General features: G+C 40.7%; 1 protein-coding gene across 1 annotated transcript; it reads right to left on the bottom strand.

Annotated features, from left to right (window-relative positions):
• Window positions 1-50262: 50262 nt before the first annotated feature.
• Window positions 50263-59500, bottom strand: AREG (amphiregulin). The gene is made up of 6 exons (XM_012744773.2): window positions 59313-59500; window positions 58090-58338; window positions 55200-55401; window positions 54336-54491; window positions 52244-52355; window positions 50263-50489 (listed from the first exon to the last, which is right to left on the bottom strand). The coding sequence occupies exons 1-5, from the start codon at window positions 59371-59373 to the stop codon at window positions 52262-52264; spliced, it is 762 nt and encodes a 253-aa protein (XP_012600227.1). The 5' UTR covers window positions 59374-59500; the 3' UTR covers window positions 50263-50489; window positions 52244-52261.
• Window positions 59501-72089: the final 12589 nt, after the last annotated feature.

A 72089-nucleotide genomic window follows, 5' to 3' on the forward strand; every position in this document is an offset into this window, starting at 1 on the left:
CGGGCGCGGTGGCTGCGGCCGCGCCGCTCCGGAGCTGAGGACAGCGGCCGACTCCTCCGGAGCACAGACAGATGGATGTCTGCTATTAATGTGATACCAAAAAAAGTGGCGCTTTCAAGAGTTTGCAAGCTCACTTCTTCTATCAGAGCTCCTATTTGTTTTTTTTTGTTTTTTTTTTTTGTTGTTGTTTTTTTTGAGACAGAGTCTCACTTTGTTGCCCAGGCTAGAGTGAGTGCCGTGGCGTCAGCCTGGCTCACAGCAACCTCAATCTCCGGGGCTCAGCGATCCTACTGCCTCAGCCTCCCGAGTAGCTGGGACTACAGGCATGTGCCACCATGCCCGGCTAATTTTTTTTTTTTGTATATATATTTTTAGTTGGTCAATTAATTTATTTCTATTTTTGGTAGAGACGGGGTCTCGCTCAGGCTGGTTTCGAACTCCTGACCTTGAGCAATCCGCCCGCCTCGGCCTCCCAAAGTGCTAGGATTACAGGCGTGAGCCACCGCGCCCGGCCCAGAGCTCCTATTTGATGTGACATATTACTACACACCTCACAATGTAACGCAGAGTATTAGAGGGAACAGTTAATTATGAAAAAAAAAGGACAACACTACCTCTCACTTCTGTCTGCCCTCAGGGAACATGATAAACATCTGAACATTTTTTAAGAATCTCTAGAATTTCTTGAGATCAATTTTATGACAGATGAGCGCGGCAGCCATGCGCAAAGCAGCCCTTCTCGCTGCAGGGTCCGCAAGCGGCCTCGAGGGGCTGTTTCTTCCCCGTGCTACCCTACAGCTAGGAGCAGCTGTGTGATTGTGGGGTCAGTGTAAACTGCAAGCTGAGGCCCCTGTTCCAACATTGTGAAGAATGTCAAGGCGATGGCAGCAGAGCATTAAGCCAAGCAGGGGACCCTTCCGACGTGGGTCTTTGCCACTGCCCAGGGCGCGGGCTGGGAAGCGGGTCCACGGCAGGGCTGGTTTGCCCGTCTCTCTGCCTCTGCAGCGTTGAGTACGGGAAGCAGAGGGCAGAGCATGGTGGGAGAAAGCCTGGCTCTTCTGTGAGTCTTTGCCTCGTGCGTGGCAGTGCTCAGAGGGCTCAATGAGCAGAGGGGCTAACACAGCGCCTTGCACAGGAGCCCCTCAGTAAATCGTTTGGGGGACTTTGAGTCTGAATTCTGTAAGAACCTAGTCTTTTGTCCAGATGACTCTGGCCCTACCGGAGGGAGGGTTAGGTCGTAGCTTTGCTGGCTCTACTCTGTCCCATATAAGGTACAGTCACATGCCGCATAATGCGAAATGCGTTTCTGAGATTGCGTTGTTAGGCGGTTTTGTCGTCATGTGGCCATCATAGAGTGTGGTCACACAAACCCGTAGCCTGTACACAAATAGGCTAGAGGGCGCAGCCTACTGCTCCGGGCTACAAACATATACAGCACGTTACTGTATTGAATACTGTGGGCAACTGTAACCCAGTGGTAAGTGTTTGTGTATGTAAACATATCTAAACATAGAAAAGGTACAGTAAAACTGGGGATAGAAGATAAGAAAATGGGACATCTGTATAGGACACTGATGGTGAATGGAGCTTGCAGAAATGGAAGTTGCTCTGAGTGAGGCAGTGAGTGAGTGGTGAGTGAATGTGAAGGCCTCGGACATCACTGCACGCTACTATAGACAGTATTCACACTGTGCACTTTTGTTTTTAAAAAGTAATTGAAATACAACGTTATGATGGCTATGATGTCACTAGGCAATAGGAACTTTTTCAACTTTGTTATAATCTTATGGGACCACCATCCTACATGCAGTCCATTGTCAACTGAAAAGTCGTTATGTGGTGCATGGCTGTATATGAACATGGTCACAAAGAAAGCTGCCTGAGTGGTCTTGGAGGGGCTGAATACACCCTCATAACATAAAACCTAATGCAGAAGGTTCAGAGTATAATATTTGTATACAGTAGGTGGCATATTGTTGCTATCACTAATAATGGAAGATTTTTTTCCTTCCTCTTGTTATTTTAATTTGGCATACTTCAAAAAGGCAATGCCATTTTTTTTTTTTTTTGCTTTGAGTTAACAAGTATAATATGTCTCTAATCCAAAAGTCAGTATCTGAATTCCAAATGATGTAGGAAGAAGGTGCTTCTTTGGAAATCCCCAGCTAAACTGAAATAAAATAGCTTTCATTTGAACTTCATATCTGGTGTTAGAAAAGTGGTTACCTCACTTATCTACTTCTTGCGCCCACACGTATAAGAATAGACATGACGGAAATTAAACAGGTGCCCAAGAGGGAAATAGGATCATGCTTGGTGTTAATTTTTCTATAACCAAATTAAATGTCAAAGAAAGCTTTAGATCCACTGTTGATCTGCCCAGATTTCTTGTTTTTAAAAAGTAACTGAAGTACATTGCCATGATGGCTATCGCGTCACTAAGCATTGATGTCACTAGGTAATTAAGATTTCTGCCCATCCTTGAAAAAAGTTGCAGTTGGAAAGAAGACAGCTTCACTTTGGACTTGGATTTGATCTTTGAATATTTCTCAAATGCTGACTGACACCTGGCACATACATGCTTTTTGGAATACTGTCTTCTCACAAGTGAGGACACTGAAGCCTGGAGACATGAAGTAAACGTGCTGCTTAGGGTTAGGCAGTTAACGAGAATGATGATGTTCCGTACTCTCTGTAACTGGGAAGATTATCTCACTGAACAAATGTTTGTTCCTCTCTTAGTGCATAAGGATCTGGCCACGTATTTCTTGATTGCATTTATTTATGTCCCTCTGTGGCTGTCTCTGTGTACATCAGCGTGAGATTAGATTTTTAACTCCCAAATGGTAGGGCTTGTGCCTAGCGGCACCTAATAATTCCTTCAAATCTCTACATATATCTGTAGGCTGAGATAGGCCTGGCTTGCTGTCATTATTAGGAATATACTTTAAGATTCAAGCTTCATGTGACACACATGAAACATGAAGACAGCCAGAAGCCGTAATGTGCAATGGTGACGAAGGCACCAGCTCTCACAGTTAGCAGATGTGTGGCCGTGGGTGGATGAAGGGGTGGATTACCTAGTTTAGAACGGAGGATGTCCTCACGCGGGCTTTTCATAAGAAGAGTTAGCTGCAGGCACTGCCCTCTGGCTGGAGGAGAATGGATGGCTACACTGCTAAGCCTGTGATCTTCAGAAATAATGATACATATAAAACCTGCAAGGAACCATTGATGCAATCGAAGAAATTTAGGGGGCTGGCTTGTCATTCACAGCCCCAATTTCTACCAAATCTCTGTCATGGAACCTTCATAGAACTACAACTCTACTAAGGTTAGAATGCATAAGTCATTGAGGAAATAGGGTGAATGAGGCTTGAAATTGTGCAGGATCTTTGTGCGTCTGCTTTTGCCTTGAGAATGGGAGACTTTGTTTGTAGCCACCCTGTCATTCATTGCGTGGGAGTGAAGAGGTGGTTTCCGGTGAGTGACTATGGGAGTGGAGACGAACCAGAAATGAGGGGGAGAGGCAGCGTGTGGATGGAATTCACACTGTAACATAGAAGGTAGCACTGATATCACACGACAGCTGGGGGTTGGAATCAGCCAAACCCAGGCATAATCCAGGCTCTCGTTCATGCGCATTTAAGCAAGTTGTTAACTAGATCTGAACCTTGACTTCATCGTCTCTTAAACAGGACTGAACAATCACACTTAAGACAATGGATTGAAGTGGTACAATGCAGTGGTTAAAAAGCACCAGATCTGGGCTCATAAGGGCTCTGCCGCTTGCCAGCAACATGGCCATGGGCAAGTCACGAAGCTCTGTGGCCTCCAGTCTCCTCCCTTGTACGATCCAGCTAACGGCACCTGTCCGCAGAGTTGCTGAGAGAATTAAAGCTCTTGGCTCATAATAGTTAATAAATGTTAGTTATTCCTATTTGGCACATTTTGAGTGCCTGCTATTTGTGGGGTGCTGCCCAAACCACTAATGAAACCAACTAATGCATACCAAGTGTCTTGGGCAAAGAAGACACCCAATAAATATTTGATGAATAAGAGGGAAGGAAAGCCTCTTGGTGTGTCCCTAAGATTTGGTTGGGTTTCAAATATCCAACCCAGTATTCTTTAGGTGTCACTGGTCAACTGACGGGTTATTTTTTGGCTGGCGTTGCTAATTCACAGTGAGTGGTGTCCGAAGTATCCCCTTGCCTAACAGTCAGACTGGTAGGAAGAGAGAAATGATTCATTGTACTTTTCTTTCTCTAAGGTCTATTCTACTGTTCTGAGGTGTGACAGGATCACCAAAGGAGACCAAAGGTCAGCCGAAGGAGAAGACAAATGAAGTTATCACAGATATCTTTCCATAAAGGTACCTACCTGGAATGAAAAATAAACTACATGTTTTTTTCAACATTAAAAGCAGGTGTCTTTAAACTGGGTTAACTATGGGATCAGTGGGTATAAGAACCTTCCATAATTTTAAGCAATATTTGATGTGTTTATGCACTTTTGGGGACAGAAATGGCTTTTGCAAAGTTATAGAGTAAACTGCTATTCAGAAAAGATTAAGACCTACTGGAGAATGAGTGTTACAGACTCAAAATAAGAAAATGAAAATTATTTTAATCTAAAGAAATTAAAATTATTTTGAGGTCAGAGCTTGTATTTATGGAATGTAAATGGAAATATGAAGAAAGGTCTGATTGAGAAATAGGTGATCAAGCTAGTTAGTGTCCAAAAGGGATGAAAAATCCACCTTAGGGAAAGCACTCACTGCATAATGTCAAGATGCACTAAAAGCCTGCCGATCCACACACCCCAATTAATTAGAGCCTCGGAGTTTTTTGAGAGATTACAAATATGCATTATGAACATATTCTCAACTATGGTTTCAACCTGTTGATATTTTTAATATTTTAATTTGTTTGAAATGTGAAACTCTAAAAATGTAGACTTCAAAAGCAACAATAAAAAGTAAAAAATGGTATATTATCTGAAACGAGTATTCAGTGCTACTTAAATGAATATGCTCTAAAACAAAGCGGCCAGCCTCCACAGAGCATAACAAGGTGGACTGTGACACAGGTGTGTTAGCATTTGGTGAGAACAAATGCAGTCAACACTCCTGAAATTTCAGAGGCATTTTGCAAGAACAGGCATTAGGGAGGATCTCCTAGGGTTAGGATGGATTGACATCTTAGAACATTCTCCCTATTGTTAATGAATGAATGAATCAGCCACTTAATTTCTATTCTGTCTGAAACACGGGGAATTCCCAAGAAAAGATTTCTTAATACTTTGTCCTAAACAGCAGAGAACATCCCATGCTTCACTCAACTTCCCAAGTTATTATTATTATTTTTTAGTAGGAGTGGGTATAAGATAATGGTCAGAGATGGGGAAGAGAATGGGCATTAAACATGACTTGCAGGTGAAATGTTTTCAGACCCTAGCTTAGTGTACAGTTTTTAAAGAACAAATGGAACGTAAGACAAATATCTGAAAACATAATAATTTATTTTAACGATAATCCTTTGTGCTTATATTTAAGGACCTAGATCTGTATAAACCTTGACTTCTCTCCCAGTTCTCAATATCGATTTATCCCATCTTGGTTTCTGACTCCTGGCATGCATTTCTCCTTCCAGGAGCACCTCTCAGATCTTTCTCACAGAATTATCCCCACATAGCTCATCACCTGTCACGTCAAAGTGGCACTAACTCCCATCCCCAGTCACCAATTCCAGGACCTGATGACCTCGCTCTGGCAATAAGAGTATTTTGTTACCTTGGCTGCAGTGATTGACTCAGGACAGGCTTGTCCCGAGTCAGGCCAACGGGACTCAATCCCAGGGCACCAGTGCTGGATTCTGCAGGACTGCTGGGCTGGCAGGGTGCGAATTTGGAGTTTGCAGGCGCAGCCGGAGAGGAGAACCCTTGGAGAATGAAGCGAACACAGACGAGCACAGTGTGTTTGGGTTTTTGCCTCCAACCACATCTGGAACTGGAGATAGCCCTAAACTTTTCAAAACCTGGGCCGATACGTTTCTAATTCTTCCTTTTTGGGGTTATGGGGTGGAGAAGGGAGGAAATTGTTTCTAAATTCATTTTGAACTGGGTTTCTCTAAAGAACCCCTGTAGGAACACACACTCTGTTCCTCTGCCTGGAACCCCTTCTGGTCTTCTCTTTACCTCCCAACTTGAGTTCCCTTTTCAAAGCCCAGCTCAAGCCTCGCCCCTTCCAGGAAGTCTTCCGTGAGCAGCCAGCCCATGAGCTCACCCTACTGTGACCTCTTTCAGCACTCAGAGTTCCTATTCCTCCTCTGCCTGCATTGTTGATCTTGTAGATTGTCTCTCTCTCTCTTTTTTTTTTTTCAGTTGTTAACCTTATTTCCTAAGGGGAAAAGTCAGTCCTTACATGTTTTTATTTCTCAGCCTTTCTATAGAAGGCAATGCGTAGCAAGTGAATTAATGTGATGAAGATACATTTCTTATTCACTTACTGGTTCAGAATACAACCTCGCATGAAATAGATGATTGCATAGTCATGAGGAAGACAAACACCGGATTGCAGCTTTCAGGATGATGCTATCTGGTATCGAAGGAAGGGCAAATGGAGAGTGTCTGGGTTTTGAACTCGTAGAGTCTATGGTGAACATTTTTATTGCTAGTAAAGAAGGAGACCAGTGTTAGTCTCTTCACTGCTTATCGTGTTCCACTCATAGTATTCTCAATATCATAGAAGTCTTGGTCACAAACGATAAGATATATTATAATTGAGAATTGAGCTAAAACATACAGATGAAGTAGATTTCAGTTACTTAAACATCTAAATTCTTAGAACTCAAAACCATCATGTTTAAGGTAATTTCAGTGAAACCAAAGCGTCAGGTACAGACCTATGCCCCTACTTACCAGAAAAAACAGTTGCCTCACAGCCTTACTGGACTACCCTGGCTACTGAAATCTTTTCCTTGTTCAGAGATTTTCCAAGCAATGTCGATGCATTTAACATAAACGTATTGCACACATACTGAGTACGAGGCCCGTAGGAAGTCCAGTAGGCTATAGACAAAGGTTCTAACCAACAAAGAAGTTAAGACCTAATAGGAGAGAGAAACCTGAGCCTCAGTCTCCATAGTGTAAGAATAGCAGACTGAGGGTCCATGTAATGCAAGAGTGGGACTCATCCCCATCTCTCTCTGTCCACCTCCCAATCCTCTTATCACTCCCAGCCCTACCCGATTCCTTTCACCCTTGTGGGACTGAGTCCATCATGGAGCTGAAGATGTCTAAAGAAAAGCAACCTGGGAGTAGTTAAATATAATAACAATTTCTCAGTCAGCCAGTAACTTAGAATCCAACATTTCAAAAGCAAAGCTCTGAATTTCTGGTCTTAGATTCAACCACTATCCAGTCTTGTCACTAATCATATTTTCATTAGATATAGGGAAATGGTTTCCTGACAAGTCCTTTTTTATGGAATTTGCTTTGATTAAAAAAAAAATCTTATTTTCTCAAATTCACACTTCATCAGTTTTGACTCATGGATAGGTTCATATAGCATAAATCCTCTATTTGACCATCTTCCCACCCCAATCACTACAAGATCCCTTTGTGAATGTTTATTTTCATATTCTCGTTGGTAACTGGTGGAACTTCAAGGTGAAGATGGCGTTTTCTTAGTCATCACATATTTGACTAATGCCAGAAATTACTTCCAGTTCTAATCTCATGTTGCTTATTCTGTTGCCTGAGAGATTTAAGTTTGCTGCATGAAAATAGCAATTTGAAGAGATGAAAGTTTAACAAATGCTATAAATAGCAGCCAACGCTCTTGTCATTATAGCTAACTACAGCACCACACCTACTTCCCCTTCGGTTGTCTGCTGTTAACTATTATATCTGAAGTGGGACCTGTTTCCAGTACAATCAGTAGAAGGAAACACGAAACCGTAACCCGATCAAAGGATTAGTCAAAGAATTTGATTGCTTTCGCACACAAAGATGAAGCTGACTTTCAGGGATTCACACCGACCAAGGCCCCTTTGGAGGGCCCAAGTCTGATGCCTATACCCTCTTCCACTTCCTTTCAAGGAATATCCTACTTGCTCAGTTTATGAAATCCTGTAAACAGAAGAATATCATGGAGGGCCATTACTTCCTTAGGTGTCTAAATGCATTTATTCTATTCTTGCTCTATAAACCACAAAACTGACTTTAGTTGAATACCCATACCACACATGGTATCCATTTCTGAAGCAGCTCATTTTTACTAATCTTGGAAATGTATTTAGATAAGTACTAGATCTGCAGGTGCCATTACCAGAAGGTGGAATGGTTTTAGAGTTGAAAATTTCTAAGTCAAAAAGTATTTGTTTCCTCCCCAAAGCGAAAAGCATTATCAGGAGGTCACGGCAACGGTAGATGGAGATGTTGCTTTATCATATGTTCTGAAATGTGTGGCTCTTTATTTATTTTAATATAAATTTTTTAGAAAAAAATGACTACAGAAGAATATGGAGAACAATATAACAAACACCCGTGTACTCCTGACTGAAAATTAACAATGTTAACAAATGTCAACATTCTGCCATATTTAATTTCAAATCTTTTCCTCCTTTTTAAAATAAATTAGACATAAAAAACAGATATGGTACCCCTTCTGGCACCTGATTTTGCCCCATCTGCTAATATTTCCACGTGTCAGTTTCATCACTCATCTTTAAGGTTAGCTATTTGCAGACGAGCGCTCGCTTGCTTGTGCCGGTGACCAGCATGGTTTCTGGAACACAGTGGAAGCCCGATACAAAGGAATGAATGAATAAAACTTGTTTTTCTTTGTTATCCTCCTTTATGCCTCCACGTACCTTTTCCCCCTCAGGGTTTAACTGGCTGATAACGGGGCTGTTTTTTTGGTCGCTTCTTCTTCTCTTCCTCTTTCCAAGAATGGGGCTGATGTCCTGATCGCTGCCGGCCTCGTGGGCGCCCCTGGGCGCCGGCTCTGTCCCTCCTGCCTTGGGTGCTCACGTGCTACTCTCTCCTGCCTTGGGCGCTCACGTGTCTACTCCCTCCTGCCTTGGGTGCTCTCGTGTCTACTCCCTCCTGCCTTGGGTGCTCACGTGTCTACTCCCTCCTGCCTTGGGCGCTCACGTGTCTACTCCCTCCTGCCTTGGGCGCTCACGTGTCTACTCCCTCCTGCCTTGGGCGCTCACGTGTCTACTCCCTCCTGCCTTGGGCGCTCACGTGTCTACTCCCTCCTGCCTTGGGTGCTCACGTGCTACTCTCTCCTGCCTTGGGTGCTCACGTGTCTACTCCCTCCTGCCTTGGGTGCTCACGTGTCTACTCCCTCCTGCCTTGGGTGCTCACGTGTCTACTCCCTCCTGCCTTGGGTGCTCACGTGCTACTCTCTCCTGCCTTGGGTGCTCACGTGTCTACTCCCTCCTGCCTTGGGTGCTCACGTGTCTACTCCCTCCTGCCTTGGGTGCTCACGTGTCTACTCCCTCCTGCCTTGGGTGCTCTCGTGCCTACTCCCTCCTGCCTTGGGTGCTCACGTGTCTACTCCCTCCTGCCTTGGGTGCTCACGTGTCTACTCCCTCCTGCCTTGGGTGCTCACGTGTCTACTCCCTCCTGCCTTTGGTGTGCAGGCGTGTCCAGCGCGGGGCTGCCTTCTCCCGCTGGGGTGACATGGGCAGCTTGGGGGACAAGCAGACGCTACTTGGGGTGCCCTCTGGCTGAACATGCCACAGTGCCCTTCCTCTCCACTGCCACCCACGCGCCCAACAGGGCACCTGTGACGCCGTCCCTCCTCCCAGTCCCAGTGTGAAGTGGGTGTAAGTCCTGCTTTCTCCAAACCCCTCCTCGTGTCTGGAGCTTCCGTCATCCACTCTCGTGGCAATGTGGGAACGCAGCCCTGAGAGGCAGGCAGCGCCTTCGTCCCCGTCTTGTGCTCGGTTCCACAGAAAGTGGGCACGCGGGTGAGAGATCGGGCTCTGCAGTCCATCTCTCTGTCCTTAAACCTCCACTCACCTGCTACCAGCTGCGTGGGCTTGGGCAAAGCTGCGCGTTCTTCTCGGTCCTTAGTTTGCTCACCGTAACCCCGTGGTGGTGTCAGTCTCGGGCGCGTGGACTGCACGCGTGGGTCTCGGGCAGGCGCGGAGGGCGGGTGGACTGCACGCGTGGGTCTCGGGCAGGCGGTGGACTGCACGCGTGGGTCTCGGGCAGGCGCGGAGGGCGGTGGACTGCACGCGTGGGTCTCGGGCAGGCGCGGAGGGCGGGTGGACTGCACGCGTGGGTCTCGGGCAGGCGGTGGACTGCACGCGTGGGTCTCGGGCAGGCGGTGGACTGCACGCGTGGGTCTCGGGCAGGCGCGGAGGGCGGTGGACTGCACGCGTGGGTCTCGGGCAGGCGCGGAGGGCGGGTGGACTGCACGCGTGGGTCTCGGGCAGGCGCGGAGGGCGGGTGGACTGCACGCGTGGGTCTCGGGCAGGCGCGGAGGGCGGTGGACTGCACGCGTGGGTCTCGGGCAGGCGGTGGACTGCACGCGTGGGTCTCGGGCAGGCGCGGAGGGCGCATGGACTGCACGCGCAGCGCCCGCGCCAGCGCTGGGGCGGCAGAGAGAGCGAGCCGCGCCGCTGCAAACCTCTGGATCGTACTGATCTGGAAGAAAGTAGTTTCTCCACGCTGCTTCACAAACACGGGCATTCTCAGGACAGCAAGCAAAGCCTTGCACTGTGGTAGCCTCCTCCATCCACCAAAGCGAAGACCCCTACAAGCTGGGAGAACTGACCTCAGTGATATTAGATCAAAAGGGGCACAGCTGAAAATGGCTAGAAAAAAGTATTGAAGAGCTGTGCTGAGTAGTTAATTAAAAGGAATATTATTTTTCATTCTAAATAATGGTTATGTTCATATATTTGATTTCACATTTGTAATTTTGTTTTTTTATTCTCAAAGAGGACCGCTCAAAGCTTCATCCTACCCCCTGTAAAATCTGAATGTGTCTCTGAATGGTTCTTTTTTTTTTTTAATTGAACTCTTGAGAATTTTATGCATTTCATGGACTCTCCACAAAATTCATGCAATTTTTGTAAAAGTTTAGAGGGTTTTCTTATCCCCCTTAAAGACCATTTATGGACCTCTGGTTAAGGACCACTGAGCTGAAGGAAGAACCCACCGAGTTTAGCACTAGGCATAAAGCATCAGTTGAGCACAAATAAAATCTCCTCACCGTTGCCTCAGCCTTGCACCCCTTCTTTGCACCTGACCCCCTCCGCCTCCCTCGCAGCCACGGCTTTCTGCAGCCCGGACACTAGTGCCCACTTTGGAGGGCAGATGCCCTGGCAGGAGTGAGGAGAGGCTGACTCGCTCTTACCTGTGGGTTTTCTCGAAAACAAACATTCCTCAGGAGGAAAGTCACACTTTTGAGGGATAAGAAAGTGAAGGATTTTATTTTTCTTGTTGCCGACACTCCCAATACGCCAGTGGCATCCTGCATGTTGCCATGGCAATTTGTGTTTATACCTAACTGGCCACATGGTGCTAATGTGGTCTGATTGTTTACCCTTTCTCAAATTATGTGGTTTTGGCAAACAATGAATGTATTATTCGTCATTGTGATTCAACTTCTGGAACATAATAAGGCATCAATAAATGATTATTGAATGAATGAATGAAGAGAGCTAGGAGTTCTTTTAGCTACTTTTTATACCTGTTGGATAGAACTCATAGAACCAAAATATCTTCCCCCAAGCTGACAATAACCACAAAGAATCTTGCATTTTATGTTACTAATAACCTTTATTCCCTTTTTAGCCTAATACTCCTAGAGCTACCCAGTGTTCACTGGTAATAGAATCTGAAATGGTCTCCATGATCAGGCAAAACCTTTGAGGTTGAAATGAAATGATTTATGCTATTTATGCATTTACTTTTACATTCGTTCCAATATTGCTGGTTTATGTCCTCTGGGAGCATTGAGAATTTTAATAATTAAAACATGCCTGGAACCCCCAGGAGATATTGCACTGGAATATACTAAAATGCACCTGGCTCTTCTATTTTAAAAATGGCAGATTTTAATTAAAAGATGGCTTCCAAAAGCAAGCGCAGCTTGGATTTCCTCTCTGTTGGAGTGAAGATCTCCATGTGACTGGATGTACATGGTTATCCTTGCCTTGCCTCCTTAAGAGCCGGTAGTATTAGAGTCACCTTAAGGCTTAGGATTTCCTGTAATGACTTTAGGCAATGAGTCCATGGGGTTCGCAGAAGGGGCCCTCCATAGGGAGCTGAGCAGAGTCCAGGTCTTTATTACCTGATGCATTCTCACACTTTGTCCTCTGAGGCACTTTAGGAGCCAGTTTCTGCCAGTTTAGAGTGACTTAAACGCTCTGGCTCTTGGGTTCATTGGTTCTCTTTTATAAGTTTGCTTTGACTTCACATAAGGAGAGAGAGAGAGAATGAGAGAGAGAGAGAGAGTATGTTGCCTAATGATTAAGAGTCTGGACTCTGGAGCTAGACTTGGGCAAGTTATTTAATCTCTTTGGGCTTCATTGTCCTCAAGTGTAAAATGGAAATAATAATAGAACGTAACTACTTCACAGATTTGCTGTGAGGATCAAATGAGTTAATGTTTACAAAGCACCTTGAACAGTCCCTGGCACATAAGTGCCATGGATGTGTTAACTATTGTTAATGATATTGCATCATATGGCATTCCATTCCTCTTACGTTACGTGTAATATCGGGCTATTTCAAATGGAACAATGAAGGGAAAGCATCTAAGTGGGAAGGTGCACTGTGTGAGTTATTCCTTCAAATATTTTTTTTTTTTTTTTTGAGACAGAGTCTCGCTTTGTTGCCCAGGCTAGAGTGAGTGCCATGGCGTCAGCCTAGCTCACAGCAACCTCAAACTCCTGGGCTCAAGCAATCCTTCTGCCTCAGCCTCCCAAGTAGCTGGGACTACAGGCATGCGCCACCATGCCCGGCTAATTTTTTCTATATATATTAGTTGGCCAATTAATTTCTTTCTATTTATAGTAGAGACGGGGTCTCGCTCTTGCTCAGGCTGGTTTTGAACTCCTGACCTCGAGCAATCCGCCCACCTCGGCCTCCCAGAGAGCTAGGATTACAGGTGTGAGTCACCACGCCCGGCCTAAATATTTTAAGTTTTGTAATAAAGTAGAAGAAATTCTTCAAGCAGAAGCTCCTCTGTGGGGACTCAGGAACTGGAAAGCGCATGTGCCAATAGCTCAGCTCTTCGCTGACGCTCTGCCCGATCATCTGGCTGCAATTGGAAAGTGAATGAACAGACCAGGGAAAGTGTATGCAACTCTGGTATAACCAACAAAAGGTAAATTTTTCTAAGTATTCAGCAGTCCTCGATATTCACCAGCAGGAATAGCACCCATCCCTTTAGCTGGGAGCTGAAAGCCCAGAGTCAGGGCTCTGACCCGTGGAGGAGTGGTCTCATGTGTTCTCCTGTGACCTTGCTGACACCAAGCTCACCAAGTCCACTTTGCCTTTCACCGCATTCATCTTACTGGACTTCCCTGAAGCATTTGACTTAAAATACTTTCCTCTCTTGACTTCCATAACACCATGCTCTGCTAGCTTTCCTTTTACTTCTCTGGTCCACTTATTCTTGTGCCTTTGCTGATTGATCACTGAGGCATGTCCAGATGTAATTCCACAGGGTTTTGTGCTAGCTTCTCTTCTCCTCTGTCCCTTTTCTTTTCCTGGTGATTTAATCTATTCCTATGGCTTTCAACACTATCTATAAAATCATAAATTTTACATTTCCATGTTGAGCCCAGACCTCTGACCATAGCAAGCATTAATATTCTAATTCCTAGTTGACCTCTCTATCTGGGTGTTTTCAATATAACATGCACAGAAGTGAATTTTTGGTCTTCTCTCAATTTATTCCTTCTCTTGTCATTCTTATCTGAATAAAAGGCAACAGAAGTCCAGAAATTCACCTTGATTATTTCTTCTCTCTTAGGTTCTATTTTAAAAACCTGTCTAGAATATACACTGCCACCATCAGAACTCAAGTCACCTCTATCTCTTGTCTGGAAGACTGATAGCTTCCTAAATTGCCTTCCTACTTTTGGTCTTTCCTCTATCTCTATACTTTCCACATGGGAACTTCACAAATATTTCTAAACGTGCGCCAGAACACAGTGAAGAAAGCAAATGTAGGGAGGCTAAGTGAATAACCCAAAGTGGGGAAGTCACAGAGCTTTTCACACACAGCTCTCTCTCCTTTCTGATCCCAGCAGACCTGCGGCATCATGAACGCACACTTCAGTGCAAAATGGTGGCCCTGCTCATAAGCACGACTTCCTTCCTACCAGAGTATTTCCACCTTTCTCAACGATGCCGGCACCTGCTTTAGTATTCCACTCCACTCCAATCGCAGGCAACACCCCTGGAAATTTGCTCTCCACATAAGGTACCTTTCTGACCCTCAGGTCTCCTGGTTCCTGAACATTTTCTACTCTGAGATCTCTCCATCCACTTCACGTCCATCACCCACTCGCATCATCACAATGTTGACTTCAGATCTCTCAGCGCTGCTCCACCCACGAGGTTGCAACATGAAATTCCTCTCCCTGCCTGTCATCCTCTCTTCCAGGTCTGAGTACCTGCGCTGCCTGCTCTTGAGCCCAGTCAAAGCCTCTGCGTCTTCAGCCTTCTCCCTTCTGCAGTTTCGTTCCCCATTTTTCTGGAAGCAGTTGGCTCTGTGCAGCCAAGATTTTATTTCAAGGAGGAAGCCACTCTTTCTTGTCCCACTGACATAACCAAACTTAAGTGAAAAAAATGACAAAGTGGCATGATGGGGCCCAAAGCAAAAGCATGCTGTCAGTCTCAGTTGTCCCTGGGAAGCTGAGCATTTCTTTGGTTCATCTGTTTTTAATGTTCTATTGAATTAATTATAATGTTTGTTTAAAAACTTTTTCATTACTTTAAATTCCCAACCTCACCCCATCACATTTATTCTGAACAGAGTGCCTTTCAGCCCTTTGGCTTTAGAAGTAACACTAGAAAAATTAACTTTCTTCTTACACACGAATTGTCTCCTCTCTCTCTCTCTCTGTCTTTACACACACACACACAAAATGATGGAATAAAAAGCAAATGAGGCCGGGCGCGGTGGCTCACGCCTGTAATCCTAGCTCTCTGGGAGGCCGAGGCGGGCGGATTGCTCGAGGTCAGGAGTTCGAAACCAGCCTGAGCAAGAGCGAGACCCTGTCTCTACTATAAATAGAAAGAAACTAATTGGCCAACTAAAAATATATAGAAAAAATTAGCTGGGCATGGTGGCTCATGCCTGTAGTCCCAGCTACTCGGGAGGCTGAGGCAGAAGGATTGCTTGAGCCCAGGAGATTGAGGTTGCTGTGAGCTTAGGCTGATGCCACGGCACTCACTCTAGCCTAGGCAACAAAGTGAGACTCTGTCTCAAAAAAAAAAAAAAAAAAAAAGCAAATGAACCACATAGAGGTAGTACTCTTTGGAAGAGACAATTTTACACCACCCAAACTTTTATTTTCCTTTAGATGTCAACTGGCAAAACATGCTTTTTCATTTCTCACCACATTTGACATTATTAGACCTTTCTCTTTGCCTTAATACAGAATTGGCATACTTAATTAACATTCCCAGGAAGAAGTGACTCCGCCACATTTTGCAAAGGGTAATTCAAGGCACTGAAAGGTAGAATAACATATTGCTAACATCAGACAGCAAGAGCACTGTAAAAACAAAAACTGCTTTTCCACTCAGGTTGCTGCCTGGTGTACACAAAATCCAGTGCCACCTCCACCCTGCAAAGTTATAATCACTTGGAGGAATCAATTTTCATTCAACTTTTTGCAGTTTTAAATAATTTTATTTATTGCAATTATAATATTGAGACATTTTTTCAAAAAAAATTTAAATTTTATATAGTGTCTCCATTATCAAGACAATAATATAATTAAACATTGACACAATAAATTCTACAGAAAGGCTATAGGTCATATTTATCTCATATTTACCATATGCTAGAAACTAAGTAATTTACATATTATCAGTTCATTTAATCCTTATCACAAATCAATTAGATGTGTAGTTTTATTATCTCCAATCTACATACAGGTAAGAAACTGAGGGTTAGGTCACTTGACCAAGTTTACACAGCTTGAGCCCACACTTTTAACCATGAAATTTTATATTTAATCTTGTTCAACATCATACTATTGAATATATTATAGGATGCTACATATAAATCAGTATAAAAAGCCTAATATTGTAAAATAAACATATAGTAATGGCATCCAATTAATACACATTGGTCAAACTCAACTGTTTTTTTAAAAAATGAATTGAATAGAATTTAAATATCTATATTCTCAAAGCCAATTTAAATAACTAAACATATAAATAGGTCAACAATTAAGTCACTCTGGACTACAGTTATTGACATTTGTGTCTGCTTAGTTTATCAGGTAATCTGAAGTTTTTTAACTTTTTAACTTTGTAATTTTTATGGATACATAATAATTGCACATATTTATGGGATATATGTGATGTTTTGATATAAGCAATGTGTAATGATCAAATCTGGGTAATTAGGATATCCATGACCTCAAACATTTATCATTTCTTTATATTGGGAACATTCTAAATCTTCTCTTTTAGCCATTTTGAAGTATACAATAAATTGTTTTAACCATAGACATCCTATTGTGCTATCGAACATTAGAATGTATTACTTCTATCTGACTGTATTTTTTTTTTACCCATTAATTAGTCCCTCTTTATCTTCCTCCTCCTCCCCACTACCCTTCCTAACCTATGGTAACCATTCTACTCACTACTTCTACGAGATGAAGTTTTTATTTTTAACTGGGGCTACATACTTCTTCCTGGCCATTAAAAATGTACATTCTGACATATGTATTCACATCTAGTACTTTATCCATGGAATTAGCAATTTTAGCTTATAAATTTGAATTAATTTAGTGTCAATCTGAATTTTGTTCACCAAAGTTCTAGTAAGGTTTGCTATTTGCAATTCATCTCTTCTTACTGCTCAGCAATTTAAGGTGCTGGGTTTGAAGTCTGAAGACTTAAGTTCAAGGCCTGACTTTACGACTTACTCCTTGTTTGACCTAAGGCAAGCCACTGACGTGCATGGGTTTCACTTTCCTCATCTGCAAAGTGTAGGTAATGATAGCCTCCCTGCCAACCGCACAGGGCAGGGGGAAGGGCTGAGCAGATGCCTTGGATAAAAGTGTTTCTGAAGCCACAAAGCAAGGTGCGGTGTGAGGTCTTAGTCACCTACTCTCTGATCGCTCACATGAAGGAAGTAAAGTCCTCCTCAAGAACAAGGGTATAAAATGTATAACTGGGTTAACACTCATTCCTTAAATAATATAAAAATAAATCATAAAAATCCTCTACCTATTAACAATGATAACTTGGAAATGTTTCTACTTCTGATTTTAACTGTGCCAATCTGAAGGCATGAACTTGCTTTTACCAGTCATTGTGGCAGAATAAAATTAGTTCAGTCCTAAAAGAAGGGTCATGATTGAAGATTTCTTTGAAAGAGTCTTTTATCTGCTGTATGGTCATAAAAGAGGCAGAAAAGTATTTCTTTGTCCATAAAAACATAAATTCTTTTGTTGTTGCTAAGGCTACATAAATGTAAGCCAGTATTTAGATGTCTCCTTGACAAGTTTTATTTTGAAAGGAAGTCCTTCACTGGAATCCACGTACTCTTGTTAAGCCGTGAGTCCTTTCACCTGCTAAGACTCCAATGACAGGGAGTGGAGGCTCCATGTTCTCACTCTTTTGAAACTCACAGAGGGAAGAGAAGTCAGTTACAGTAAATGAAAAACAAATGTAAAGTAGCATTGACGTACACATAAAAATGCATCTTCTGTGTCTCTTGCCCTCTACCAGACAACTTAGTATTCTCCTGTCACGACCACTTTCCTAGCGATGGAACTGGGTGGGCGTTATGGTCAAAAACCAGAACAATATTATTCCACAGTTTTATGTACAAAAAAGTAAACTTAGACTTAAAGCAACACAACACCTTATTTAGCTATGTAGTCGTGGTAATGGGAGAGGAAAGGGTTCTATTGTTAGTGAAGGTTGCTACAGGATTTTGATTAAGAGTTAAAGGAGAAAGAGACCCAGGTAGGAGCTCTAAGGCTTTCTAGCAACAAAGAACAAGATGATCTCTCTGAGATACAGTGTCCTCTTCTCTAACCAGAAGGTAAGCATGTCTGCTATACTTATGAGGATCAAATGAAATGCAATTCATTCATTCATCAAATATTAGGCATCAAAAAAGTGGGCTAGACACCATCACACATTCAGTGGTGCCTAAAAATAGTCTTGGTTTTTATGAACTTAAAATCTAAGAGGTAAATCAATGATAACAGCACCAAGAACAATAAAAACAAGTTGAAAGTTGAAGAATCATAAAGATTAAAATAACATGATGTAGGAATTCACGTCATGAAAAAAACGTGCATCGAAATTGTAAAATGCTATATAGTTGCAAACTATCAGAATAGTTCAGGACATGAAGAAACTGAAGAAAGTGTTTGATGATGTATTCCTGTAAATGTTCCCCCTCTCCTGTCTTTACCTTACTTAATAAAATAGGATAACAATCAATGACTTAACACAGTGCCTTTTAAACTCCAAATGCTCGATAAATATTTGTTGAGTAAATTAATGCTTAACAATTTACTTTTCAATGTTATAAGGAATAGTAGGTAGGAATTATTCTAGTTGGAAATACAAAAGCACTACTTAAATTATACCTAATGAGGAAAAAGAAGCTATTTTAGAAGGAACTCCTTTACTGGAAACCACGTATTCTTGTTAAGCCAAGTGAGTAGATTTGAGCAAGTTTATTTTAATCTAGTGTATTTGATAACATTTATTTCAGATGAAAGAGCCCATCCCATAGACTACTGGTGTGAAATATGGATGTAATATAAACTAGTAGAAAATACATTGATTTGGGAGCCAGGACCTCTGCGTGAAAATCCTTGTCCTTATAACCACTAGCTTTAGGAATAGCTACCATGTTTGTGCCTTGGTTTCCAGATTTATAAACCAATAGACTAGAATAGATGATTGCTAAGATCTCTTTCAGCTTTAATGTTTTCACGTCTCAATATATGTGATACTACTTCATGGAGGTCATTTAAATTTTATACAGTAGACTTAAATTGTAATGGGTTATCACTGTTTTAAAATGATATTACCACCTTTTTGGATCGATCAATCTTGCTTAAATCTACAAGATAAGAATGGCAAAAGCTCACAAACATATCAAGATAGTCTAACAGGTCAGAGTACTAGCTGTGCACCATCCCTCTGGCCCTGACCACGCAAACCCTTTGGGCTATTTGGGGAGTAATCTCTGATCAGTTCTACATGGTTAATGTTAACTGAGTGGCGTAATTACTAAGCATATTGGAGTAGTTCTGGATATTTAAAACAGAAACTTTCAGTTACTTAAGGATATACCCATCTTTCCATTCTGTTCCAACTTTGTTCCATAAGTAACAAAATTAGCCTGACCAACCATTTGCTGAAGCAGCCCAGTCAAACAATTTTACTAATAACAAGTTTTACAGAATTACTGAGGCACAATATGTGGTCACACCCTAATCACATGACTGTAATCAAAATGGTCTTTTAAGGCCTTGACTGCCACACAAGAAAAAATTTTTTTCCTTGGGACCACAGTGTTTTATTATGAAAATAGACTAAAAACTTGGAAAATAAAATGAGCCTTTCTAATTTAATGGAAAATTTGTTATTTTTTATTGTTTTCTGTGAGTGAGTTATATGCAACTTGAAAAATAGTGCTCACGGCTTCCAAGGGGAGGTGTGAGTTACATACGCTTCACAAGGCCTCAGGCCCCAAAGTAGTGTGCGTTAAATACAACTCACATGACAGTTAATGTGCTAAACAATATGTTTTTAATAGTGATTGAATGACCCTTTCTAAAGGTAGCAGGTCTCCAATATCTCAAAGCAATTAAGGTGAAAAGATGATGCATTATTTATTGAGTTACCTTTATCGTGCATGACTCTGTGCTGGGCTGTCAAATACAATTTACTCATTTTAAACCTGATCGGAAATTTGCAACCCTGTATTCAGTTGTTCCCATTTTAGAGATAAATAGTCTCAGAAAGATAAGTTGCTTAAAATTGCAGAGCTAGTTGGATTTGAATTTAAATCTCTGAAACGTCAAAACCCTATGCTTTACCCACTACTATACCACCTTGCACAACTCTGCTTATGTATACAATGTTATATTTTAGGAGATAAAAATGTAAACTTTAAACATTAAGATGAAGCATCTTATACAAATCAAGAACTCACTTGATAATTCAGAGATCACATGTCTCATGCAGTGTCTACACAGATTGTCTCTTTTTTCTGGACAGCATCCCCTGCTGACCCCCTTCCACTTTTGTCTTGCTAGCTTTGAGTCCTCCTTCTGGTCCTCACTTAAATGGCACTTGCTGAGGGAGTGAACTTTCATATCAGGCTTAGGTTCCCCTCTTACTCTTATATCATCTTGTGCCTTTCCAGATCAGCCTTTATCCCACCTAGCCAACGCTGACAGCAAACTGCAACATCTGTGGGGACAGAAATTGTATTTATCTTGTTCCCCACTGTGACCCCACCACCCAGAACATAGTCAGCACGTGCACGATACCCACAAATATTTGCTGCATGAATAACACATATATCCAAAATTGTAGAAAGCACCACCGTAAGACCCTCAAAATATATGGTCCTTAGGTAAATTATAGTGTACATTTTTATATTATAGCATCATATACACAATGAGAACACAAAATATCTTGTTCGTAGTAGTGTTAATACATTGACAAATTAAAGAATGGAGACCTCAGTGTGGACTGAAATAATTGAAAGGCGGATTATTTGTTAGCAAATTCATGAAGCACTGCTCCATTTTGTTTTATTTTGTTTTCTCTTATCAGTTCCAAAGAACTTCAACAATGGAGCATATGGTTGCATCAGCATTGCTTCCATTTAGTAGACTGGTGCAACAGACAAGAACAAGGCCTCCTTTCTTCTTTTTTTTGTTATACTTCGCGTGGTCAAAAGATGGCAGTGTGTTAGAGTGACACCCTTTCTAAATCTGAACGGAACAGTGGGCTGCGTGATCAGCTGTGGTCCTGATGATGACTTGACTTTGCTAAAAATCTCAGGTTTCAGAAGGATTTCCAAGGCAGAAAAACCATGGCTTCCCAGGAAAAAAATCTACATGCTTTTTGGGTTTTTTTACTTCCCTTTGTTCAGGAGAGGAGAGCTCCAGAAAGGGAATATTCTGTTACACGCAGATAAGCAAACGAATTTGAGCCACAAATGAAAAAAAAATATTTAGTACCAGAAATAAAAATATTGCTGGCTCCAGATTCCAAATGTCAAATGCTATAATCAATCCACCTGTTGATCTTATTTGGCTAGCTAATGCCTTCACTCACTGATAAGGTGAGGCGTATCTCTTAAAAAGTCCTTATTTTATTTTATTGGAAGTTAGGATGGGAATACTTGTCTTCTCTACGGACTATTTTTTAAAATTTTATTTACAGCAAAGACCTCCAAGAGTAAGGCGGGGCTTTGGCATGGATGTAAACTACGTGAGGTTGTCCTTAGTATTTTCCCCACCCTTCTAGAGCTTTCCTTCTCCTCTTGGAGCTGCTGTTCTCAGGGACCCAGTCAGTCATCCAGGACCAGGGCCTGACCATCAGCAGTGAGTGGCTTTCTTCTGGATGAAGCTTCAGGCTCTAACTCAGTCCTTCCATCTGCCCTCCAGTAAGTCTAGCGCTGGTCTCCAAGTTCGGCCTCCCTGTTGGGCAGCGTCAAATTGGTGTCTATCTACTGATGGGTCAGGTGCATTCATTCATTCTTCAGCACTCACGAACGGAGTTCACCCGGGATTACAGACAGGAAAGCCCTGTCTCCCAGGACCACGCTGGAGAGCCAGACAAAAAACGGTGAACGATAATAATATTAATACTTCAGACAAATACACTCAGAGGCAGAGCAAAGCAGTTTGCTAGGCGGTGCACAAGAGTCTTTGTACTTTGGTAGGAACAAACTCGTCTCCTATCCGTAATTCATAGCATGACACCCGGGCGTGGCAAACACACCATAAGTGTTTAGGGCCTAAGCTGTTAATGACCAGCTGCTGAGATAAACTGCTGGAGAAGGTGTTTGGGGGCCTCTCTCTGTTCCCTTCACATCATCACATGTTGGAGAAGGGAAATCTCTGCCAGCTATGGGCTATAGTAGCACCGACACAGAAATTGTGCTTTTATTTTTACTCCTACTTTTTGTGGCTTCTGAGATGGAGAAGGGAGAAGGACCTAGACCATAAGACAGTAAAATGGAGATGGAAATAAGTTCCTGAAGCCCAGCTCTGCTCTTACTGCAAAAAACCCACAAGGGTGTGGCAGGTGCCATGGGCCACCCAGCACTTATCCTGGCGGGGAAGAGGCCTAATTTGTTTGGCTTGACTAATAAACATGACTCAGGTGTGCACACCAGCAAGTGTTCATTTCCTTAAAAATTTGTTGTGCTTTTGTTTGATGTGTTCCCCCAAAGGTTTGCATTTCTTTCCCAAGCGTCTCCTAAACTGTGTAAAAAACACTTTTCTTTTTCTTTTTTTAAAATTTTTTTTGAGACAGAGTCTCACTCTGCTACCCAGGCTAGAGTGCCGTGGTGTCAGCCTCACTCACAGCAACCTCACACTCCTGGGCTCAAGTGATCCTTCTGCCTCAGCCTCCTGAGTACCTGGGGCTACAGGCATGCGCCACCATGCCTGACTAATTTTTTCTATATATTTTTAGTTGTGTAGCTAATTTCTTTCTATTTTTAGTAGAGACGGGGTCTCGCTCTTGCTCAGGCTGGTCTTGAACCCCTGACCCTGAGCGATCCTCCTGCCTCGGCCTTCCAGAATGCTAGGATTACAGGCGTGAGCCACTGTGCCCAGCCATAAACACTTTTCTTAAGCTTTGCCTTTATGGATAAATGGATCTATTCTTGTGAGAATCTACTTCATAGGTTTTTTAAAAATGTTTTATGCTAAGCAGGTCAAAACATTGCCAGTTGCCTGGGCGAATTGTCGATAAGGAGCTGTAATCCAGTTCACAGCATCTTGCTCGACTTTTCTTTAGAACTTATTTCTCCCAAGGATGAAATAACTGCATCAGCAAGTCTTTCTCCTCCTTACAGTTCGCCCCTCAGGCACGTCGGGAAGTGGCTCAGTGCAGGCAAAGAGGAAAATCCCCCAAGGGATGGGGCCTCCACTGCCGTGACTTCATGCCTGTAAACCGAGGACTAGCCAGTCGGCCCGGCACGGCGGGTGTGTCTGCTGAAGTCCCAGGGAACAATGACCTTCACTGTGCAGCCTGCCACGTGGGAAACAGGCTTGTTTTTGTTTTCCTTTATGTCATTTTGAGGCATAAAATACGGTTGCTCTTTTCCTGGTTCGAATGCCACAGAGTTAGCTGGGAGCTCCAGCCTTCTGGCCGGTTATTCCAGAAACTCAGAAATCCAATGACAGTTTTGGAGTTCTGTCTTTGTGACGGTGGCTTTTTACCCCGGTCGGGGCAAAGGAGCGGGTTTCTTGTAGAAGAGGAGGCAGATTTCAGGAAGTTCCCAGAGTCACTGGATGCTTCTCCCTGGAAAGAAGAGGAGGAGCCAGATAAGGGAAGGGTGCAGGGAAAGGAGCACTTCACAGAGATCTGTCCACACCCCAGGCATGTGGATAATCAGTGTGAGTTGAAACTTTAAACTTTTTAAAAGCCTCTTGACTAAATCCAAATTTTACAGAACACATTCTTTTTTTTTTTGCATTTTTTAAAATTTCAGCATATTAAGGGGGTACAAATGTTAAGGTTACGTATATTGCCCCTGCCCCCCTTCTCCCCTCTAGTCAGAGCTTCAAGCGTGTCCATCCCCCAGATGGTGCAAATCAGGCACCCATTATGTTTGTATATACCCATCCCCTCCCTACCTCCCACCTGCCTGACACCCGATAAATATTATTCCTACAGAACTGGAACAAGGCAAGGTTGCCCACTATCACCACTTCTATTCAACATAGTACTTACTGAAAGCCCTGGCTACAGCAATCAGACGAGAGATCGGAATTAAGGGCGTCCAAATGGTAGCAGAAGAGATCAAAGTCTCACTCTTTGCTGCTAATATGTTATTATATCTATAAAACCCCAAGGATTCAACCAAGAGACTCCTTGAATAGAACACATCCTTTGAATAAAGGCATTTGTTCGGTGAAGTTTGGATTTAGTCAAGGGGCCACACTGGGGATCTGGAGGGCCACATGTGGCCTTGAGGACGCAGGTGCCCCACCCTGGGTTTAAAGGCTTTTCAAACATGTCTGCACCAATCAGCAGCAAATATACAATACAATTTTCCATCTTTAATTCACCTTTATATGTACAGTTTTCTCATAACCAAACACTGTAAAAGCTCTGAGACTAAAAATAGATTCTCATTAGATTTAACTTGCATATGTCTTAAATTGCTAAAATCAAGATGTGGGGAAAACAGCTACCTCTTACAAATTATGATTTAAATCATCTGTTCTACCATTTAATAAATATATTCATCAAATAATAGGACCCAATTTTTGGCCTATTTATGAAATTGTAAGAGTTTAATGAAATTGTAAGAGTTTAATAAATAATAATAGAAGATTGATTTAATTTAGAACTTAAATATATAGGGGATATTTGGTCAACCAGTTAATTTGTAAGGGTTCTAGCAATTAATTACTTTGTAAGGTTGTTATCCTATGTCAGTAGACACAATTTTAATGAAAACAGTAACTCAGAGGCATCATTGACAGTAAAATATCTATAGATTTCCTGGATTTTTACGTAACTGTAAGTTACATGTGAAAGGCATATGCTTTTTCAAATTCAAGTTCAATTTATTTATGCTTATAGAAATAAGAATTTTCTTTCTCCTGAGGACAAATGTAAAGATAATGAATTATATCATTCTCATTATCTAATAAAATGAAATTGAACACAACATGAGAGAAATTATGTTTGTTTTGTTACTAAATCTCTAATGACATGGATTTCCCATTCACGGCCATGGCGCCCCAGTCACAGACACACAACACCTGCTCCTCTCTTCCTTGCTTGGGAGGTCACAAAATAAATAGGAATCCCTGTTAAAATTGCAGCTACTCCAGGTTAAGAGGGCTTAGAAAACTATTAATTCTGATTATTAAGCCATCTACACTAAAGATGTGGATGCAATGTCTGGTGCACAAAACAGATTGAATATTATGGCGGAGGCAGGGAGTTCTCAGCAAATACCCACGTACCCTCCCGCGTTTCTCAGTCTCCTTTGAAGTCAAGAGCATGTGCTGCTGTTCACACTCTTCACTATTCACATGCTCTCTCTCTCCCATGGCTGGGAATAAAGGACTCCAAGGAGGCCAAATTGCGTGGTGGGTGTAGACTGGGTCCTTGAGTCACTGTCTGCAAGAGATGTGCAGTCGAGTTGCCTCGCCCCCAAGGGGCCTGTGAGATTAGCAAAAGACAAACTGTGCTGTGTGAAGACATTAAGAGAAGAGGTTTGAAATCGGAGTTGATTTTGCCACTGGTTTTAGAGACCACCAATTCCAGCACTCTTTCTAAAATTATACATTTTCTTTTTAATGCCGGCAATGCATAAAATTGATATTGTGGAGAGTTTAAGTGGTTAGCTGTATTGGTATATAGTCAATCTCATCAGTACCTTAATAATAGAACTTTAAAATATTAGAACTTTTAGTGGGTTTAAATAATATATATAGTAAATCTTCTAGAGTGTTTTTTGCTTATGGTCTTGATTGAACTCTGAGGTTTAATTAGAATCCGTGTTGTGAAATTACATGGTTTCACCATGAATTTTTAACTGGAAACTTTTGGTTTGGTAGTAAAAAGAAAAGAGGAAGATACAGTTATGAGAAGAACAATTTCTTTACGCACATTTAAGATATAGCCAGAAAGAATATAAAGAAGGACCACCCCACAGATAGAATCAGTAATCATGAAAAACACTGGTCAAGAAGACTTTTTAATATGGAAAGAGTATCAAGGCTACATCATGGAATATTTCTCACCTTAGAAAGCCATCACAACATCTGCCCCAAAAGATTTCAGAATTGCTATGGACCAGCTATTACCAAAGTTCACCCCATTTTCTCTGAATGAGAGTGTTTAGTTATTCTGTCCAATTATATAATAAATATGGATGTAAGTATGTTGGAGGGGGCACATGTAACTTCATAGGTTTCCTAATATATGAGGACTCATGTCTGTAACTCATGGAGAGACCACCCTGCAGAGATCCACAGATCCTGAGCTTTGGGCTGGATATGGCAACTGCTGGACTTTGATTTTTCTCCCGTGAGAGAAGTTAAATGTATTTGATAACAGAATGGCAGAACGTAACAGAGACTACCAGTGCTCAGCAAGTATATATCAGCTTCCGTTGCAGTTGAGTTAATGTCATGTGACTAAGTCTGGCCCGTGGACTGTGAGTGAAGGTGAAGTGTGTAATTTTGGGTCAGAAGCAGTTAAAGTTAGGGAGACCTTCTATAGCTGCAAGTAAAGCATCACAGAATGATCGAGATGCAAGATGGAAGCTGCCTGGCAAGTTGGGAAGCCATGCAATGTCATTGCCTGACGTGAGCAAGAGAGAAACTTTTGTTACGTTAATCTACTGAGATTTTAAAGTAGACTCTGAGGACCTGGTTTTAATTATCTGACTAATAAGTAAAATATTATAATCCCTACTGATGCTTTAACCTAAGGAAAATGTTTATTTTCTTTGAGGGGAAACCCCTACAGAAGTCAGCATTTATTTCATCTTATATTTTTTGAGCCAGGTGCTATGACACATACAAAGGAGTTTAGGGCACATTCTTTTCTCTCCTCTCCAAAATTTCTAGTTCCAAAAGTCTAGTTCTCTCACCTGCCATCCTATAAGACAACAAATGACTGCACTGCTCTTCAGGCTTTTTGAGGTGGCACCCACCAGCTTCTAGGAAATCTCTGGATGATTCTGAGTGAGGAATTATCATGCACTCCACTTATTCTGAATAAGGATGGAATCTTGGAGAGATTGTTGATGAGTACAGCTCAGTTGAACAAAAAGAGGCTACATACCCAGTGCTTTAAATTTTTATTTTTTTTAACAGAGATTTCTTTCTCCCTTACAAATTCATTTCTAGCACTTGGAATTTTTCATGAAAGCATGAAAGAGAAAAAAAAATAGTTTTTTAAAAATGTTTGAGAATAACCTGCTTCTCATAGGCAAATGAAGTCTAAAAGAACACCTGAAAAATTGTTTTGTTTTATTTTTTTTACCCATCTACCCACTATCTCTGCCTCTTTTCCTTCCCTTCTTATGTTCACCCTGATAATCAATAAATCATGACGTCGATAGGTTCTACCTTCTCAGTAGTTTTCAGTTTGCCTGTTCCCACTGCTTCTACCTCGACTCAAGACACCCTAACTTGCTAGTTTGCTAACTCAGAATTCTTCTTCTAACATTGCTGTCCTACAATCTGGTCTCTACATTACAGACAGGCGATTCTTTCTAAAATAAAGGCATTATCATGTCAGCCCATTCTTAAAATCATCTATTTTTTAGGGATTAAGTTCAAACTCATTCATGTGATTTATAAAATATTTTACTTCTTCAGCTTCTCTTTTCATAACAACATTCACCTTCCCTTCCCAGCCCACCTCAATCTTATCACTTCCTACTTTCTACAATCCAATCAGGATGCACTTCTTTTTCTAATTAGTTTAGTTTACATATGTCACCTCCTATATCCTAGTTGTCCCCTCTCATGTCTAGGTTAGGGGTTCCCCCATCTGTTGATAGCAGCCTGCATGCTTTCTCCTTCATAATGCTTTTATACAATGTTGTGATTGTGTCTGTGTTCATCCATATTTCTCACTAAACCGTGAATTCCATGAAGGCCCAGACAGTGTGTATATAATTCACCATCACAGCCCCAGTACTCTTACTCTTATTTACTGCTTTTTAGAGTATAACTCTCATGCATCATCTGTCTCCTTTTATCCAAATTACTGCATATCCTTTCTATATATGCATAGAAAAGATGATGAATTTATTTTCGAACAGCTAGAGTGGGAGCTACCCATGGAACATCAAGTGGAGATGTACAGTAGATAACTAGGTAGATGGTCCTGGGCCTCGGGAGAGAAATCTGGGATGCAGCATAAAGATATAGAAGGAGGAGGCATAGAGATGCTCTGTGAACTCGTGAATGTAAATGGATCAGCTTGAAGTGAGTGGATCAAGAACGAAGACATCTGGAAATGTAACTCTAATGTAACTCTAATGTTTATGAAATAGGAGGAAAAATACTGACAGAATTCTTAAAGATAGCATTTGCAGAAGTGGAAGGAGAGACACAAGAGTGAAGGATCATGAAATGCAAGAAAAGGAGAGATTCTCAAGGAAGGATATTCAATTGCTGCATAGAGTTCGAGCAGGATAAGAACCAAAATGGCTCATGTCCATTGGTTTTAGCAGTGAAGACATCATTGGCGACATTTACCAGAGCAGTTTCAGTAAAGTGGGAGGTGTAGAAGCCAAATTTCTATGGTCAAAAGATAAATGAGTGATGAGGAAGTACAAAGAGCTCCAGAAATCTGACAGTGAAGAAAAGTCAAGAGAGCTAGCTCTCACACACGCTTCAGGATCAGCCAGATGTCACCTCCTCCCAAGAGCTTTCTCAGACCCTACCACCATCTTCTGGTTCCGATCACACACCCCTTGTCTTTGGTTCTCCTCATATCTTCATTTTACCACTGACTACACAACCCATTGTGATCAACTGATGGTCTCTCCCATTAAATCAGTGATCTGGACTTTCTTTGGATTACTGATTTCCTCTAGAATCTGCTGAAATCTAAAGCTATCAATATCTCTGCCAAGATGTTCACCCGTGCACAAACCTACAAATTTTTGCATAAAATTTCAACAATGGGCCGGGCGCTGTGGCTCACGCCTGTAATCCTAGCTCTTGGGAGGCCGAGGCGGGTGGATTGCTCAAGGTCAGGAGTTCAAAACCAGCCTGAGCAAGAGCGAGACCTCGTCTCTACTATAAATAGAAAGAAATTAATTGGCCAATTGATATATATATAAAAAATTAGCCGGGCATGGTGGCGCATGCCTGTAGTCCCAGCTACTCGGGAGGCTGAGGCAGGAGGATCGCTTGAGCCCAGGAGTTTGAGGTTGCTGTGAGCTAGGCTGACGCCACGGCACTCACTCTAGCCTGGACAACAAAGTGAGACTCTGTCTCAAAAAAAAAAAAAAAAAAAAAAAAAAAAACAATGAATGAAGCTCTGAAAGCTCATTTAGGGTACTCAGATTAGGAGGCCCTCAAATGACTATAAACTTTTTGATATTAGATATTGCATACTACTTGCTTTGTACTCCATGTGTCCTATTAATAGGTACTCAAATTCTTGATGAATGAATGAATGAATGAATGACATCTATTCAATTGCAAAGTAGAACTATGCACAAAGTAGAACTATGCACACACCGTGGAAGCATGAGCATCTAACACTGTCTCAGAGAAATAGGAATACGTCAACGCAGACGTTTGAAGGTGGAGGTTGCCGCGATAATAAAGTGACGAGTGGCATTTCTCACAGAAAGAAAATGTCTGATGACAAGGTCCACGAGACTGTTCAGAGAACAGATAATATAATCCAAATGGAGCACAGTGAGCATTTAGGGAGTATCAGAACATAAAATAAGTAGCCATTCTCCCACACTTTCAACTAGGCCTGAACAGAGGCTATTTTTAAACATTTCACAACCTCCTTTGAAATTGAATTTTTCTCAGACACTACTATATTGTCAACCACTACTAGCAATGCCAAGATCTATCCAAATAAATAGTCAAATCATTATGGAAATTTTATATAGAGAATACAAAGTGCTGGCTTAGACCTTAAAAAAACCTCAAAATTCTAATTTTTTAAAATCTCTTTTATTTCTTTGGGGCAGGTGTAGAGTGATTGAATAGAAATGCTAATTGCCTAAATGCATGAATACTGTGATGGTTGGATATTTGAACCCTTCAAATGTCACATTGAAATTTGATCCCCAGAGTGGCAGATGAGGCCTAAGGGGAGGTGTTTGGGTCTTGGGGGTGGATTCTCCTCGCATGCCTTGGTGGTGTCCTCATGGTAACGAGTGAGCTCTCACTCTGGAGCTAGTTGTTAAAACGCGCCTGGTACTTCCCTCCTCTCTCTCTGGACCTTTCATCCTGTGATCTCTGCACACGCCGGCTCCCCTCACCTTTGGCCATGCATGGACCCAGCCTGGAGCCCCCAACAGAAGTCAACGCTGGCGCCATGCTTCTTGTTCAGTCTGCAGAACTGTGAGCCAAATAAACCTCTTTTCTTTATGAGTTACCCCGCTTCAATTATTCTTTTATAGGAGCACAAATAGACTAAGACAAACAGTACTGATTTATCTTGGGGACTTTAAAATCTCTGAATAATGTTGGGCTGAAAGGGCTCTTTGGTTTAAAAAGCATTTGCAATATACGTGTTTGGAACTCTTACCAAGACAAAAACATCAATGTCTCTCAAGAGCCCTTCTTGGTTTATTTTTCAAAGGGATAGATTTGAAGGAGAATGTGGTAAGAGAGGTGTAAATTATACCAGAAGTAAAATGTTTCAGAGATCCCAAAACCCATTCAGAATTCCCAGAGCTGAAATATGAATAAATATCAAGTAAACTCAACCAAAGTGATAATAATCTCCTTTAATTATTTACAATGCTTCTAGTATTTCTCTTTCATCCATCTATTCCTTGCTATTGCCCTAAGAAGTAGTCATCACATCCATTTTATAGTTGAAGAGTTTCAGAGATATCTGTCTTATATTCTACTCAAGATAACCCAGTTTGTAAACATCAAAATTACATCTTGTGGATTTTTGGGATAAACTCAATTTCAATTTCAATTTCAATTCCAGCACTCTGGAAGGAATTTGTCTTTTGGTACTGGTAATATCAGCAATTTGGTATTTGAGGTGACTTAAATGGCTCAAATTGATTACTGCAGAGTCATTCTTTACATAATCGTAAGACTCTGAAACGATTGCTTAATATTTGACAGATGCAGCAAGTGTACACTGATGGTACATCTAAGTCCTGGGAAGAACTGAAACAATGTCCTCTAGTTTCATAACTGTAACATTACATGTCTGAAATTTCATTGGAAACTCTATCATGAAATCCCCCAGCTGAGTGTGGGTGGTGGCTGGAACTATTAACCAAATTATTTGGTTTAATTTGGTTGGTCAGAAAACAATTCAAGGGAGAGCAAGGATGTGGGTGCAATCTACGTGGGCTGGTTCATTTGCTTTAACCTTGCTCAGTTGTATCAACAACGGCCACAGAAAGGATTATATCCTAAAACAAAGTGAATGTTTCAGGGAAAATCAAGGCTAACGCATCACCACCATTAGGAAATCATCCCAGTAACAGCATCCTCTCAAGAAACAGCTCGTTGCTCACATGTACCAAGAGGTCATCGTCAGCACTGCAGTCAGCTCCAGCACTGGTGTGGTTCATCTAAAACAAATATTTACACGATCAATGGTGAAGGTTGAGTGACTGTAGATAAGCTAGGGACGAAGTATGGCTTTAAACTTTTCCTGAAATAATGTAGTTTTGGAATTTTTCTCTTTCTATAGGTCCCTCAGCATGAGAATAAGTCTACTAAACACAAAAGTGCTAAGTGAGTCGGGAGGGTTCATCCTCCTCTGTGTTGTGCTGTGTAGCCAAGACAAAGACTTGTAGTCAATAACTACATCCACAGTCCACCCCATGGAATTTCATGGCAGAGATTATAAAGAACTTTTATAGATAAAATATAGGTATATTATTTGATTCACTATACCTTAAAATATACTCAAAGAGTCTGCCTAAGCACATTAGTTGAATCCATCAAAAGTGCTAAATCTTATGTTTAAAAGTTCTATTAATAATGTGTGGGCCACAGTAACTCTATAATATAACATAGCACAGACATTTTAAATATCAAAATTACCAACTCGATAGTGTCACCAGTACTATAAGCTAAACTGTCTATTTTGGAAAGAGTGCTAGATTTGGACTGCCTTGGCCACTGGGTTTGAGAGGCCTGATTTAGATCTTTACACATGGGACACCAGAAATATCAACAGGAGCTGCATAACTTCATTCATTTTTCATGCGTTTCTGAGCAGTTTGCATTAATGCAGATAGGTTCCAGAGAATAATAGCTTTATAAAGGCACATTTTCATTCTTTATTTACTACATTTTATTTAAGACCTTAGGAGGCTAATTTTTGATTGGCACGAATGTTTATGATTACAAAGGGCATGATCTCCTAGAGATGATGCAGTGGAATATTGAAATTAAGGGTAAAGTGGGTTTTTCTTGCCAAAAAAAAATGCTGGTAACGTGTGGGGGAGGCCAAAGATGATTCACTGGGACTCCAGAGGGTCTTTTAGTTGGTCCAAAAATCTACCCAGAATCCAACATCGAAACACGTGTCTGGTTTGTACTTTAATTATAATCTCTGAGAAGAGTACGTTACAGATGAAGGTTTATTCCCCACTTCTCTGGTTTCCAAGAGAAGGTATTTGCCTAAACACAGCTGGCCAGCCATCCTACATTTGATTCCTGCCCAAGAAGGTGGACTGAGTTTCTTAGCTGGTGAAAGACAGCTCTAAGACTAGACCACCTTGCTGAATCCCACTTGGCTTTATCGGTACATTAGTTCGTTTTTTCTGTGTTAACGAATAGTGCTAATACATCAGTGGCAACCAACCACAAATTTTCTTTCTTGCTCATGTTACATAAGAGCTACCAGCCAGCCATACCTTTGTTTTACTAATGAGGCCAAACATATTTTCATATATTTATTATCTACTTGAGCTCCCTTCTATTCATATTTTTTGCTTATTACTTAAGTTTGTTTGTTTGCTTTGCTTATTGATATTTGTGTGTTCTTTATATAGCAACCCTTTGTTAGTTAAATATATTGCAATTAACTTCTCTCAGACTAAGGTTTTACTTTGACCCTCTTTTAAAATTGTGTCTTTTGAAACACAAGAACTTTTCTATTAATATAGTTTAATTAATAAATATTTCTAAAGACTAAAATATATAAAGGCAGTATTTATAGGCAATAGGTACCACAGTCTTTTAAAAATGAAGTGTGAAACCATCTTGTAGTATCTGCAAAGAAAGTAGACTTCATTGGTTCAAACTCCTTTCACCCATCAAAGTTATAAGGTTGGGAACTGGAGAGTAGAGAATTTTTAATAGAGTATTGGTGTGTAATATGCCTGCCTATGGAGAGAGGGAAGATTTTCCCTCAACTCAATCTTAAGAGAGACGGGTTTAACATGACAAGTGCTTGGTATGGATTTTTCAAGGAATGTAAGTGGCACAAAGGACTGATAGTATACTTACAAATTCAAGTTGAGGAAAGGAAATGGCTATTCTGGTCACACCGAGGGTGTAGAAGCAGAGGATTCATTCGTGTATAGCATGGCATGATGTGGGCTTGGTGCCAGACTAGGGTGGCGTGGCTTAGATTCTGCCCAAGAGGACCATCTAGTGAAGCCAAATAGTAACGAAAAGAATCAGTAGGTGTAATCCTGGGTACGTAGGAGTTAAGAAGCCATAGGCAGCCAGCTAGAAAGAGATGTCTTTGCATAGCTGAAGACAACTGCAGTCGACAGATGCCCAGTAGCATGGAGCCGCCCCTCAGGGTATCTCATGAGAGAAATACGTCCTCTTCAGGCACTTTTTAGGCCCAGAGAGTACCAGCGCTAGACCATCACAACTATGCCAGCCAAGAGATCAAAGCACTCAGAGGAAGTGATAGCACTAGCTGGGGAAAGAGAGGAGTACTGACCATACGTCTTTTTACACTGTGAGCAGCAATAAGTCTATGTTGAAGGAGGAGAAATGTTTTAATTTTAGATTTATTTGACTATAAATCAGGCTGGATATGTTACTTGTTGAACTAAGATTATTTTTCTTATTGGAAAATATATGAGAATTTTTACTACATGAGAACAATAAGAAAAGTCATTGGCTCTTCACTCATTTTCATCTAAGAGTCAGGGGAGCTGCTATTCTAGAAATTTCAGGATATCAAGTTGTCAAATTCCTAGATTTCTTTTTAAGCAAGCATGAATGTCAAGACTCCAGCATTTATAAGACTGCATATAACTATATTTGAAGCCAAATTGGTTTCCCTACCAATTATAAATATCACAAATTGTTTTACTTAATATTAACAACCAGTTAATAAGTAGACTTTGCAAAGTTAGAAATTGATGCTCCAAGGGATTAAGAAGCTTTTCTAAGCATGCCGTAAATATGGAGCACTTGGAATGCAGCTGGTCAGAATTGACATGTTCTGTAAGTATAAAATACATATCATATTGTGAAGACTCAGAATGAAAAAAAGAATATCTCATTAATAATTTTATATTGATTACATGTTAAATGATAACATTTTAGATCTATTGGGTTAAATAAACTACATCATTAAAAGTAATTTCATCTATTTCTGTTTATTTTTTATTGTCTAGCTACTAGTAAATTTAAAATTATGTGCATGGCTCTCATTATGCTTCAACTGCACAGTGTTACTTTAGAAGCTTGCCTCAAAGTAGGCAAGTGACCATTCTCTTGAAGTTGCCTAATCTCATGTTTGTGCCCTTTCATAAAGTGTTTATCAACATTTTTATGGCTACCAGTTACTTTTAGTCAGTTTCTCATAAAGGCCAGGTAAACAATGTAGCTGGAAAGAGGCTGATGCATTTCCTTGCCTACATACATTTGTTCCACGTGGGATGTTGATGCTCTATTTCTTCTAAACCACAGGTGATGAGCAACCCACAAACCCTTCATCTGGATTGCGTGGCTATCAACGGAACACTCTTCATGTGGTTAGGGTTATCAGAGCAACTCTGACTAAGACAATCTTAGGAAAACTTTCCAGTAGCCTCTTAAAGTGCCATCAATTGTAAATTTGTATCAAATACCAAAATGTATTTTCTGAATTATACAGGAAATGACTACAGATTGGCACAGAAATTATAAATACAGCCAACCGAAATACAATTGTTTAGTTGATTGTATGTTGGCGAACACAAACATTCATTCCTGAAACATAAAAGATATGACTTAACCTTAATGAAACTAGGTTCTCTAAGGATTTAAGCTTGGTGAGAATGACTAGAGGTGGCATTAAGGGGAAAAAGTGCCGGGGAGTGACATCAGCAAGGTGACAGACTAGAGGCTGCTAGTGCTCTTCTCCCCTCGTGAAAGAAAAAATCCCAGGACAACAAATCTAAGAGTTATTGGCCTTAAAGAGGAGCTAGAGAGAAAGATGAGGGTAGAAAGTTTATTTAAAGAAATAATAACAGAGACCTTTCCAAACCTAGAGAAAGAGATCAATATTCAGGTCCAAGAAGGTCACAAACACCAAAAAGATTAAACCCAAACAAGACACCCTCAAGGCATTTAATAATCAAGCTCCCAAAGGTCATGGATAAAGAAAAGGTCCTAAGGCAAACAAGGAAAAAGAAAAAAAAATAACATTTAAAGAAGCTCCAATATGTCTGGCAGCAGACTTCTCGTGGAAACATTACAGAGCAGGAGAGAGTAGCGTGACACATTCAAAGTGCTTGAAAGAAAAAAATCTTAACCTGAGAATACTGTATCCTTCAAACATGAAGAAGAAATAATGATCTGAAACCTGCAACTATGAAATCACTAAAATAAAACATTCAGGAAAAGCTTCAGGACATTGGTCTGGGCAAGGACTTCGTGAACAATGCCCCAAACCACAGGCAACCGAAGCAAAAGTGGACAAATGGGATCCCATCAAGCTAAAAACTTCTGCACAGCTAAGGAAGCAATCAACAAAGTGAAGAGAGGATCCACGGAATGGGAGAAAATATTTCCAAACTACCTGTCTGACCAGGGATTAGTAACTAGAATATATAAGGTGCTCCAAAAACTCAATAGGAAAAAAATCAAATAATCCAATTAAAAATGGGCTGAATAGACATTTCTCAAAGAAGACATAAAATGGCCAACAGGTATATGAAAAAGCTCACCATCGTTAGTCATCAGAGAAGTGCAAACCAAAACTACAGTGAGATATCATCTTACCCCAATTAAAACAGTTTTTATGAAAAGGGCAATAACAAATGCTGGCGGGGATGTGGAGAAAGGGGAACCTTTGTACGCCGTTGGTGGGAATGTAAATTAGTGCAACCGCTACAGAGAACAGTATGGACGTTCCTCAAAAAACTAAAAATAGAACTACCATATGTCCCCACAATCCCACTGCTGGGTATATATCCAAAAGAAAATATAAATCAGTGTATCTAAAAGATATCTGCATTCCCATATTTATTGTAGCGCTATTGACAATGGCCAAGATTTGGAATCAGCCGAAGTGTCCATCAACGGAGGAATGGATAAAGAAATTGTAGTACCTGTACACAGGGGAATATTATGCAGCCACAAGAAGAATGCAGTCCTGCCATTTGCAACAACATGTTTGGAACCGGAGAACGTTATGTTAAGTGAAATAACCCAACCACAGAAAGACAAATTCCATATGTTCTCACTCATCCATGGGAGCTAAGTATTAAAAACAAGTGATTTCCTGGAGACAGAGAGTAGAATGCTGGTTAGTGGAAGCTGGGAAGGGAATAAAGTGGGGGTGGGTTAATGGGTGCTAACTATCTTAACTAAAATATAGTTAGTTAGACAGAATGAACAATATTTGATAGCACAACAAAGGAACTATAATCAAGAATTAGAGTCTACTTAAAAATAATTAAAAGAGTGGAATTAGAATGTTTCTACACAAAGAAATGATATATGCCTGAGGTGACGTTAATTCACATTATATGCCTGTATCGAAATATCACATGTATCCTATAAATATATACAACTATTATATACCCATAAAAATTTAAAAATTTTTAAAAAATTTAAAAGAGGAAATCAGCTTCATTCTGTGGATATTTACAGAACATTACATACTATGAAAATAAACAGGATAGGTAGGCCACAAGAAGAAAAAGGAAGTGAAGGACAAGGAAGACACAATACTGAAAGGAAAAATAAAATGCTATAACAGAAAAAAAGAACTATTCAGGCTTGTAAAAAACTATTATATATTGTTCAGGCAAACATTTTTGAAATGCAGATGATTCAATTATGAGTATTTAAAAAATATCCAACTCTGAGTTACCCCACAGATAATTTTATATTTCCTAGCTAAACCAGTTCTTAAGGTTTTCATACCAATTGTTTTCAAAGGATGAGAAAAGTAAATTAATTAAATATTTTGTACAATTTCTCTAAGCCTATTCATACCTGTCTTTCCCAAGAGTTGACTGATTCCATAAATGCCTAGACTGAATTGTTACTTATTCTGTTGTCGATAATTTTAGTCATTTTAGAGCTTGTCAGAATGTTTGACAAAAGTTGGGGTGAGGCTAGAATAGGAGTGAGATTCAAACTAGTCCATTCTATTTTATTTAACATCTTCGGCAAAAATGGTTTCAAAGATGATGGATATTATGGATTAAAATTGCACCGTCTTCCGTTCTTCTGGAGTTTTCCTACCGATATCATCTTTTCCTTCTGTAACTAGGAGACACGTGCAGCTGCGGTTGTCTCTGAAGCAGTGCAGTGGTCTCCTCTCCTTAGCAGTTTCACTTTCCCCGTTTCAGTTACCCCCAGTAAACTATTCAAAAATAGGAGAGTACAAGCCAATAAGCTCTTTTGAGAGAGAAAAAAAGAGGGACCACATTCAAGTAACTTTTTTTATAGTATGTTGTTATAGTTGTTCCATTTTATTATTAGTGTTGTTAATCTCTTATTGTGCCTTACTTATAAATTAAACTTTATCATAGGCATGTATATATAGAATGAAAACACAGTGTGGTATAGTGTTCGGTACACTGTCTTTGGTTTCAGGTATTCACTGCATGTCTTGGGACTGTATCCCCCGGATATACGGAGAGGTTACTATATCCAACGTGCATGTTAGTTCAGTTAGTTCAGTTGTATACTGGACCAGAATAAAATTATGTAGTACAATTATATTCATAATAAATGTGGGACAGATTTACATTTATAATTTTTTTAAAAAACAGTCTATCAGCTTGCATAAATACAGACAGCATTTAAGGCTATTCAAAACCATGAAAACTGGAGGCTCTGTCTTCAGAAAAGGCAGGCAAAACTTCCAAGTGGGCACAGGTCTCTGTTTTTAACATCACAGCTCATAAACGTGAGCATTAATTAGCATATCTCATGGCATTCCATCACATTGCATTGTGATTATTTGAATTTCTGTTGCTCCTGTTAGACCCTCTATAAAAAGAAATGTATCTTATGCATTTTTCCATCCCCAGCATCAGGATTGTGGCAGGGATCCCTAGATCACTGAAACTTTTCCCAAAATTGAGTAAATGAATAAGGATTGCATTTGTGCATATATTTCTATCCTCCAAGCTTTAGTTCTCCATGGATTAGAAGCTCGGTGTCAGTCCATGAGACATAACTACACAGAAGCACAGGAGTTATTGGGGCAACAGGGTGTAATTGTAGGCAGGTATGGCTGGAGGAATAAGAATGTTTTGTTTTGATTAGCTTTTCAGATACCCTTGCAAGATAAAGAAATTAGCTGAATACATTTGAATATTTTTGCAGTTGCCTTTTAGAGAGTCAGGGAGTTCAGATGTCTGGGAAACTCTGTATACAAGAGGAAGGATGGAGCTTTCCACATGTTTGGAAGAAATAAAGAACGTCTTCCACCAGTGCTGACTTAGAATCTTGCATGCATAAACTCAAAAGGACTCTCGCCTCCACTCTCCAGCTGCTTGTTGACTCAAAACCAGAGAAAGGTAAAATTTACAATAGACACGGGGACGTTTCTCTCATCGTAAAACTCCGTATTCCATTGGGGAAATCCTTGCTCAGGTACCATTTCTTTTTCAGAAAAGAAAGTTTCTCATGTTTGTTACTGAGCTTTGGTAGGTTTTGGAAAAGTTTTAGCTTTTTCTGGTTGCCTGGCCCCTGAGGCGGAGGCAGAGCCCAGCTACTTATCTCCATCTAGATTCTTATCTCCACACTTTGTCTCTTATTTGTGTTGGACCATGGCTGACTTCAAAGGAAAGTTTGGATGGAAAGGAGATAACAACCTTGTGGGAAAAGAGAAGATAATTGGGCGCCTTATGCCCAATAAGGAGAACTTCCTTAGACTTTCCCTAAAAAAAGGAATCTTTCTGTGTCTTTACACAAAATCTGGCTTTGAGCCATTCAATTGTGTCAATAAAACATCCTTTTCTGCCCTTGCCAAGAAAATTAATTTCCTCAAATCAGAAAGGGAATATTTCTTTAATTTTAAATGATGTACTTGCTTTTCTCTCTTAATTTCCAGTGAATATATAATGTAAAAATAGAAGTAACCGTTGTATAGCTATGACTCTGTCAATGACTTAACAGGTTTTAAATCCAATTATTTTGGGGAAAATTTGGAAAGAAAAGGAATAATTGTCTCTTTTGTGTGTTCTGGAAGGTGTAAAATGGAGAGTTATCCTTGCTGTATGCTCTTATGTCCTAAGTCTTATGCAGATGTTATTGGTATAAAAGCATGGTGTATATTTTTTTATCCAACTTGTTCTTCTAGTACTTAAGAGATGATCTAAGCCACATAGAAAATATATTTATTTTTGTTTATGGCTATATCCTGCCAATTGTCTACATTAATTTGGGATAATTGCAAGATCTCCACTTCAAGTGGATGTGGTTGCCTACAGTTGACATATGACTTCTTACCATAAATATATATGAATTTTCAGATGCTTCAGTACAGTTTCCAACAGAATATATAATCAGGTGAGCTGCTGATGTATCCGGCAACATGTCACTTCATTTGATCAAATGTCCAAAAACTTTATTTTCTATTTTTTATTTTACGTTTGCTGCAATGAATGATTTCTAAGTATGTTGTTCTGAAATCATAGTTTGGGGATTCCTTATTTATTAATTAATGCTCTGCACCATCCAGAATGAGACTGCCACATTCCCATGAGAAAAGAGACTATAGTGTTTGACAAAGGATCACATCTACTTGGAAAACAATACCTCAATCTCAGCAGAGTGAGTTCTCCTTTCTCGGGTGATATAGGACTTCCAGAAACCATCTGAGTGTACCAATGCCCCATGGGATAAGGTTTGTGAACATAGTTTATCTTTTCTGAGCAGGATGCTGGGAAATGATACAGTTCTTTCTCTCTCTCTCCATGCTTCCACCACCACTCCACGAAATGGAAGTGAAAATTTACGCCTGTGGGAGGAGTGAGGAGTGCCAATTATGACCTGGCCAAGCTGCCTTCGCAGAGAGTGCCGGGAAAGCATGATCTGCTCTTTGGAGACGGAGGGGCTCCTCCTTGCTCCTGTCTGAGGCTCTGGAATCTCTTAGTGCTCTGGAATCTTCCTGTGTGTCTGTGATATAGACATGGCAGTGAAATAATCCCAAACCACTTGCTACTTCTATGCACCTGCAGATAAGTAAGGCACATTCGCTCTAGACAAGAATGGGGGAAATAAGGAGTCGCACCAGAAAACATCACACAGAGAAAAGCAAAGTGTGCAGTAGTAGCAATGTGATCTCTTTCATGGAGGAAGATTTCTGTCCTCAACAAAAAGAACACGAGAGATTCTCATCTCCACTTCCCCCTGACCCTTCCTGATTCTTCTCAGTACCTAGAGTTCCTGGATGTTTGTTCTTTGGATGAGTCAAACCTCGTAACATGTATTGTGACCAACTGGTAACATGTTAAAAGTCTGATGATCCTTAGGGTTGGCAAGGGGCACAATTTACATTGTTGTGGGAATTCCAGAGCATACAGCCTTGGGAGTTGGGAGCAATTTGGGACTATGTATAAAATGTAAAACGTGAGTACCTGTAGATACAGCCCTCTGAATGCTCACGAGCAGCGGGGAGCAGGAGCCAGCTTCAAGCTCGCCAGAGCCACCTGTGCACATTTTGACCCATTTCTCCATGCCCAGCAAGCCGGTAAGCCATGAGCAGTGTGTAAAGAGACATGGAATAGAAGCTCCGTTTACTGAGCACTCCTCTTGCACACCTGAGCCCTGTCCCCTTGAGGTCCACTTATACCCAGGACAGGACAGAAGTCCCACTCACAGTACTTCCTCCTCAGCCTTTTATTCCTCTGCATTCAATGTTAGTTACAGAGCTATAACTGACCTCTCTTGTGAGAAAATCTTCTGTTTATTGCTACAACAAATCATATGGCGGCAGCAGCAACAAACTGCATTTTTCCCCCTACTGTGAGCATTTAGCAAGAAGTAAACAACTTTGAAACCAGCAGTGACAGCCACCACACAAGCTGCACTTCTTCTTCTTGCCAAACCTGTCTGGGAACGTGGCCCACAGGGGTTCCAGCCTCAACACACCTCCCCGCCTGGCGCAGAGCTCTGCCCGCCTCCCAGTCTTTATCCAGCCACTCTGAGAACCCAAAATTCCTGCCCCTCCATCACCGAGGCAGAGAAACCCAGAGCAGTAAAGTGACTGGGTGGTCATCTTGCCAGCCACCTCCTTTTACAGATGAGTACACTGCCATGGAGAAGTTAGGTGACTTGTCCAAGGTTACACGGTGCGGTAGCAGAGCCACGGCCAGGACCCAGGACTCTCTCACTGCCAACCCTGTGAGAGTCGAAGTCTTCATCAGCCTCCACAGTCCCACCGGAAAGGCGGCACGCTTCATTTCTTGACCCACAACTGGGCTCACCCCTGCCTACCGGGACCATCGCTATGCTCTGCATGCCCTATCTTGTATTAGAATCACCTGTCTTCTTACTCGTCTTTCCTGCTCACTGTAACGCATATTTCGTGAGCTGGAACCGAGCCTTCCTTCTTTCTCTTTCCTCAGCAGCCACTGGCTCAGTGCCTTGTATTTGGTTGGTGCTTCATCTTTACTGAATAGGACTGAATTTACCTGAGCATTGAGTAGATTTTTGCTGCAGTGGTTTTTCAATCGCATGTGCATAAGAAGCAACTAGAAAGCTTATGAAAATGTAGATTTCTGTAATTCGGGTTCAATAATTCTGCAGAGGGTGTCAGGAACCTGTATTTTCAACTAGTCAGCAAGTGATTCTAAAGGATGGATCTATTTAGGCTCTTCCCAGTCTTCCTTGTGACAAAATGTAGTTGTGAGAACGTTAGCCAAGATTAGGGGTGTCCCTGGGTTCAGAGACTGGTCCAGACAGGAATAGACCCTGTAGTCTCAGTTTCATCAACAGAAATCTCTAATAAAAAAGTTCTCAAAATGACTATAGGGGGCCGGGCATGGTGGCTCACGCCTGTAATCCTAGCACTCTGGGAGGCCGAGGCTGGTGGATGGCTCAAGGTCAGGAGTTCGAGACCAGCCTGAGCAAGAGTAAGACCCTGTCTCTACCAAAAGTGGAAAAAATTAGCTGGACAACTAAAAATATATAGAAAAAATTAGCCGGGCATGGTGGCATGTGCCTGTAGTCCCAGCTACTCAGGAGGCTGAGGCAAGAGGATCGCTTGAGCCCAGGAGTTTGAGGTTGCTGTGAGCTAGGTTGACACCAAAGCACTCTAGCTCAGGCAACAGAGTGAGACTCTGTCTCAAAAAACAAAAATTAGAAAATACCTATGAGGGAAGGAGCCTAATGCTCACCAAACTCTCCCACCCCCCAAACTGAGATGAAGTTCTCTAGGATTGGAGAAAGGAAGACAATTAAAGCTTTCTGTCAACTGCAGTGAATGTAGAAGACACACCTTCAAAGAGTAGACAGGCATTTGAGAAAGAAATAAAGAGCTTAAACTGAGACTCATTACCGCACTGACAGTCTGCAGCATGATATGCTCAATTAGTGAATGTTTGGAAAGCGCTTTGATCTCCAAAGCACTGAGATAACCCAAGCCTTGTTTACTGAATGCCTTTCTTCCCAAGGGCTCCGACTTACCGGCAAGGAGCCCATTCTGTGCTTCCCGTGCAGAAGCCACTTGGATGGATGGGGGGGGTGGTTGCCTGGGAACCCCACTGAGGAGGGAACAGGGGGTGGTGTGGTGGTGTGGTGGTCGGGGTGGGGACGATCACAGACAATCACTTGCCAAGTTCCAGGAGGAAGGGCAGATCCCCTGTGCTCTTATCAGCTGTAGGACGCTATCGTAGCATTTATCAGGCCGCAGTAGAATGTCAAAATTTGTTTACGCGTCTGCCTCCTGCACTAGACGCGAGTCACTCGGGCAGAGAAACCCGGCCCTTCAGCTTTGCACCGCCTGGCCCGTGCCCAGCTGCCCCGCCTTGGCTCATACGGCTTTGCTCTCCCTCATCAACCTCCCCACAAACTCATCTTGCTCTTTCTCACACGTGCCGAGCTTGAGCTAACCTTGGGGACTTTGACACGAAGGCGCCCACCACTGTGACAGCCTTCTTGTTACCAATCAAGTTTCAGCTCAGCTGCCATCACCTCGGGTGGACCCTGGCCACCCTTATCTAAATGTCTCCCCACAGCCACTCTCAGTCGGTCGCTCTGCTTTATAACTGTTTTATTTTCTTCACAGCATTTTCCTGACATTATCTTAGTTTTTAATTTCATATTACTCATTTATTTTTTATATTCTGACATTGTCTTACCATTTTGATGAGAGAGGAGACCATTTTCATTTTTTTCTTTTGTGTTTATTTCTACTTTATTCCTTCTATAATAGTCTATGAGCTTCTTGAGAGTACAAGCTTTCTCTACCTTGTTCACCATTGTAACTCTATACCTAGAAAATTTTAAGCGGGCAACAAACAATTATTGATTTAAGTCTTGGTTGTTGTAGTGTCTTGTGCAATGCTGAGTGAATACTTACTAAGTGAATAAATGCATAAACAAAGGTAAGACCTACAGGATGAGTTGATGCTTCGGGATAAATTCCTTACTCCACTGAATTGTTGGTTGGTCCTTTTGCTCACAAAGTGTGATGGGGCCAGATTAAGATAATTTAATAATATCGCATATATATTTATATACTACTTGATAATTTACAAAGCACTTTCACATACATTATCTAAAGAAATCTTTTCAGCAAGATATTTATATGCATAAACAGGTATTAACCACTCAAATGCTCCTAATGGAGGCCAGATAGATAATGAAAAGAAATGACATGTACTCAGTAGGACTCCATGGAGTGGAGAAAACAAGAACTAGGTGAAGGAGACTCGGATTGACAATTACCATAAGTAAATGAGGATCCATGTTGCCAAAGTTTTCTATCTAAAACAAATAATTAACCAAAATTTCCTATTCTTATGTACTTTCTAATTTTTAAATGTTGGCTAGTAATTCCATTACTAGCTCCCCAAACAAAACAGCCTGTTGACCAAATTCAGCCAGTGGACCATGACTCTGTAACCTTTGCTGTAAGATAAGTCTTTTGATTCTTTGCTACCTCTTAGCCCACAAGACAGACTTCAAATCTCTGATGTTTCTTTTGCATTTTTTCTTCCATTTTTCTCTTCCTTTTACATTTCCATTGCTTCTCCCTGGTCCATACTTTTAAAATTTCACCTCTATGTGATTTTGAGATTGTGCAGATTGCTTTTGCTTCCAGAAAGCTCTCCCCCAATAGGTCCTACAGAGTATTAGTGGATTCAGCCGCCTCCAGCCTCCATCCTGTCATTCTTCTGCTCTGAATGATCCAATTATTTTTCCCTAAATGTTCTAGCCCCTCTGTTACCATATGTAAAGCATGGGCAAGTTATCTAATGAAATTGGTTCTGTAAAAAAAAGAGGCCAATTAATAGTACCTAACTCATGCCTTGTCATGAAGATTAAAGGAGTTAATTAACGCATATAAAGATGGCCACAGCTCCTAGCATGGAGCAGGGAATCACCAAATGGTAACTCTTACTGTTTTCTTACCAATAATGACAATGGTCATAATATCAAGCCAAAATGCCTTAGCTAGGACCTTGAATTCTGATCCAGGACTTTCTATCCTAATTTTTCATCACCTTGACCCTACTGTTGGCATTATTTTCCATCTTTACTTTTCCAAACCCAACCAAGAGTTAAATGTTCTCATCTAAGAGACTATTTCTTCTAGTTGAAAATTTGATGAGGCCGATGATACTGATGGTGTTGACCTTTCCAACTCTCCACTTTCTCTCTCTCTCTACTACAGAATTTTTCAGTTTCTATATTCTTTTCTTTTATTTTTTTGAGACAGAGTTTCACTTTGTTGCCCAGGCTAGAGTGAGTGCCGTGGCGTCAGCCTAGCTCACAGCAACCTCAGACTCTTGGGCTCAAGCAATCCTCCTGCCTCAGCCTCTCAAGTAGCTGGGACTACAGGCATGCGCCACCATGCCCGGCTAATTTTTTCTATATATATTAGTTGACCAATTAATTTCTTTCTATTTATAGTAGAGATGGGGTCTCGCTTTTGCTCAGGCTGGTTTCGAACTCCTGACCTTGAGCAATCTGCCCGCCTCAGCCTCCCAGAGTGCTAGGATTACAGGCGTGAGCCACCGCCCCGGCTATACTATTTTCTTAATACAACACACTAGCTGTGATATCTGTCCCATCATAGTAGTTCTTTAAATATAACTCTTGTTTTTAATTTGTTTGTTTTTTACTTGTACTTAGACTGCTGAGATGTGGCAGTCCTTTGAGTCCTAGCACAATATACAGCACCCATCTTTTCTTTCTTGAGTTGATTCCCTATATTGGCCAACCACTCACACTGAATGTGATGGAACAGAAGGACAGAGACAGGTAGGAAAACCATAGTTCTTTACCTTTCAATATCTCCTTAGTCATCAGTAAGCAGATGGCAGAGAGTGTATGCATATCAAGACATAAAATAAAAACAGTTGAGTTAGTTTTGCCCGGTGTTTCTGCTATTTTAGAAGAAATTCATATGCATATATAAACTAAATTATGTAATTTCATTGATTCTATATACTACCTAAGTGCTATTATATTTGCATTTAAAACAGGCATTGCACGAGATAAAAGTGAATGGTAATGTAAATATAAATTTCTTAATCTTTTTTTACTTAGAAAAACATTTAAAAATACCATGAAAGGTCAAAAGAAAGATTGCAGAAAAAATTGAAGGGTTTCATATTTTATTCCTTTTGATGGAAACTTTTTCCTGATTTTTAAATTAATAGCCCCTCATTTTCACTTTGCACTGGGCTCCACAGTTATGTGGCTGCCCCTGATACGTGTTAATGTTAATATAACTTCATCTGGGACTTGATAATATTTGGGTCATATGTGCAGGTTGTACTCTTATCCTTATAAAATTAACATATATGACTGTACACAGGTTTACAGTAAACTTTTAAAGCAGGCTTCGTCTACATGTTCTTGATTCCAGCAGGAAAAAGGATTTGAAATATGGTTTAGTTTTGTTTTGTTTTGGAAAAAGAAAAGAAAACTATTTTACGTGTTCCTTTTCCTCTCCCTTGCTGCCATGTTGATTTCGAAAGGTTATCCCATTGACCCCAACCTTACTGCAGCAAACCCCTTGCCATTTCAGCGACAGAGCTCATCAAGCCAGGACTATACTGCTCTCCTCCTGCACCATACCAAGGCCTTCTGGAGGTCAATGTCCCTGGGCTGAGAGTGACCTTTACTGTACAAACATACACAAATGCGCCCAAATGTGGAAATCACATCTCTTAGAGACTCTGACCTGCTATTCTGTTTTCTCCTCTAACAGCCTCTTTTTTCTGCCTAGGAACTTCGTCACACTTGCAGGTGCTCGCCTCCTTCCTACCTATGCCAGGCCCTGCTTACTGTGCCCGTGCACAGCAGCTCGGCCCCTTTGGTGCCCTGTATTCTGCCGCTTCAAGGCTGTGAACCTGGTGCACTCTGCTAAGGCCACGCCTCCCCCTGGCTGAGCCAGAGACCCAGAGCCGCGAGTAAAGACTGCAGCCGGGCGGGTCAGATGAGGGCATGTTGCTGTGTTTTAACAACCTGTCAACAACCCAAGGGGAATTGCAGCACATTTTAGTTGGCAAGGTAAAGAGATCAACGTAAACTGTCAAGTTGCCCAGATTTAAGGGAGTCTTAATTATATACATAAAACCGTAAAGATCACAGCATCTTTTTTCTCTCCGTCTCCCCACCCGCACTCTCTGAGCCACCCCGGCCCGGCTTTAGAAATGCATTTCCTCCTGCAGTAGCTCATCAGTTTCATTTCACTGCCATAGTGAATGGTTAAATACGATAGCAGAGCTTGGGGTGTAGGCACAAGGCCCAATGGGAGAGCTGCTGCAGAAAAACCGTTTTGGCTCCTTTCATGACCCATTGCCTGAGTGTGGGAACAGCCCGTCAGCACTGCTGAGTGCCACAGTGACAGCGTTTCCCGGAGGGGGTGGGATGGGACACAGGTGCTCAGAATAGTTCTGGATCTCGTATTCAAATAACAATCCTGGTCAGACCCCCGGAAGGCTGCTGCGGAGATGGGCTCAGGCTAATCTCTCGCACTGATCCAGCATCTCTGTTCCAGCCCAGGCTGTCCTAGAAACCCTTGTCTTAAAAGAGGAACTTCCAGGCATGCTTGAGTCCTGAGTACGGAGCAGTGTTTGGGTTCCGGGAGGAGCATTTTCTCAGCCACGCAGAAGTGTCTGAGGATGGGAAACTTGGCCTTGACTTAACCACTTACTATTCTCCCTGCCGTGTGGAAGTAAGTCGCTGTGCCGGCACTGTGAGGGGTGTGGATGGAGGAGCGCATCCATAGGAAAATAAGAGTCCCAGAGTGATCTGGAGGATACTGCCAGGATTATTATACCTGTTGCCACTTTGTGCCCAAGCAGCCATTTCTGTCTCCACAGGGAGTTTACGGTCATCTCTTCTAAGCCCCTCATCTTCAGATGAGGCTGAGGGCAAGAGACAAAGGAGCTCAGGAGAGAGAGGGACTGTCACAAGGCCCCAGTCCCCAGACTTGGGGTTCTGTGTTCTTTCCAGCATTCCTTTCTGCAGAGCTCATATACTGTAAAGGCAGCATTACCTTCTCTCGCGAGAGGGGCCTAATCCTTGATAAACGAGGAAAGACGGCATGCAGAAGGGAGGCTACAAAGTCACAGAGCAAGTCCAGACCTGATCAGGAACGGACACAAGCTCCTTAAAGCCCTTCTAGAGACACCGACCCTTCCAGAGAGCGTAGGTGACAGGCGTGACTGAGAGCCCACCGGCACCTTAGCGCTACACCTGTGGTGGCTCATGTCTCAGCCAAAGCCTGCGGGGACTTGAGTGGCAGAATCAGGAATTAGGTAACTGAGAATGAGTTAGGCGCCGGCTTTCCCTGTCCATGATTATCTCCAATCGAATCCTCGCCAATGCGGACGCTTCCTGCTCACTTTTAATTGAAGGCTACTTAACGAGCCACATCTCTGGCCTTTATCACTAGCACTGAGGAACTGTTGGCTCTAAGAGCCTTCATGGGATGAGTCATGCGCTTGAAATGATCCTAGGGGGAAGCCCAACAGGCTCGCCGCCAAGTCACCTCGGTAACAGGCGACCTTTGCCGAAGAAAAGCACCTGAAAATCGGCGGGTCACTGATTCCAGGCCACGTTTGGAATCCCAGAATGCTTTTAATTAACTAATTAGTTAATTAAATATTTAACGACCAAGCACTGAGGGTACCAAGGGCCCCATGTTGACGTAGATGGCGTGGTGGAGTCATTAGGAGCCAATGCCCCGGAATAAGTCCCATGCCAGTGTCTCTCCCTCGTGTACAGATAAGGGTCATGGAGGTATATTACAATAAATAAAAATTTTTGATCAGTCCTAAGTATTGTGTAATTTTTCTCAAGATTTTTAACTCAAAGGATTTTGTATTATGTTAGTGAGACATTTGAGACATTTGATATCCTTTTTAAAATTTATTTTCTAATTGTATTGTATTATGACTCAGTCGTCCACACTGCTAACCACGTCACCATCAGCACACATGTATACACCCAGAGCAGCTTATGACACACTTTATCTCATTGCACTGCTCAACGCATTACTATGTTTATGGTAGCTGCTTAGTAAATATTTGTTAAATTAATGATTAAATGAAATAACATATATATGTAATTTGAAAGATTGGCGGGTAATGTGAATATTTTCATGAGGTGTTACTAGGTAATTACATTACTGTCCAAGACGGAGATGTAAACCAGTATCATCACTTAACTCATACCTTATAGAAGTCAGTTCCATCTATCAAAATGAATTATGATTTACTAATTATTTAGCGGATGATTTGGTGAGTGGTATGCCAGAGACAGATGGAAGTGTGGATAATTAAGGCACCTTGAATATCATGCATGAATTTTATGAGATGCTTGCTGGCATTATATTTATTATTGGTTAATTTTCTCAAAATATTCCCACATTTTATAAAGATTGTTTTGTTTTGCACTCAGGTAATTCAAATGATCAGCCAAGCACCAAACTGTGAGTCACCCCATAATGTTAATGTTCTTAAAAGTGTATCCACCACAAATATACACATATTTGTTTCAAGTGCAGTGCTATAAGAAAATAGTAGCAAGGGGAAGGAAAGGAGGAGTTGGTTTTATATGCCTCATACATTCATGTCATGATGGTAGGGAAATAAACCTCAAATGTAAATGCCACTTTTATAATATTCAAACCTATTCTTGTCTCTTTGTCTATGGGGGTCACAGTGATGGGCAGTGGGTTTTCTATCTTTTATAATGTCTGGGTCTGTTGCAACAGAGAGTCAGTGCCACGTCTTGATTCTAGATGCTTCTACAGGACTTGGTATGGAATAAGTAAGGCCAGTTTGGAATTATTATTATTTTCAACATGACTAGTATTTGTGGGAGGACTAAGTGACTCTAGTTTATAATTTTCTAAGAAAAGGGATAAGTTTTAAAACTCAGCACAAAAACAGTAAAAGGGGGAAGAAATCCTTTTTATGTGAGCAACCAAGTGGTAGAAGAAAAATACCCTGGAGTCTTTCAATCTCAGAACTAATATTCAAACTCTCAATCTGTTTGATTAAAAAAGTTTAATGAGCTGTAAAATAAATACACTTCCATTAAATATTAAATAAATTATTTACAACTTGAAAAAATACTTTTATCTTCATGCATCTTTATGTACAGAAATAAGACTCAGCATAAAAAGTGACAATTGAAGCTTTAAAACCATCAGAATGAAAAGGTTCCATTCTCTTATGATCCGCTGCAGGAGGACCAGCTCCCCAATGCGACGTCCTGTTAGAAAATAAAATAGAGTGTTAGAGATAAGTTAAATTCCAACATAGCTCTAAGAAAATTTCAAAGGATAATCAGGCAGAAGAATTTCTGTCAATTTTTTTTCTAGTGTGTCTTATGAGAAATGCTAAGAGCTTTTCAGAAACCATCTATCACTTTGGCTTCCTTCCCTCTTTCACACCTGGTTTGGTTACATGCCCACTTGGGTAGAAGACTGCATATGCTCAAAGCTGTCACATCCAATTCTGGTCTATCAAAAAGCAATACCAATCATGAGAAATAGTTTTCCTGACCAAATCTATGCAGTGGACATAATTAAAAACAAAGATTAGGTGGCTCAGTATAGTTATGATAGACACATAATTTAGGATAATTAGTACCGAGGGCATAATAATAGTAACTACCAGTTAATAGGCAGCTACTGGGTGCTAGCACAGCATATTTCTTGTCCTAAAATCACTCTGGAACCTACAATGAGAAATCTCAATGGCATTAAATAGCCAAAAATCCATCTTTATTCATGTTGGTGATCTTAGCTTCAGCACATAAGCCAACACAATAAATTTTGATGCAATAAATAATATAGCATTGGTATGGATAATTATCCATTTCAGGAATCATTGAGCTAAAGACTTAATATCTACCCTTAATCAATGCTGAATGTAGTGGTTCTTCAAGCATGAGAACCATCTGGAGTGTTCATTTTAAATAGAAAGTCTGATTCAGTAGATTTAGGGGTGAGGCTTAGGAATATGCATATTGAACAAGCACCTCAAGTAACTCATAAACTCACAGAAGTTAGAAAATCAGTAGCCTAAGGATGTGACATTGACTTTTCTGAATGTCTGAGGAAAGAGTTCCCTCTTCTGACCAACTTTAAGTGTGTGGTTGATCTCCCACCCCTCTTCCTCTGGACACGTTCTTCACCCGCTGCCCACTTTCGTTACCGGTGAAAAGCTCTTGATATCTTCTTACCTTCTACCTACAACATGCCCAGCTTTCCTTCTTAACAAAAAATAAAATTATGTATTCTCACCAACCTATCTCTCAAATATGCATCCCCCTTCCCTTTCTACTTCCTTTCTGTAAAAGACTATTCGACCTAGTGCCTCCTCATCCTCACAGTTTTTTCTCATGCGAGCACCCCAACTGGGCTCTCCGCCATGGGAGCTCAGCCTATCATCACAACCTCATCTCCTCTAAAATTCATCCCAATGACGCCATTTTTCAGATGTTTCCAAAATGATCTATTTCATCTCTTCAGTATTACCCTTCCTTTTCCTTCAAAATTGCTTGTCCCAATCTCATCAGTCCTTCAGGGCTCACCTGCAGTGCCACCCTGAAAACACATCATTTCCTGCTCCCTACATGCACCCCACTGGGCTCTTTGTCTTTCATTGGAAATTCCTCATACTCCATTGGTTCCTTTCTGATGACACTTACTTTATGTCCCTTGGTATTCTAGTTTCTTACATTTTTTTCTATCTACTAAATATTAAGCTCCTTGAGAAAAGGATGGGTGTCTTTCATATTTATATCCCTTAAAATACTAATGAAGCACATAGTCCATTTTCAATATGGAACTCAATACTAAGCTTCACACTCAAAGAATAATATGATGATACTTTACTGTAGCCATTGTGCATAGTGTATCCATAATAAAGAACACATTCCTTATTTTTCTTGAGATGATACAGTGTAATATTTTTGAAAATTAGAGGATATGATCTAAAGATATCTTATAAAACTCAAACCTGTGATATTGTCCTCCACTATGCTATGACATGTGCATTTCCATTTTCTTGTCGAAGTTTCTTTCGTTCTTCAGCTTCGCCTTCATATTCCCTGAAGTATCGTTTTCGAAGCCTTCAGAGAACAAGACATTCTACTGTTAACCAAAGTTCTATTTATCTATAAAGAATTCCTTTTCGTGAGTCCTTATAGACCATTAAGTGCTGTACTTTACCCAAAATCAAAACCTAAACCCAGCTGTAAAATGCTGTCTATTTTTCATGGAGGTGTTTGTGTTGACTTTATAAAAAACACATTTCCAGAGGGCTGAGAATTAAATAAATGTCATAATGTGCAAACTTTCAGAAGGTACGGAACATACTCATATGTCTTTGTTCTGCAGAACTTAGTGAAGCTGCCATGCAGAACTGGAAAAGAAAATTATGATACAGTTTTTACCGTAGAAGGACTTTATGCTTGCACAAACTAATTTAGATGATTAAAATGTTTTAAAACAGATGAAACAAATTGGGCTTTATTTCTCAGCATAAATATTTCCTTCTCGTTTTATTTATTGCTACTTTCTACTTTAAAAATTCAGTGGTTTAGAAACTTCTTAGTGTTCTACAGGCAATTCTTTTTTTAGTAGATTTTTAATCCATCTATTAAACATTAACATTAAAATCAAAAGGACTTTTTGGTTATTGTAATGTTTGAGGAAAAACCCTACCTCAATTATGGAAAAAAAACCCCAGCAATTGTGACATAGGCTTAGTGCTTGTTACATGTTTCAAATACAAGGAAATATAGATGAAAGGAGAAATGTCATTGCTAAATTTTAAGAGTGCTAATATGGCCAAAGTCTTTCCATACTTTTCTAAAAACTTATTAAATATTTCAAGCTGAATAATTACAAGTTTAATTATCATAAAACATCTTCCTTAACAACTGTTTTTGTTCTATCCTTCTATGTGAAATAATAATGGTTTGTCTGCTATCTTTCCTAAACATATTTGCAAATCTGGCTTGAGGTACTAGAGGACCAGGATAAATCTAGGGTGTGCAAAACAAATTTAAAGTGCCCATCACACTTTATGTGCATGATACAACAGGTTTCTTTTGAGTCTTTTTATCATGATCTGATCTAAATTTAAAATAATATCAAACAATGGCAGGCGATAACCCCTTATTTCCTGAATGGCTGTAGTGGTAGATCATGTATACAATCTAGTTGTTAAAGTCATTTACTGAGACCTAAAATTAGAAGGACGAGTCCCTTGCTTTTCCCAAGCTCTAGTAGCACATGAGTCATCACAGAGCTATTCATGCCCTCCTCCAACTTCCCTCATTCAGTGACTTCTGTTTGACAGACAATGCCATTCTGATGTACCCATCCATGCCTACTGCCTGGGACAGTCGAATTCTAACATTCATTGGTCATGAAGTGAAGTATGCGATCTGTTATTATGAGCACAGGGAAGATGTTGCTGGAGAGGAACAGTAATAGAATTGTCCTGGCTTCCTACGCCATGTCATATGGTGGAAAGTTTTTTAAAAAATAATTGAGTTCCCATACTGGGAACTTGTATTTGACAGTAACAAAATAAGCATAAGCTCCAAGTAAATGAGTGCCATGTGATAATATTCCTAAGTCATAATTTTGCATTCTAATATGATCAGAAGGCACATTTTTTTTCTTAGCTACTACCAGCTTGAAGTTGCTTACGATTCTAGCACCGAAGCAGTATGTCTGGTGCTGCTGGGAGGCTTGCTTCCGCTCAAGATTTCACAGACAGTGCAATACTTTCTGAGATTTGGGAGTAACCACAAGTACAAATATGACATGAAAAAAAACCTCATCCATTTTTAAGTTCAAAAACTTCTAGATCTTCTGAAAAAGGGCTTTACATTTTAAGTTGCAATGGTGACCACAGTTATATAAATGTTGACCATTTTCTGTGATCTTTGTCAGTGGAGTATAAAAATACAAACCAAAGATCACATGCCACCAATAGAATAATTCGTCTAAAATATGACTGTAGAGTGTCATAGAAATACTGAAAAATTTAACCTGCCATTATTTTACTAAGGATGTTTTAGCTGTGCCATACTTACTGGATGGAAACAACCACAGCAACAGCTGTGAGGCTCACGGCAGAGAGGAAGGCGGCTAGAGCTGCTAACGCAATTTTTGATAAGTCACTGTCAATCATGCTGTGAGTTTTCATGGACTTTTCCCCACACCGTTCACCAAAGTAATCGTGATGACATCTGCAAACAACCCACATTTAAAAGTTATAACCACTACTAGCATTCTGTGTGTTTTAAGCTTACTCTCGTCATAAACAGCCACTGAATTTCAACATTTTAAAAAAAAGTTATGACATATACTTGTATTTCAAAATCATGAGACATAAAGTGCATTCTAACTAAGGAACTATTAGTATAAAGACAAGTTGAGATTAGTCTGGGTGTGATATTCCAAGAAGACACACCTCGTCATTCTTTGTTCTCCTTTTATGACCGACTGATGAGTTCAATGACTTGTTATGCAGCAAATACATTCTACTATCATTTAGTAGCTTGCAGCTTATGGGGGGAAGGAAATTAGAACAACAAAAAAGATTATGTGAAAATTGCCTTTTGGCCCTTTTTTTGAAAAAGATATATATATATGTAGTAAAATGATGGTTTTTACCAGGGATCAGCACATTACAAGCCTGTGAGTAAAATCTGGCTATTGGCCAGTTTTTTACAGCCTGCAAGCCAAGAATGGTTTTTACATTTTTAAATGATTACATTTTAATTGGTTATATAAGTACATACATAATCTTTGCCCACAATGCCCACAATATTTACTATCTAGTCCTTTTTACTGACCCTCGGGTTAACATTGGAAAAATTAATGGTTTTCTGCAGTTAGGGGTTGTAGAGGTGGTGCTGGAAATACAGAATTCTATATAATTTAGGAAAACTTACCTGCATGTTACTGCTTTCAGGTGCTCTATATATTTGCATTCTCCATGAATGCAGAAATTTTGGAATTCTGCATCACATGGATTTTTCCTTTTTCTGTTTCTTCTAGTTTTTCCATTTTTGCCCCCCTTTTTCTTTCTTTTGGGTTTATCTGACGTTTTTTCACTTTCTGTCTTGTTTTTCTTGGGTTTAACTACCTGTTCAACTAAAAATAAAATAAGACAAAATAATATTTATTTATTGACAAAAGTCTCTCTTAATCTTGAATGTCACTTTGGAGACAGGAGAGAAAGAAGTTATAGCATTGAAAGCTCACAAGAATAACAGCCATGTGCTCTTCATTGTATATTTAGCACAATACATACGCGATATGTATGCTGCACTGTGTGGCACTTACAAATCTAAACACTTTCATTATTTTATTAGCTTCGACACATACATTGAATTGTTTGGCATCATCATTGTTATTGCTGATAATAGTTTTGTGTTTAAGAAAATCCATTAAATATTTTAAACATTTCTTGAGTTTCTAATACACACCAAGTTCTTGGTAATGATCATTAATTAAAATCAAACCGCAGTTGTATGTAGTGTTATCCACATGATATAGATGAGGAAAGTGAAGTTCAGTGAAGAAAATTGCCTTTCCCTAGGACGAGCAACTGAAACATGGCAGTGTTGGAATGTAACGCCTGTTAATTTTCCACTATACTATGTTGTCTCTTGGAAAAGGTCAATGCCATTGATTAAAATGGGACTTGGGGTATATTTGTTGATTTTATTTACTGGCCTCATCAAGCTCATGATCATAGTTGGGAATTAGTGGATTCTACCTGCAGGTAGAAAAAACTGAGCATTATAAATTAGAGTTACTCAATTTTCTCCAACTCCCAGATTAAAACAGATTATAATTAATTGATAACTTCCAGGGAGCTCATTTTTGTGGTCAATCTATTTGAAAACTGGAGTGAGAAATATCTGTACTTGATGCTTCAGAGTTTTATCTTAACTTATGAGATCCACAGAAACTTTTGTTCAGTCTCATAGTCCTGCAAGGTGTAATTTATCCACATGCTAAAGACAGGAAGGATGCTTACCATGTTAGCACTGTGCAGTTTGTTATATTAATCTCTGAAAATGTTTATCTGAGTATTTAGCAAACAGACCCCCAATAAAAACAGGAAATATCATTAGTCATAACAGTCATGCAGCATGCATTAAATAGAAAACATTAGAAATATAGCAAAGGACAAGGGTATCAAAGATAGAATCCCTGTGATTGAGGAAATGACAAATAAATGTTATGAATATTTTTCAGGTTATTATAACAGCAGTAACAAAAGTCAAATTAGGAGCAATGTTTAATAGCTGGTTATGTAATTTTTCTATTGAAATTTCCTCTCATGATAAAAAAGCATGAGATGTAATAAGTCCTCTAAGAGAAATATTTTTAATGAACAGCACTGCATTTATCAGATAGATTACTAATTATAGACAGAGATAAACAATTAATAGTTACTACACTAAAGTGTTGCATTGGACATTAACTCCATGGACATTTAACTTAAGCCATTCGAAGGAGCTCAACCAACATCTTCATTCATCACATTCTTCACTCATCATACATCTTCAATACATCACAATTTTGAACACTAGCCTAGCCATTTGCACCACTAATAATTTATTTGGCCTTCTGAAGTGTTAACAACTTGAAACATCTTTAAGGGGACAGTTTCTCAACACCTTCATGGTCTAATCTCGTGCCTCCAAAAATAATCATTGTAGACGGACCTCTTCCCCACCTCAGAAAAGCACACGTTCACAAGCAAGGGGGTGAAATGGAGTGTTCACTAAAGCTTTACCCACCTGCCACTTACTCTGTCCCTGTCCCTGGGGTACTGCTTACTGTCCCTTCTCCAGTTCTGGGAACCAGACAGAGGGGCAGGAGTCTGGGAAACTCAAGTCAGGAAAGAAGAGGTCTTCAAGAGCTCTTAAACCATCTTTCCCTGCCACCAAGTCCATGCTCCTAGGATATCTAGGTCTTATTTATAAATGACCTCTTCTTCCCTCAAACTCCAAATATGAGGGTAATAAACGATATTTATCTTACTTTGCTACCCTTATTTTAAGCAAAGGGTTTATTTTAAAGATGAGATAACATGTGATTACATGAGATAAAAGTGAAGGAAACCAGTGAGTCATTATTATTTACCTGACAAATGGGATTTGGGGTTAAATCATGACTTTAGCAATGTAAAATCTATTTGTCCTTCTTTAATATTTCCATATGGTGTTATCATTACTATTATTTTCTTTCGTCTCTCAACTCCTAATACTTAAAGCCTAAAGTCCAATTCCCCAGTACTTCCTTCTGTTCCACTATTTGTGTCAAAATGCAGTTTTGGGGTAGGGTGGTGTACAGGAAGGGGATAAGGAAGCTAAGATACCAAGTCAATAGGAATGGTTAATGTTAGGTCTGCCTCTCAGAATGGGGGCTTGCAGCCCAGTGGGAATGAGCATAGTATCTCTTCTGCAGAGAATCAAGCAGATTGGAGTTCTAACTCTAGCTCATCTGCTCACACCTGTGTAACCTTGGGCAAAACTGTTAACCTTTTTGAGCTTCACTTATCACATCTGTAAGATGAGAGTAACAATTCCCACTTGGTAAAGTTGTTGTGAGGACTTAAGGGACATGAAACAGTTGTCAGCACTCTGGCCATGTAGGATGCACCCACATATTGCTCTTTCTGCCTCAGTTTACCTAGGGGGTATGCGACAGATGTACACCTAAGGAAGCCAGAGATAATCTGGGAGGTGTCATTTCTTCTGAAGTAGCTTTGCTCACATAAACCCGCACCTCATAAGCCACATTTCCCATTTATCCTCTGCTCACCTCTGACTGAATCGTCTACGATATAGCCAGGGATCTGTGGCTCGTTGTCATACTCTTCTGAATCGTCGTAGTCGGTGCCTGAGGACAGTTCACCACCAGAAGGCATTTCACTCACAGGGGAAATCTCACTCTCTGAGGACAGCTCATTCCTTGAGGTAACCGCAAATCCAGCAGCACCGTGCTCCCCAGAAAACGGCCCCCCTCTCTCAGAGGAGGTGTCATTGAGGTCCAATCCAGAGGCATAGCGGCCTGGAGGGAAGAGAGAGAAAGGTGAGGCGGGTGCCCGTCCCCCCAGCCGCCGCGTGAGGGGAGTCTGCCTCCCGACATCAGTTATCGCGCGTGCGCTGCTGCTTGTAATCGAGTCGCTAGTCAAAGAGACTTCGCATTTTGCCAACAAGCGAACTCAGCTGTTCCAATTACAGAGATTCTTTCATCAAGGTTTTCTTTTCCACAGAGTTTACATTCATTTCCATACTTAAAAAACCCAGTCAAATGGGCAAATTACTCTCATCTACATTAATCACGTTCCAAATGCATTTGTGTTTGCAAGAATCTAGCTTGTCCCATTGTAATAGGTTCTAGATGTAAATATCAGATTTTCTTTACACATGCTCACATTTTTAAAAGTTTATATATGAAAATTATAAAAAGTAATATAAATAGTTGGTAATAACTAATACTGTCGTTTTTCATCATTATTACATAGAGAAGAGACTGACAGATAGTAGGCAAGTTTCGGGCCCAGAGTCTCAAACCACTGCTTCATCTTGTAGGTTTGGGTAAGACAGCACCTGGGTGGAGCACAGACCTCTCCCTGGGACTCCGTGAGTCCCTCTAGAAAGGCGAAAACAGAATCACCGGGCGGAGGAGATGGAAAGCTGAGGCAGGAGGCCGCGAACACTGGGTCGGGGACTTAGCGCCAGGTCTGCGGGCGTCACTGCGCCTCTGCGGACCTCGGTCTCTCTGTGAACGGGGTTAGGGTCGGGTCGCCTCTAGGGGCTCCGTCGGCGGGACGACGGCAGAAGCACAGGGATTCGCGAGTGGCACCCTGGGCGCGGGGCGCCTGCGCCCCTCTCTTCCTCGCAGGGCCACCTCGGGGAGGCGCGGGGCGCGGGGCGCGGGCTGGAGCGCGGCTCCGAGGGCGACGTCCGACAGCGCCGGAGCTCGGGGGCGACAGCTCCCGGCGCGCGGGACGGCGCGGGCCGCGGCGCGCGGACGCTCACCTGAGCCGAGGAGCAGCAGCGACAGCAGCAGCGGCGCGGGCGGCAGCCGCGGGGCTGTCATGGGTCCCTCGGGCGGCGGCGGGCCTCTGGGCGCCGGCGCGGAGCTGCGGCCGGGAGGGGAGCGGGGCTGGACGGCGACGGCGACGGCGACTGCGACCTGCGCGGCGACCGGCGCGGCACCAGGTGAGCGCACTGCGAGCGCGGCGCACCTGCCGCTTTATGGGCGCGCGGGGGCCGCGCCCCTGACGTCAGGCCGGCCGCGTGGGCGGCGGCCGCCGAGTCCCGGCCGGAAACCCCGCGGCCCGCAACGCCCGCCCCCCGCAGCGCCCGAGCCGCGGCCCGAGGGGGCGCAGACGGGACAGCGCCCGCCGCGCTGGGGCGCCGGAGTGGAGCCGGGCCTGGCACCTGGCGGCCGGATCCCAGCGTTGCAAGCTATCTGCACGACCCCGTCACACTCTTTGGTGGATCTTTTTTTTTTTTAACCAACATAACTTTTATTTTTTATATTTTGCTTTTTTTTTATTTCGGCATATTATGGGGGTACAAATTTTAAGGTTTCAATAAATGCCCTTTCCCCCCTCCCCCCACAAGTCTGAGTTTCCAGCATGACCATCCCCCAGATGGTGCACATCTCACTCATTATGTATTCATATACCTGCCCCCCTCCCCCCTCCCACCTGCCCAATAACCCATTACTGTAGTACCTATGTGTCCACTTAGGTGCTACTCAGTTAATACCAGTTTGCTGGTGAGTATATGTGGTGCTTGTTTTTCCATTCTTGGGATACTTCACTTAGTAGTATGGGTTCCAGCTCTAACCAGGAAAATATAAGATGTGCTATATCACCATTGTTTCTTAGGGCTGAATAGTAAGTACTCCATGGTATACATATACCACATTTTGTTAATCCATTCTTGGATTGATGGGCACTTGGGCTGTTTCCACAGCCTTGCGATTATGAATTGTGCTGCTATAAACATTCGAGTGCAGGTGTCTTTTTTGTAGAGTGTCATTGGATCTTTTGGGTAGATGCTCAGCAATGGGATTGCTGGATCAAATGGTAGATTCACTTGTATCGATTTAAGGTATCTCCATATTGCTTTACACAGAGGTTGAACTAGTTTGCAGTCCCACCAGCAGTGTAGGAGTGTTCCTCTCTCTCCGCATCCACGCCAGCATTTGTTATTTGGAGACTTTTTGATAAAGGCCATTCTCACTGGAGTTAAGTGATATCTCATTGTAGTTTTGATTTGCATTTCCATGATGATTAGAGATGATGAGCATTTTTTCATATGTTTGTTGGCCATTCTTCTGTCTTCTTTAGAAAAGTTTCTGTTCAAATCCTTTGCCCACTTTTTAATAGGGTTATTTGATTTTTTCTTGCTGATTTTCATGAGTTCTAAGTATATTCTAGTTATCAGCCCCTTATCAGATGCATAAGATGCAAAAATTTTCTCCCATTCTGTAGGTTGTCTGTTTACTTTCATGACTGTTTCTTTGGCTGTGCAGAAGCTTTTTAGTTTGATCATGTCCCATTTATTTATTTTTGTTGCTGCTTTGATTGCCTTTGGGGACTTCTTCATAAACTCTTTGCCCAGGCTGATGTCTAGGAGAGTGTTTCCAACATTTTCCTCTAGAATTCTAATAGTTTCATACCTTAGGTTTAAGTCTGTTATCCAGCGTGAGTTGATTTTTGTGAGAGGTGAAAGGTGTGGGTCCTGCTTTAGCCTTCCACAGGTGGCTATCCAGTTTTCCCAGCACCATTTATTGAAAAGGGATTCTTTTCCCCAGTGTATGTTTTTGTCTGCTTTGTCAAAGATTAGATGGCTATATGAGGATGGTTTTATATCAGGATTCTCAGAGCTGTTCCACTGGTCAATATTCCTATTTTTGTGCCAATACCAGATTGATTTAATTATTACAGCTTTGTAGTATAGTTTGATATCTGGCATATTAATGCCTCCCATTTTGTTTTTGTTGCCTAGAATTGCTCTTGCTTGATATTCGGGATCTTTTTTGGTTCCATACAAAGCATAAAATTATTTTTTCTATATCTGTGAAGAATGCTGATGGGATTTTAATAGGTATTGCATTGAATCTGTAGATCAGTTTGGGTAGTATAGACATTTTAATGATGTTGAGTCTGCCGATCCACGAGCATGGAATGGATTTCCATCTGTTTACATCCTCTGCTATTTCCTTCCTCAGTGCTTCATAGTTCTCCCTGTAGAGGTCTTTTACGTCCTTGGTTAAGTATATTCCTAGGTACTTTAATTTCCTTGTTGCTATTGTGAAAGGAATTGAGTCTTTGATTTGGTTCTCAAACTGATTGTTGTTGGCATATATGAATGCCTCTGATTTCTGTGTATTGATTTTGTATCCTGAGACTTTACTAAATTCATTGATCAGTTCCAGGAGTTTCCTGGTTGAATCTTTGGGGTTTTCTAAATATAATATCATATCATCAGCAAACAGTGAAAGTTTGATCTCTTCTGCCCCTATTTGGATACCTTTAATTCCACTTTCCTGTCTGATTGCTGTAGCCAAGACTTCCAGCACTATGTTGAATAGAAGTGGAGATAGTGGGCAGCCTTGTCTGGTTCCAGTTCTAAGTGGGAATGCTTTCAGTTTTTCCCCATTCAGTATGATGTTGGCTATGGGTCTGTCATATATGGCTTTTGACAAAATTCAACACCCTTTCATGATACGAACACTTAAGAAAATAGGCATAGAAGGGACATACCTAAAAATGATACAAGCCATATATGACAGACTCTTTGGTGGATCTTAACGCTGCAGCAGACAGGGCTAAATAGAAGAGTGACATCGTAACATGTCAAAGTACTTTAAGACTAAGAGGGACCGAGCAATGGCAGCCTGGTATCTTTAGCAATGAAGTTCATTAAATGATGAGAGAGTGCCTCCTAATAAAAATAAATAAACAAACAAATAAATGAATGAATGAATAAACTGTTTCATGTATGATCACACTCTATGTCAAACTATGCACTTAAAATTCCACCTGCGCAGTCTCACTCGATAGTCTTGCTAGCTGGTAACATTTCCCCACTTTACAGGCAGGATAAAAGGCAGCTTCAAAAAGAGAAGGAATTTGCACAGCTGATAACGCCGGAGCCAGGGGGATTTGAATCTCAACTCATCTGACGCTGACATGTGCTTCTCTCTGCTCTGAGGAAGGAATTTAGGAGTAAGCTGATTTTCAAAAAGAGGGTTTCTGGGGAGAGCCATGTTTGGCCTCCAGGAATAACCTCTACTGGTGGCATACAGGCATTTGGATGGAGTTTCCAAGAGCCTGTGCCTCTCAAACCACAAGATAAAAGGGTCAGCGTTGAGGGTTCATGTGGAACCCAATAGGGACATAATCATGACAGTAGATAAAATGAAGAGGAGGGAAGGACCTGCTTAGTTGGACTGACTTGGATGGAGTGGCAACACCAGACCTGAGTTTTTCTTGCCTTAAGGAAGAGAAAACAGCATTGTTGCGTTTCCTTGTCCCGGAGATACATATCTCTTCCACGATTGTTCCAGTAAAACAGCCTTTTTAGGAATATGGGTCACAGTGCACGTGTCCTAATTCTGGGAAACTTTTGTAAAAGCTTACTTTTTAATGGTATATCACGGCGAGTAATCTAAGAATTAATAATATCATACATTTAGTAGGGTGAAATAAAAAGTCATGAATCATGCTCTCTATTCCACATTTTTTGAGGGTATATTTTGGGTAAGCCACCTGTTTTCTTTTTTATGGATGGGGGGCAGTAAAGAGGGAGGGAAATGACCGGCTCCCAGTTTTCCAGGGGCTCAGTGGTGTGGGCCAGATACATAGATAAGTCCTCGTAATAGATTAGATGACAAGAAGGGGTCAGAGTGCCATGGGAAACACAGGCGCAGTGTAATTCTGGACGTGTATAATGGAAAGCCCTGTGGAAAGACGGACAGGCCTCTTGAGGTCTTCCCTGGAGAAAATGCAGATGGATAAAAGACCTGATGTCAAAGTGTGACTGAGTGGGAAATAGGGCTAGAACGTTGGCACCGCCCATTCCAAGGGGACATAGGGGACTGTGCTGCCATCGTTTTTGGCAGGTGAGGCAGTTGCGATTCAGAAAGATTCAGAGACTTGCCGACAAATTTCAAAAGATTCTGGTGGAGATTTTGTTTGGCGCTCAGGCAGTTGGTCTCCCTTCTATTCTCATAGGTTTCTTTTTTGTTCAAGCCCTGTTCTTCCTGTGTTCTTTTTCTGATAATTTTATTTTAATATTTTAACTGACAAGTACAAATGTTATATATTTATGGTATATAGCATGATGTTTTGAAATATGATGTATGCATTGTGGCTAGATCAAGCATTTTCTTATTTCTTCTTATATAGGTGAGTGCAAGTTCTACATGTCTGTCATCAGGAATGTTTCACTTTCTCTTTGAAGGGAAAGTAGGCTCTTTACATTGGGAATTGCTTAATCTTTTTCTAATTGGAAATTTTGAGGGTGATAATTTACACTGATGTGGCATATAATCTAGATCATGGGGCGGCATAGCTTAGGGCTTAGGATGAGTTTTAGATTCAAACCAATTTGGGTTTTCATGTACAGATTCCACTACATGCCAACTTACTTAATATTTGAAAGGTTCAGGTTTCTCGTGTGAAAATAAGAATATAGATACCTACCTGCTCTTAAGCAGATCAAGTGAGATAGGACACATAGACAAGTGCTACAGATCCTAGTGTATGGTGAGTGCTCAATAAATACTAACTATCCTGAGTAATCATTTTGATAGTTACACTATATCAATCACATTGGAGAACTAAGTGACCCTTATAAATCGAGCTATTCATAGAGCCAGTGAAGTAATCCTCTTCAATATTTTAAAGCCATGAACTTTGCTCCTACTTCTTATTAAGACGAACCATTTGGGGCATTTTATGGTGCATCACAGCGTAGCCTGGATGTCATCACAGCCACGTCACAATGCAGCACCCATTACTGTGTCACAGCCTTCTGGAACTCATGTGTGAGTAGAAACTAACCCCATGTAAATGTGGAATTCTTTCTATTCAGCATTCTGCATGCTAGGCTGAGACAAGAAGGAACAATTTCAAGAACTTGGAGCAACAACCCTTCTTTATCCTGATAAGTCAATGGGTACTTCATCTACATATGTGGTTAAGGGCAAATGCTCCTAATAACTACTCATTTTGATGCCTACTATACGAATCCTGGTAATACTTCTTATGTATAGTGAAAACAATCTCACTTCACTCTGCTAAAAAGTGTGCTATAGAACCAAAAGTATAATTATGTGTTTGTTCATGTAATTGTTACTGAATTTTTCAAGGTAGTGCTAGCGTCTGAATAAGTATTATATATCACAATCATTTGTTATGGGTCAACACACAAAATTACAAGTCACAATTAACAATATTGCAATCTGTATAAAATTATTAGTTTCCATGGGATTTTCCTGGGAAAAATTAAATGTGTCTTTATTTCTGCATTCATAGAGTTTTGGGGATAATGCACACGCAGCAGGAAAGAAAAAAGAACGGTTAAGAGCAAGTCTACATTTTTTAAAAAAATCTATTATTTTCAAGAGTAAAACAAGGAAATAAAGTTATATAGATGTATATTTATTGACATTAAAGAAGTTTATGACACTTCTTATGTAAAAAATTAAACTCGTGTATAATCCTCTTTTACTAACATATTTATGATGATCTTTATATATATGTATAAATATATACCTATAGATATATACATATGGAGAAATTCTGGAAGTATATAAAAAATGGTAATCTTTTGGCTGAGGAATTAATTCCTTACCTGTATGTTCCAATATAGGCACAAAGATCATGTATTACTTCCATTGTAGTAAACCTAAACCACACCAGAAGATGATTGCCCAAGTAAACTGATTTGCTCTGTGATTTCGACAATTGATTACATCAGTTTTCCATCGTCAGTTTTGCAAGAAAATGATCTCTTGAGCGGTTTGTTTTTCCCTACCCTTCCTTAGACTCGAACAGTCTAAGACCCCGTGCCACCCTTTGCTGTGTGCTATAGTGAGAGTAGAGTGAGTGGTCAAGGCTGTAGGATCTGAGTTTGAGGCTACTGGGATTCAGGGCAGCTCTTCCTCTAACCAACCAGCCAATTATGAAAATATTTTGTGCCTCCAGTTTTCTCATCTCTAAAAAGGGAAATGATGATAGTAACAGTCGCGCAATCATAGAGTTCTTCTGAGGTTTAAATACGATATTACCTGTAAACCACATGGACCAGTATTTGACATTTCATGATGACCCAGAATAGCTTAAGTATTTTTATTATCATTAATACCGAAATCAATGAAGAAACTGCTAGGGAACTACTAGGGATTCCGACAAAAAATGTTCTAATGTATATTTGTAATATGAGATTAAAAAGTAAATACTGTTATAACTGATTTCATAAGTTGGGAATCTCTGCTTATGTGACAGATAAGCATGCAAGAATTCAAAACTTTTTTAGAATGATGAAGGCAACAGGTGAGCCCTGTTATTATATATTACAGTCCTGTTTCAAATAGCTTGCATTGCTGACTGCAGACGTGACATTTCCAGAGTGTCCCTTGTTAACCATCTAAACTCCATACAGAAGAATCCTTTCCTCACCTTTTTTAGCTGTGCAATATTTTCCTATTGTGTGATATCATCATGCCATCATTTCCTGAAGAATCAGGCCATTTCTGCTATAAATGCATTGTTTGGTAGTGACGTTTCTTTTTCACCATTAACACAATTGACACTGAAGTAAAAGGGAGAGCTAGTTTTTAGATACTAATGACCATATCAATAATTATGTCATAAACTCAGGTCACTATCCTTTTTCATCTCTTTCCTTAGTAACTGACCCCTGGTTTCATTCAGACTGGCAGTGTGCTCAGCTAAAATAGAACATTTCCCAGGATTCTTTGAGGATAATGGTGGCTACACAACTAAATTCTGCTAGTTAGGTCTGGTGAGCTGAAAGCAGGAGTGATGTGTAGAATTTCCCAGAAGGCTCCTTTAAGGGAGTGGACAGAGGTGGAGACACACTCCTATCACCCTTCCCCATTAACTCCTTTCCAGCTGCCTGGAATGGGGATACTAGGCTGCATCCCCAAGATCATACTAGACCAGGGACCAACCCTCAATCTGGAAGGCTGGTGCTGGGCCAGTGACAAAGAAAGACAGGAAGAGCGTGAATGTCTGATTTGGAGCAACCACACCAACTCTGCACTTTCTTTCTTTAGAGTGCTGTTACATCAGAAAGAAGGACTTCTATCTTGCTAAAGCCACTGTTATTTCGGGTTTTCTAATATATGCAGCTGATCCCAAACCAGATGATTTGGTAACCAGTCAACTCTGTTCCATTCATTGTGATGATCCCCTTCTGCATGTCCTGTAGCCACGCTGCCAGGAGCACAGCCAAACAGGCTGCAGCCAAGGAGAACGTGCTCCGTGGAGAGCCGGGCTGTCTCCCAAGAGTGTGTCAGAAAGGACATGCATGTGTTAGGTGGTTTGGGGGAGGGTTTCAGGAAGTGAGTTTTTGCTCTGGATTGGATGCTGTCAGGATGTTTGCATAATTCTATGATTGGGCCTCTTAATAAATCTTTTGTAGGAAGAGAGAGGCTCAATTGTGATTATGAAATAAGCAGCACTCACTCATGTTAGTCAGGAGAGGGGCGATGTTTAGTCATGATTTTGGCTTAGATCTGTGGCCTCTTAGGAGCTGGGCCACACAGCAGGAGCTGAGGGGCAGGGGAGGGAGCGAACCCTCATCTGTCTTATAGCTCCCCGTCACCCGCATCACCGCCTGAGCTCCGCCTCCCGTCAGATTAGCGGGGACCTTAGATTCTTATAGGAGGCGGACCCTACTGTGAACTGCGCACGGGAGGGGTCTAGGTTGCAGCTCCTTTGAGAATCTAATGCCTGATGACCCCAGACGAGCTCAGGCGGTGATGCTAGCGTTGGGGAACGGTGGCAAATGTAATAAATGTAAAGCGCTTGAATCATCCAAAAACCATCCCCCCATGCCATCTGTGGAAAAATTGTCTTCTATGAAACTGGCCCCTGGTGCCAAAAAGGTGGGGACCACTGGCTCAGACAATGTTCATGTTTTGTTTATGTTCAGACACTATTATAAAATGGTTTTGCTTTTGACTTAATACATCATGGCCACAGAGTGGACTTCTTTGATGTTAACAGTCTGTGAAATTATTTGTGTTTAACAGAGGACATCAAGGCCTCTGTGACAGTACCACACCAGCTCCTAGATGTTCTTTGTCACCTGTAACAGGGCCTGCTGCATGGTAGGGGCTGAATTAACTTTGGTTGAATGGATTGAATAAAATAACAAGTGCTTAGTAAATAAACCAAGAGTATTGAGTTTTCATCTTTTATTTCATAGTTGCCAAGGTAACATTTGAAGGAATTTATGTCACTTTTAAAACTAGATTTTGCTTTTACGTAAGAAAACTATGTAGTTATTAGGTTAATATGATTGCCAAAGCTAAGTGAAAGAGATATTTCAAAAGCCACTGAGAATAAAAATTAACTGCATTCTAACATGGACTGTACTCAGTAAATTATATTATTTATCTTTGTTTGGAGGTCCTAAGATAGGAATAGAAATCCATTAAGTGTTTCTTATAAATTAAAAAATAATAATAATAATTTACTGTTAATTCTGAAACTATTAATGTTTCATTTACAGTAACAGGTGCCTCTGACTGGAAAGAGTTCCTTTAAATTGTAAATATTAATTATTATCATTTAGTTTATATAACCTTTATTGAGATTTTATGCTAAGCACTGCATAGATTTCACATCATGTGACACTCATAAAATCATAAAGTATGATCATCCTCATGTAATAGATAAGGAAATCAAGGGTTCAATTAATTTATTGTAGATCACACATTCACTCGTGAGAGGTAGGATCGAAACCCAGGTAACCTCAAGTAACATATACATTTAATCACTATTACATATAATGGCTATCATAGCACTAGGTATACAGTAGGTGCTCAAAATGCTTTTAAAATGGACATTTATTGCTCAGTAAACTGAAATACTGATGATACCATAGGCTAAAAGAACCTAGAAATAAATTGACCTCTGCATTTCTAATAACTAATAGAACAGAGTAGATATATGAAATAGATCTAAAAAACCAAAATTACTCATAGGCCTTGAGTGCTTTTTGTTTGTTTTTGTTTTTCAGTTTGTTAATTATTTTTTTATTTTTTTATTTCAGTATATTATAGGGGTACTAATGTTTAGGTTACATATATTGCCTTTGCCCCACCCAAGTCAGAGCTTCAAGTGTGTCCACCCCCAGATGGTGCACACCACATCCATTAGGTATAAATATGCCCATCCCCTCATCCCCACTCCCACCTGCCCAATACCCTATGAATGTTACTACTGTATGTGCACTTAAGTGTTGATCAGTTCATACCAATGTGATGGTTACTACCTGTGGTGCTTTTTTTCCCCATTCTTGTGATACTTCATTTAGTAGAATGGGCTCCAGCTCTACCCAGGATAATACAAGAGGTGCTAGATCACCATTGTTGTTTTGTGGCTGAGTAGAACTCCATGGTATACATATACCACATTTTATTCATCCACTCATGTATTGATCGGTACTTGGGTTATTTCCACATCTTTGCAACTGTGAATTGTGCTGCTATAAACATTTGAGTGCAGTTGTCTTTTTAGTAGAAATCTTTTTTTTTTCCTTTGCGTAGATGCCCAGTAAGGGGATTGCTGCATCAAATGGTAGTTCTACTTTAGTGCTTTAAGTATCTCCATATTACTTTCCACAGAGGTTATACTAGTTTGTAGTCCCACCAGCAGCATATGAATGTTCTTACCTCTTGCACTCCACACCAACATTTACTGTTTTGTGACTTTTTGATAAACCTCTATGAACATAAACTTGAAATGTGGTGGAAATGGACAAATTCTTAGAAACACACAGCCTCCCTAGACTTAATCAGGAAGAAATAGAATTCCTGAATAGACCAGTATTGAGTACCAAACAATTTTGGTACTTGCAATAAGCAGCAATTAAAAACTTTCCTAAAAAGATAAGCCTGGACCAGATATCATCACACCTAAATTTTACCAGACCTACAATGAAGACCTGGTGCCTATCCTGCAGAAATTATTCCACAACATTGAGAAGGAAGGAATCCCTCCCAACACATTTTATGAAGCTAACATGACCATGATACCAAAACTAGGAAAGCGCTAGACAAAAAAAGAAAACTATAGACTGATATCCCTTGTGAAGATAGATGCGAAAATTCTCAACAAAATCCTAGCAAACTGAATTCAGGTGCTTATCAAAAAAATAATCTATCATGACCAAGTGGGCTTCATTCCAGAGATGCAAGGATGGTTCAACATATGCAACTCTGTACATGTAATTCACCACATAAGTAGAAGTAAAAGCAAAGACCATATGATCCTCTCCATAAATGCAAAAAAAGCATTCCACAAAATTCAGCACTGTTTTATGATAAGAATGCTTAACAAAATAGGCATAGACAGGACTTACCTAAAAATGATAGAAGCCATATATGATGAAACCACAGCTAACATCATACTTAATGGGAAAAAAATTGAAAGCATTCCCACTTATAACTGGAATCAGACAAAGGTGCCCTCTATCACCACTTCTATTCAATGTAGTGCTGGAAATCCTAGCCAGAGCAATCAGTTAAGAAAAGGAAACCAAGGGCATCCAAATGGGGGCAGAAGAGGTCAAACTTCTCTTTGCTGATAATATAATTTTATATCTAGGAAACCCCAAAGATTCTGCCATGACACTACTGGAATTGATAAATTCAGCAAAGTCTCAGGTTATAAAATCAATGTCCAGAAATCAGTAGCATTCCTATACACCAGCAACAGTCAAACTGAGGACCAAGTCAAAGATGCAATATGCTTCACAATAGCAACAAAGAAAATAAAATACCTATGAATATATTTAACTAAGGAGGTGAAAGACCTCTACAGGGAGAACTATGAAACACTGAGGAAGGAAATAGCAGAGGACGTAAACAGGTGGAAAACCATACCATGCTCAGGGGTCAGCAGAATCAACATTGTTAAAATGTCTATACTATCCAAAGTGATCTATAGATTCAATGCTATCCCTATTAAAATACCAACATCATTTTTTCTCAGATGTAGAAAAACAAATTCTATGCTTCATATGGAACCAGAGAAGACCCCATATAGCCAAAGCAATCTTAAGTAAAAAGAACGAATTGGGAGGCATCAATTTGCCAGACTTAAAGCTATAGTATAAGGCTATAGTAACTAAAACAGCATGGTCCTGGCACAAGAACAGAGACATAAACCAATGGAATAGACCTGAGAACCCAGATATAAAACCATCCTCATATAGCCATCTAATCTTTGACAAAGCAGACAAAAACATACACTGGGAAAAAGAATCATTATTCAATAAATGGTGCTGAGAAAATTGGATAGCCACATGTAGAAGACTGTAACAGGATCCACACCTCTCACAAAAATAAACTCATGTTGGATAACAGACTTAAACCTAAGGCACGAAACCATAAGAATTTGAGAAGATAATGTTGGAAAAACTCTTAAAGACATTGGCCTAGGGAAAGAATTCATTAAAAAGACCCCAAAGGCAATCACAGCAACAACAAAAACAAATAAATGGGACCTGATAAAAAGCTTCTGCACAGCCAAGGAAACTATCATGAGAGCAAACAGACAACCTACAGAAAGGAAGAAAATATTCACATCCTACACATCTGATAAAGGACTGATAACTAGACTATAGGACTCAGGAAAATCAGCAGGAAAAAAATCAAATAACCCCATTAAAAAGTGGGCAAAGGACATGAACTTTTCAAAACAAGACAGACTAATGGCCAAGAAACATATGAAAAAATGCTCAACATCTCTAATCATCAGGGAAATGCAAATCAAAACCACAATGAGATATCACTTAGCTCCAGTGATATTGACTGTTCTAATAAAACTAAAGTAGCAATCAAGTGTGGTGGCTTATGCATGTAATTCCAGCACTTTGGGAGGCCAGGAGTCTGAGACCAGCTTAGGCAACATAGTGAGATCATGTCTCTACCAAAAGAAAAAAAAAAAAAGCTAGGCGTTGTGTCATACGCCTGTGGTCCCAGACTTGGGAGGCTGAGGCAGAAGGATTTCTTGAACCCCAGGAGTTCAAGGCAGCTGTCAGCTATGATCATGCCACTGTGCTCCAGCACAAGCAACAGACCAAGACCCTGTTTTTAAAAAGGAAAGAAAAGAAGAAAAAGGAACCTAAAGTACAAATGTGACAAGTAGAAGGGAGATTTAGGAAGGCTAAGCTTGGCTTTATCCAAGTGAACAGATTTTTAAGAAGAGTCTTCTCTCACCCACGAAGTCCATTTCTTTTCTCTTGGTAGCTGACACATCATTATTGAAGACAGGAATATACCCATCCTACTCAGTCTAATGCCATTGCAACTTTTGGGTTAGAATTTGTCTTATTCTCTAATTGTCCAAGGATGTGCAGGCTAGATGGATATCTGTGTCCAGTCTCTTTAACAGTCCTAATTCTTACTATGAATTACTACACTTACCTTCAGGATTTCTGCTTCACTCTGTGCACGTTTGGTTAGACCATCTCTGAAAGTCAGCTTTATCCTCCAAGAACATCCATGATGAAGTTCTGAGCCGAGAGGTC

This window comes from Microcebus murinus, chromosome 26 (assembly GCF_040939455.1).
Source record: "Microcebus murinus isolate Inina chromosome 26, M.murinus_Inina_mat1.0, whole genome shotgun sequence".
Classification (NCBI taxonomy): Eukaryota; Metazoa; Chordata; class Mammalia; order Primates; family Cheirogaleidae; genus Microcebus; species Microcebus murinus.

What these genes read in the sequence shown, in the direction of transcription:
- AREG (XM_012744773.2), bottom strand. Translation starts at nt 59,373, where the DNA reads ATGACAGCCCCGCGGCTGCCGCCCGCGCCGCTGCTGCTGTCGCTGCTG. An exon ending in CTGAAAGCAGTAACATGCAG is followed by an intron (nt 54,492 to 55,199) that starts GTAAGTTTTCCT and finishes GGTTGTTTGCAG; the next exon opens with ATGTCATCACGATTACTTTG. An exon ending in GCTGTGGTTGTTTCCATCCA is followed by an intron (nt 52,356 to 54,335) that starts GTAAGTATGGCA and finishes TGTTCTCTGAAG; the next exon opens with GCTTCGAAAACGATACTTCA.